Consider the following 72,089-nt stretch of genomic DNA (forward strand, 5'->3'; position numbering starts at 1 on the left):
AAATACTGATTAAATTATAATAATAATAAGTTAATCCATTCCATTATAATTCTTCATTTGAATTTGTGAATGACACGTGGGAAAGAAATTGTGCTTAGGAAAATTTTAGTAGAGAATTATTATACTTAGTGTTGATCTACGTAGATCTTATTAGTTTGTTTTGGTTTTATAAAAATGACTTCATTACGAGGAATGAGCAAGGCAGAAATTGAAGTTGAACTACAATATCCGACAGACAGTGAACCAGAAGGGGATTCCAGTTATGATAGTGACTATCTGTCAGATCTTTTGCCTTCACTAGCCAGCCATATTACAAGAGGACAACAAAACTTCATCAGACCACGAGGGTCTCTGTGGTCTCTCCACCTAACAAAAAGAAGCCATGTATGTTACAACTAGAAACCAAGCCTGTCTGGAGTAGTAATTACAGGTCTGCACCTCTTTCAGATTTTCTGGGTGAGAGTGGACGATGCCAGGAAATTTTAGAATTGTCAAATCCAGGGCCTTTAGATATATTCATCTTCTTTACACCAAATATTATTTCTGATATTAATTTCAAACAAATGTATATGCCATGCAGTCAGGAAAAGCATATGTTCCAACCAGTAAGTCACAGATAGAAAAGGTATTAGCAATGAAATAATTCTTGAATCTTTCCTGGCAGCTAATACTGAAGAGGTTTTCTCGGGCAATCAGCCAGGTGATTTTCGGAAAGGCTTCAGAGAGCTAACGTCACTCTCATCTTCAGGGAATGATTTCCAAAAATCACCTGGATGATTGCCCAAGAAAACCTCTTCAATATTAGCAATGAATTTGTTTATGGGTCTCAAACGACTACCCAGTTACCATGACTACTGGTCAAGTGGCCCAGATTTCCATAGTTCAATTGTTTCTTCAATTATGCCCGTCAAAAGATTTTCTTGGCTCCTGGGAAATCTACATTTTAATGACAATGTCAAAGAGCCTAAAAGAGGCGTACCAGACTTTGATTCCTTGTATAAGATACGGCCATACATAGATGCATTGTCTAAATGATTTCAGTCCTCACGAGTCATTGATGATCAAATTTTAAGGAAGAAGCAATATGAAGCAATACATGTCTAAAAAACCTATAAAGAGAGGATATAAAGTCTGGACAAGATGTGACACTAGTGCAGTGGTTCCCAAACTGTATGCCCTGGGGCACTGACTTACAGGGGCACTGCAAAATATTCCTACATTTTTACTGAAATGATATGATTGTTCCAAATATGTGCTTATTTAGTACTTTTTTACATATAAAATGTCTTTGAATATGAAACATGCACTTATTTTTTAATTTAATTCAGATTCTGAGTAGAGCGCTGCAGAAAAGAACTTGAAAAGGGGCACCACAGGAAAATTTTGAAACACTAGGATCACCATGAAGTTAAAAAGTTTCAGAATCTCTGCCTAGTGATTTCATCTGTCAATTTGAACTCTACTGCGGGAAGGATCTGACCATGTTGAATGTAAGTGAGCAAGTTGTGAAGAATTGAATTTGAATTTAAATTTTGGGTACATCAGCACTTAGGCTATTTTGCAACCATCACATTCTATTCTTTGTAGCTAATCAGTGGTGATTTATTCATCATGGAGATTTGGACTTTTAACCACTGCACTTTTTTCGTATATAGAGGTCCTTGTGACTGCAGACGCGGTGGAGCCTAGGTCACCTTGAACAATCATCCTAGGCAACCATTTATGTGACATAACAGACTACACGCTACCCTGAAGACGGAAGCAGATTCGGCCTCCGAAACGTAGGTAAAAAAAAAAATAAAAAAAAAAAATTTTTTTGTAAAAATTAACAGTGGTTAAAAGTCCAAATCTCCATGATCACATTCTATGGGGTGCAGCCTCTTACCATAACAAAAATAGCATAATTGCAGTATCGTTACTAAAATATTAAAATATTCTGACTTTTGTTAAAAGCTGAGGCTGTCAACGGGCACTCATCACACATAAGGACAAAAAACAGGACAACACACACAAAATTATACTGGCCATAATGCCAGTCGCCAGAGCCTCGTTCGTCTGCAAAATGCAGTACAGGGTGTACTAAGTGGAAGGGAGGTTGACTTTTGGATGCCTTACCAGAAGGTCACCCTTTTACACTCCATGTTGTGAAGGAAATGAGTGAAACACTTGAAGGAAAATATCACCTTGTGTATTTTGATAATTATTTTACAAGTGTTTCAAGATTTATTACCTAGTGGTATATACGCGTGTGGAACCCTCAATCCAACCAGAAAAAATGTGCCTAGGGTTACCAGACGTGTGGATTTTCCCGGACATGTCCTACATTTTAGCCTCGTGTCCGGCGTCCGGGAGGAATTGGAAAAATATCATAAATGTCCTACATTTTGAATGTCACCTAATTTGAACTAAAAAAATACGTTTCAGTTGAACAAATAGAAATCACAGTGAAATTATTTATCTGCTGATGGAATTTCCCCCTTAGAACCTGGCAACCTTGATAATCTACAAGTTTGCAGAATAGCAAGGTGTTAAATACTTACCACTATCACCACTACAGTGCTGTAGAAATACCGATACGATGCCATATAGCCTATTTCTAATCTGTGTACCGATACATTATAATCTGTCTCTCCTCGGAAGGAAGCTTTGTTTGTATTTATTGGTAGTTGGTTGGTGCAGCATGGTTGATTTTGCAAGAATGCCGAAGAGGATGTTTGGAAAGCAAGTACAAATTGTTCCAAGTCAGACGAAATGAATTTGAAGTGGAATGCCGTATTTGCCCGCCAGGAACATATGTATCTGTAGCAATTGCAACTGACTATTTATTATTTTTTTCTTCATTATAAAACTCCTATATCACAAATGTTGTATTGAGGGTTTATTTTTATTGCCACTGCAAAGCATTGTGCAATGTAAGCAGCAGATTGTTGGAAAAGTTTTAGTTCATAAGAGCATGCTCATATCTGCAGTCTTCAAGTGAAAAAGTGATTGTAACCGAAATCAGAGCACGTGGATTGTAGACGAATTCAGTGTATTTTCAATTGGCTCATTTTGTTCAAAGCTTATTATGATTTCACCACAAAATATGGCCAGGTAAGCACAAAACCTATCTGAATACTTTCACAGATTTTTATTCGTAAAGCGAAAAAAAAAAAAACACGTGTAAATGATAATGTCATGAAACTTAGTAAATTTAACACAAAAGAAAAAAAATAAGAAACCTCGCTAGCAGCGTCAAACCTATTATTCCCAAAGCAAATACGTAAATTTATTAAATCATTACATTTAACTCTCTTTTGTATCTTTTTTTAGTTTTGTATACTATATTATTTACGAGTGTTTACTTTTTTTTTGCAAGATTTATAGGAGTGTTGGGAAGTTCTTTAGAAGGTTGGAAAGTATTGTAGAAGTAAGTCTGAAGCTTGGAGAAACTAATTAGCATGGTTACAACCTTCACTAATTATGTATTATCTACCTTGGAGGCCCGAGTTCCAATTGTTTAATTCCCAACTAAACATGGTGCACAGGCAATTTTTACATTGCTCAATTTCTGTTTATGTCTGTTAACACATACGTCAGAAGCTTGGTCATCACTTACTGCATGCTTTCTGAAGAATAATTTTTCCCATCTGTATACTTCTTTCTTTGATTGCATGCAACGATTTGTTCACTACCATCTTGGATGTGCACTGCTACTGGAATCAACTTCACATGTATGGTGTGCAAAGAAATACTGCATCCATTAATGCTTTCATCGTTAGATTAGGTGCATCATGTTTAGGGTTCTTAACAGTAAAGTAACATCCATAAATACTACGCACACCTCATAATGTAACATCTGTTCTCGAGGATGATATCCCCTTCAATCCTTAAAAAAAAAGTAAAGTGTTCCCCTGTGCTTAGCACCATGCCATGAAGGCGTATAGGGGGTGTGGGGATAACACCCCACACTTTCTTGATCCGGTCGTGAGTGGGGGTGATGTGATCAGCATCATGCCCCTGACCACCTTTACCCCCCAGGGTTTCCCCCAGGTACCCATGTTATTCGACGCCGGGTGGGCACCGGGGCCGCTTCCAACGGCCGGGGATCAAATCCGGGAACTTTTCTAACGTTGGAAGCGGACCCGGCGCCCACCCAGCGTCGAATAACATGGGTTCCTTGCAGGCACAAAAATCTGCACAACTGTCTGTAAACCTAGAAATGTTGCTTGTGTAAGCTACTTTACAAAAAATATATTTGATGGAAACTGCTCTGTATGTTTAATGATTTTCTTTTAATTTTTTTGGCCCAAGTTCCTTTTGTTTTATTGCAATTTCATCATGCTAAGAATGCAATTTTTACATGGTTTGATTTTGATGTATGTTAACACATACAGCGGAGTTTTAGCGATTACTTCAAGATTTTGTTCAATATATGCTTTAGTGGTTAGATTAGGCAGGTTAGGTTTGGTTCCCTTAGCATTAAAATGAAGTCCCTAAATGCATTCTATTAAGGTTCCGATTTACTTCTACATTCATTCCCACGATTCTACGATATTTACTGTCGCTTGTCGATGGAGAATATCTTGTCCACGAGAAGTGCGTAAGGTCATTTTGAAGTTTTCTTTTCAACATAAATAACTTTCTTCAGAGTCCAAACAGTGTTCAAATTTCGTGCGACAAAGATTTCCAAAATTCTACAATAATTAGTCTTTGTGCTAGGAGAAATCATAAAACAATCGGAACCGGTACCATCTTTTATCATATGAAACTAACACTTGCTTTGCACTTACTCTTTATAGGAGCACAATATTTGGTGCTGCACCTGGCTTCACAGAAACACAAAAAAAAAAAAAAAAATACCAGAAGTTGTCAGAATGTACCACAAATAAAAGATTTCTTTGGGCAGTCATCCAAGTCAGCACAGAGAGTAAAAGCAGCTGAAGCAGCTCTGGCCTTTCATACAGTGAAACATCATGCAAGTTACAAGTCCATGGACTGCACTCCAAAACTCAACAGTGAAATTTATTTTGATTCAGACATTGGCAAAAAAGTGCCTTGCGCCAGAACGAAGACGGAAGCTATAATTAACAAAGTTTTGGGACCACATTCTGTGGATGTAATTGTTCAGAGTCTGGGTGGAATTTCTTGCTTTGAGTGTGTACAGATGTAAGTAATCATGAGTCCTACAAATTTTTTCACATTCTGATTCAGTATTTTGATTATAAAGCAGGTGGTATTTACAGCAAAGTTATTGAGCTAATAACCACCCCCAATGAAATTTCTGGAATAATTTCATCTATGTTAATAACACATTACAGAGACTTGGTATCGCTGAAAAATGTGTGCCATTTGGAGGAGATAACACAAACACAAATTTTGGTGGTATCAAATGGGCAGAGGGTGACAACGTGTTCAGCAAATAAAGAAATTGCCTTAATAAGAATGTTGTTGGAGTATGCTGCCCAGCACATATTCTTCATAATACAATTCAGCATGGGGCTGATACTTTAAAAGTGGACATTGAATGTATTGTGTTGAAATTGTATAATTACTTTTCTATATATACAGTCAGAAATGAAGAACTTAAAAGAGTACTGCGAGTTTGTGGAAATCAGCTACACACAACTACTGTCTCATTCAAAAACTAGGTGGCTACCTTTATTTCCAGAGAGACTACTTCACATGTTTGATGCATTGAAATCTTACTTTCTGTCAATTTCTAGTCCACCAAAGATTGAGGAATTTTTTTGAAAATACTTTAAATAAGGCATATTTATGGCACTTGCATTCTTTGATGTCAGTTTTTTATGGTAAGATAAAGGAAATTGAGAGAGAGAAAAAATCTATTCTTGACATTCTTAGTGCTCTTGAAAGTGTAACTAAATGGCTTCAAAACAGGTTGGAATCATCATTCATATCGATCAAAACAAAGGAGGTATTGTCATGTGCTCAGGAGGAGGGTTTCGATACACAAGTTCACTGTTTCGTGGAGGAAGCTTTAGGGGTTTATAAGGAATGCTGCCACTATTTAACCGAGTGGACCACTTCTTTTGCAGATTTTAATTGCTTTAGGTGGATCGAACTAACTCAGAAAATAAGTATGGAAGACGTTGAAAATTGCATTATTTTTTTTTTATCCAAAAAAGGTATTAATTGATGATTCAAAGTGCTGTGATCAATTATGTAATTTGAATTTGTTCATTGAGTACAATGTTTTGAATCTAGAAAAAATGGCATGCCATGAAAAGTGGGTAAGTTATTTTAATAGCTCTAAGAATTATGAGTCTCATTCAGAATTTTTGAAAATTGCTGAATATTTGTTTGCCATTCCAGGCCACAATGCAAATGTAGAAAGAGTATTATCGTTAATGTCAGCACAGTGGACTGATGAGAGGAATAAATTTCTCATAGATTCTGTGAAGGGGTTGGTGCTGGTTCAATATAATTTCAAAGATTTTGATTGTTGTGAGTTTTATAAGTACATTGTGGATAAGCCTGAAATTTTGAGAAAAATTGGCTCAGAGAAATATGACTGAAAACACATGAAGTAACAGGTGTATTGTATAGTAGTTTAGATTATGAATTTTGCTTTTTTAGAAATCATTAAAAATTCATTACTGTTTAACTGAAAATGTGTGTTTTTTACTCCGAATGTGTTGTGTCCTACATTTTGACTCAATGTCCTACATTTTGGGACAGAAAAACCTCGTTAATACAAAGTTCAAGGGACCAAAAAATGTCAACTTCGAATTAAACGACTTTGAGTTATCCAAACTTTTCGAGATGGCGCCTGTTTTTCAGGTGAAAATAAAATAGAGTATAAATTACCCCAACAACGGATGTTTTATACTTGGTGGTAGCTCAGAAAATAGCTTTATATGTACTATATAATAATATTGTACATTTTAAAGAAAGTGTAAAAAATGTTACACAAAATGAGAATATGCAAAAGGCACTTTAGGGTTAAATTTGTTGCACATTCGCTATACTATCATGCCTTCAAAAGAATACATCGAATTTTAGGTAACCCTGTATACTGAAGGGTGCAAAATGGCATAAAGTGGCAACGTGCCCAACAATTTTAAATCAATATCCCTACTTCCCACACCTTTAGTCAGAACTATTACAAATAAAGAGTAAAATACATGCTGGAAATTTGGATTGATTTATTTGGTTGTTTATACCATTGAACTGAAAGCTATGCTACACACTTGAGTGTGGAATTGACAATGTAAAATCAAAACTGGAAAGTAGTTTATTTGGTTTTTTAATGAAGTAGCTTCAGCACTTAGGCTATTTTGCACCCGTCATATTATACGGGGTCCAGACCCTTACCGTTACAAATAACAACTCTAATGTTGCAGAACTAAAATCTTAAAATATTCTGACTTCTGTTAAAAGCTGAGGCTGTAAACGGGCACTCGGCACACGTAAGGACAAAAAAACAGGACAACACACAGAATTATACTGGCCATAGTGCCAGTTGCCAGAGCCTCATTACTCTGCCAAAGCCGTCCAGGGTGTACTATGTGGAAGTGAGGTTGACAGTTGGGTGTACTACGTGGAAGATCACCCCCTACACCCCCAAATCAGGAATCGACCTAACAATGTTTGAATTTGAATTTGAATTTAAAATTGTGGGTGCTTCAGCACTAAGGCTATTTTGCACCCATCACATTATACCTGGTCCATCCCCTTATCGTTGCAAATAACAACTCTAATGTTGCAGAACTAAAATCATAAAATATTAAAATCTTCTGACTTTCGTTAAAAGCTGAGGCTGTAAAGGGGCACTCAGCACACATAAGGACAAAAGAACAGGACAATACAAACAAAATTATACTGGCCATGGGGCCAGTCGCCAGAGCCTCGTTAGTCTTCAGTCCAGGGTGTACTAATGTGGAAGTGAGGTTGACATTTGGGTGTACTACATGGAAGGTCACCCTTTACACCCCGACCTAACAATGTACATCAAGTTCTATAAACTCCAAAATATAAGATGACCTAGACAAAAGCAACCACTATACATGTCTGGTAAAATTCCTTAGAAACAAAACATCTCTCCACAACCAAAACATCCACATATATACAAGTGAAATCTAAGAAACATAAATTGGACACATTTTCAAAAAGTATTAACAGCACACAGGACAATAAAAAATTACCAGCATAAAAATAAATTTCACGATATTAAGAAAAGAATATCAAATAACCTTCAAACCATCTCTGTATTGGTGGCATGAACAAAGCTTAAAACAATTCACATGCAGAAAATACTAGAACACTAGCTTCTTTAGAAAAATAAAAACAAAATGCAGAATCCAAATGTACATCATGGCAAAAAATCGGCCAATCCTTAAACAAGAACCTTGGTGAAATTAATGACCAATGTCTGGAGTTTAAAAAAAGGGTGTAAAAAGTATGTTATTCAAACATTTGTGTTTTCCATTCCACAGACTACTGCTGATGGGAGGCTTCAAGGGATGTCCTGCTTGAGATCTGCAACAACATCATGATATGTTGAAAGCATTTGAAGATGTTATTTGATTGTCCCTTCATATATTTCATCTTATAGACTTTCATCACCACCTTGACTATTGGCTAAAACTGGCAGAAAAGCACTGTGGTGAAATTTCACAAACTTCTGTTTCAGATCAAATCGAATGAAGTAATAAATCAAGAAAATGTAATAAAACGTGTGTGGTTAATTGACTGGTTGCTTTCAACTCCATTGGTCTGACACAAATAAGGATGTGTATGTCCTTCCCAATCAATTTGAGAAATACTTCTGAAAGATCTTCTGCCTCATCTCTCTAACATCAGGCCTCGGAATTTGTGCAGCAGGAAACTCAGGCAGTCCTCTTCTTCAGGCTCTGGTAAAGGTTGTCTGGGGGAAAAAATGATCAAGCTCCAGTGACTTTATTATATATCACCCTATTAAAATATACATTGTCTAACCAATTACCTTCTAGTGGAATGTTTATGCATGTGTGCACACATTTTGCTTGTAATATTTAATTATATGTGCATTGTTTTGTAAAATTTATTACTCTCCATGGTTATTGTCTTTAATGATGTACTTATTCCTGTTTAGTCAAAGAAGAAAACCTGTATTAAAGCCTGTTTCTGGGCAGATACACTGTCAAATGATCTTATTATTTTGGTGAAATACAACTTTAGTATATACAACATGTAACTCAATGATAAAAGTTAATTAGATAAACAAAGGTCAGTGACTGTTAATTACTCTTCACTTGATAATGCTATTCATGCTTTCGCACTTACTTTGAAATTGATACATGGCTGTACAATTGGGTCCCTTGTTTCATAATTCAAACATTGCTTACCTTCCAAGGGGAAATTTGTGCAGAATGGTACAGACAGGAACATTTTTCACTGCCATTAACAGTTAATGTCTGCCATTGCAGACAGCAAGCACCGCCAACATCCTTCACCAAACGCCCCACACCAAAAAGACGTTGAACTCTGCTTCTCACTGAACACATTGTTAGGGTGTCCCTGTCTTCTGGTGTTCCCTGCTTTGCACTTACAAATGGAGTCAGTAGATAGACAAGGGCTGCATATCCACTATCCCCTGAAAAAAAAAAAAAAAAAAAAAAAAAATCATCACAGAATTAATTCAGTATACCTATTTCTGGTTTCCTGAAGAAGACAAAGCCTTCATAAGACAAATATAAATATGAAAATAACACCACAATAACCCTCAGCAGAACAGATCTTGACATCCAGGATCTACCTACCAACTGCCTGCCTCATCCAAATAGTTACAAGGTGACTACTGGTCAGCACAACAAACCACCACTCTTTGTTGCAGGTTTTCATGATCAGCTTACACTACTCATTCGTAGCTCCCCAATATCCTCATGATGGTGGTTGTCCACCTGTTCCATACACTGGCCAAAATCTCTTAAGAAAACTTGCTAAGCTTCCTCCCAGACACACGAACCAGTGTGCATCCTGTAGCCAAAGTCCAAAGTCTGGTCATGGTGAAATTCAAATATGGGATAACAATTAAATTCACATTACTATAAAAACAAGCTGAATCATTCATGGCTCAGCGAGCAGTTGAATTACAACCTCACTCACAATTGAAGGTTCCACTCCCCTGTAAAAATAAAAGTAAATTGCTCCCCTGTGCTTTCCACCTTGCCATGTAGGCATATAGGGGGGGTGAGAAGTTGGGGCCCACACTATCTTGATCACGGCCGAAGGTGGGGGTGATGTGATCAGCACCATGTCCCTGACCACCATTATCCCCTCAGAGTTCCCTCCAGTTACCCACTTTACACAATATTGGGTGGATGTCAGACACGCTTGAACAAGTGGAAAAAATCCTGGTTCTCCTCTCCTCTGGGGATCAAACACAAGTTACTCGCATGGCAGTCAGATGCCATAACGACTGAGCTACTGCAGCTCATGAGTTAAACTAATTACTAATCATTCTCATGGTCACATTCAGGAAAAGTGGCAGAGAACACTGTGCTTTAAATGAAACACAATACAATACAGATCAAGACCATGATTGCATGTGATAACAACATGTCGTCTCAAATTTTCGAACTTGAAACTCTTTCTGTTTTCAGCTAGAATAGTCTTATATTCAGTAAACACATGTTCCACTTCGCAAGGTACAAGTGGACTGTATTTTTGGGCAGCAAAGTCACACACATCAAGTTAAAGATCATCCACAGGTTGTCCATTTGAATGCAGAATTTTGCAAACTTTCACTATTGTTGCATACCCACTGCTCTTTTTCAATACTGCATCCAATTTCTGGACATAAACAGGATCTTCAACCTGGGCAAGGGCCTTTTTAACGTCTTCTATAATTTTGATGCTTGTTTGAAGTTGTTGAAAGAAGAAATCCAGAGAAACGATAAAGAAAAGAGAAGCGAGGAGAACGAAAAATAAATACAGTATATGTTCGGTGTTGGTTGTGGATACAAAAATATGCACAACATCAACTTATTTTCATACAAATATGCACCTGCATATGAAATATGCATTTTAGTTAAAAATCCTTAAATATGCATTTGCATAGTTATCCAAGCTCTAATAATAACCTATAATTTCAACAGCATATGGAGTTAGTCTTGCTAAAACAATGTTACATAATATTTCATATGTTGTTGAGAGTAGAGAAATTCCACGGTAATTATTGCAGTTCATTTTATCACCTTTTTTAAACGCAGGAACAATTCCAATTCCAATTCTTTCCACTGTTGAGGGATTTCTTCTTTATTCCATATTAAATTAATTTATGAATTTGACATATTAATGAATTCCCACCACACATAAATATCCCAGTTGGTATTAAATCAATGCCAGGTGCTTTGTTATTCTTTAGCCTTTTAATAGCATCGTTAACTTCAGTCAAGTTAGGTTCTGGAACTAAATGTTCTGATGTGTACTTCATTTACTTCTGATTTATCTCCTACATGAACATTTAAAAGGTCATTAAAATAGTTCTTCCATCTATTTAAAATATCTCTTGGGTCGGCTAGAAAATCACAGTTTTTATCTTTTATCAAGTTTACTTTAGGTTGCCACCCCTTTCTAAATTCATTTACCCCTTTATATAAATCTATGGCATTTTTATTCTTGTTGTGTGTTTCAATTTCATTAATTTTTCCATTCAAGTAATCTCCTTTTTAACTTTTAAACATGTGTTTAACTTCTCGCTACATTCTATTATAATTGTTTAAATTTGTATCAAGAGTTATTTAAAAACTTAGAAATGAGAAATCAGGCTACACCTATTAGATTATAACATTCAATATGAAACGACGGTTTACTTTCCTTGGTTTATGGTATCCTATACTTTCTTTAGCTGCTGATTCTATTGCATTATATATATATATATGTATCCTTCCAATTCTTATTTACGTGTTTCATTTATATTTTCATCATCATTTAAATTCTGTAAAACATCAAATCTATTTGACAGTTTAATTTAAGGCAATCTTTCTTAATTCTTTCATCAGTACATTTTCCTGTATAAAATTTTAGAACTTTTATATTTTGTTGCTTATGAATTACCACTGAGAGTGGTAATAAATAATTCTTAATTTAGCAATTACTAAATAATGGTCACTGGCACAGTCAGCACCTCTATGTGAACGAACGTTCATTCTTTTATCAATGAGAATATAATTATCTGATTATGAGTTTTACCATAAATAAATAAATAATTTCTTCTTTATTCTTCTGGAATAAAGAAGAAATCCCTCAACAGTGGAAAGAATCCATAATTGTTCCTGTGTTTAAAAAAGGTGATAAAATGAACTGCAGTAATTACCGTGGAATTTCTCTACTCTCAACAACATACAAAATATTGTCTAACATTCTTTTAACAAGACTAACCCCATATGCTAATGAAATTATAGGTGATTATCAATGTGGATTTAAACGTAACAGATCAACTACAGATCAAATTTTTCACATCAGACAGACACTTGAAAAAAAGTGGGAATATAATCAAAATGTCCATCAGCTATTCATTGATTTCAAAAAAGCATATGATTCTGTCAAAAGAGATAAATTATATAATATATTAGTAGAGTTTGGAATACCTAAGAAGCTTGTTAGTATGATAAAAATATGCACCAGTGAAACAGAAAGTAAAATTTGTGTGGGTAATAATGTGTCTGACAAATTTACAATTCATGATGGGTTAAAACAAGGAGATGCATTATCTCCATTGCTCTTTAATTTTGCCTTAGAATATGCTGTAAGGAAGGTAAGAGAAACTAAAGGAGGACTAAAATTAAATGGTGTGACTCAGTTGTTAGCATATGCAGATGATGTAGACTTACTGGGGGATGATGTGAATACAATTAAGAATAATGCTAAAATATTTTTCAAAACTGCTAAAGAAATAGGTTTGGAAGTTAACAAAGAGAAAACTAAATATATGCTTACAGGGCGAAACCAAGTGTTAGGTAATAATCAAAATCTAATTATTGATAACAACTCGTTTGAACCAGTTTCCAAATTCAAATACTTAGGAGTAATATTAACAAATGAAAATTCTATTAAAGAGGAAATAAAAAGTAGGCTCAATTCAGGAAATGCATGTTACTTCTCTCTTCATAAACTTTTATGTTCTCGTTTAATATCTAAGAAACTAAAAGTTAAAATATACAAAACAGTAATTTTGCCTGTAGTATTATATGGGTGTGAAACTTGGTCCCTTACATTGAAAGAGGAACATAAATTGAGAGTATTTGAAAATAAGATCCTTAGGAAAATCTTTGGACCTAAAAGGGATGAGGAGACAGGTGAGTGGAGAAGGTTACATAATTTAGAACTACATAATTTGTACTCATGTCCAGATATTATTAGAATAATTAAATCAAGAAGACTTAGGTGGGCAGGCCATGTAGCACGAATGGGAGAGGAAAGAGGAGTTTACAGGATTCTTGTTGGGAAACCAGATGGTAAGAGACCTGTAGGAAGGCCAAGACGAAGATGGAGGGACAACGTTGAGATGGACCTAAAGGAAATCGGTAGGGATGGGAAAGAGTATATAGATCTTGCTCAAGATAGGGACAGATGGAAGGCCTGTGTTGCTGCAGCCATGAACCTTCGGGTTTAAGAAGGCTAGAGAGTTAGTTAGTTAGTTAGTTGAGTTTTACCATCTGGAGAAGACCAGGTACATTTATGGATATATTTATGTTTAAAAGTGGTATTTTTCACAATTGAATTCTTTGAGGTTGCAAACATAATTAATTGTAAACTAGACAGGGTTATTTAGAGGAAACAGGTGCACATTTAGACCTGAACTTGCTATAAGTTACTTACTCTGTTAAATTATAGCAAAGGTTGTTAGGTGGTGTGGGAATAAATCACTAATAAAAAGAATGGTAATTGTCTGATATTTAAAAGAAAAGATAAATAAATATTCAAATATTTGCAACTAAACTTACCAATGTGAAAATACTGTCCCATTCTATCTCTCTAATATTTCAAACTAGACTGGTTGAGAATAAAGCTGTCATGCACTGAACCAGGATATTTGGGAAAGGCATTCATTATCATAATCAATCTGCACATTTATTGAGTCTATACACCCGAGGATTCCAGGGAACCCGGAATGAAATTGGAACCTGTAAAAATTACAAAACATGTAGCTTACATATGGTATTGTACATATAATCACAGCAAACTCTAAATGTTTGTGTGTCAGTGCCAGTACAATGTAATGTTTTGTGCCATCAGATAATAAATGCTCTATTTACACTATGGGGTAATTCTATGTCAAATCAAACAATTTTAAAATAATTGGTTGCATGACCATTTTAGAAAAATTTCTTTTTTAGAACATAAGTTTGTACATGTTTCGAGATATCACAACCAATGTTAAAAAAAAAGAAGCCTGAGTCTTGCCTCCTCAATTGCCGTTCTTCCTCTACGTGGACCGGATGTTCCGTACATTTGATGATGTAACCCCCTGTCAGTGTTTCCATGCACGCCGTTGTTTTGCAAGAAGTGAAGAGGATTTTTTTTGAAAGCTGTATCACATTGTTTTAGCAACAAAATTTTAACTATGCTTGCCTAACCTAACCTTGCCGGAATAGTTCGTGGGGCTATCCGAGAATGGTTTTTGGGGCTATCCGTGAATCTTCTGTGGGGGTATTTAGGTATTTTTTCGGTTACAAAGGTTGGAAACACTGCATACCGATGATGCTACTCAACCTGTGCTCGCCATATTGTGTGTTACGCAAGCAAAAAAATAAAAACAACAATGACTGTAAATTTGAAAAATTGAAATTCTTTTCGTGAGAAAAACAAAATGCCACCTTAAACAATGTTTTGCAATGCAAAGTAGGTGAGTTGGAATGTTAAAAATAATGAAAAAAAAAAAAAAACGAGTGAGAGGTGTTTTGGGGAGATGGAACAAGTAATCTTGCTTTCTTCGCATCCGTAACACACAATATGGCGAGCACAGCTGTGGATCATGAGTGGGTATGCAGTGTTTCCAACCTGTAGGGATTTTTCATTAAATAAATATTTATTTTCTTAATTGCAAATATCCAACTTTACCTAAGTCAGGTTCGATTAAATAAACGTTAAGAAAAACGAAAAAAAGGTCGACAAAAGTCCAGAAAAATTCGAGAATTCTGGATTTGTTATTTTCATAGAAACCTTGTAATTGAACTAAAAACTACTCAAGATGAAACACTTCAAATTATGGTAATTGCTGAATATTTGTTTGCCATTACAGGTCAAAATGCAAATGTTGAGAGTACTTTCAATACCTTCAGCACAACACACTTATAAGAGAAATATTTTTTTTCATAAAGTCTGTAAAATATTTGTTACTGATCCCTATAATTTCAGAGTTTGACTGCCCACTCTATATATAATATATTTTTACTAAACCTGAAATTTTGATATATTCATAAAGAATTCATTTTTTAAAACTGAAAAGTGTCATTTTTCAGTATTCGGTAAAAGTCTGATATAGTGAAAACACATTTCACTTGTTTATTTCCGAATTATGTACATTTGTACTTACCTTGTATGCATAGCAGAACATTTTTCAACTTGGAATTACGTTTTTTCACTGAAAAAAGCATAATTCTTCACATTACAAGTATTTACTGGTCGTTGCTAATTCACTTTCGTTACACACAACATGGCGGGCAAATCTTGACTCACCTTGTCTATCGTTAGCTGATATGCAGTGTTTCCAAACTTATGAACTGAAAAATGCCACACAAACTATTCACAAAAGGTTTTTAAGCAAAAATTGATCCACAAACCATTAACTGAAGGTTAGGTTAGGTTCAGTTAGCTTAGGCAAACATAGAAAATTAAATTGGAAAAAAATACCGCTCACACGTCATCTTGTAAAACTACCACGTGGTTGCTACACTGACAGGGGGTTACATAATCGAATGCATGGAACATTTGATTCACATAGTCGACGGTAATGGTGGCACGAGCGATCGTGCAACGGAGATACATTAACGTTGAAAATTACCTTATTGGTAATACTTTACTATAGCTGAGACACCTATAAATCATTTCTTTTGCACTGTTTTACATTGCTAACGTACTATTCTGCATTGCAGAACATTTCTTTAGGTGAAATAATGAATTTCTAACGAAAATAATGTCTATTTCTTACATTAACGAGTACTTACTCTTCTTCCTTATTTCCACACACAATATGGCAATAGCTTACCCATTCATCACGCACTGTGCTAGTGTTTTGCCGATTTGGAGTGTGCATGCAGTGTTTCAACTTTGTTCACCAAAAAATACCTAAATTAAAAAAAAAATTAAGAACACTTCACGAAATTATTTCACGAAAAAAAAGTTCAATTTTTGACATACAGAGTAATTATTAAACCATTGAAGTTAGCCCCAAAAACCATTGATGTTAGCCCAAAAATTCACGATAGCCCCACGAACCATCACGGGGATGAGACATGGCTGTTAGGTTAGGTTCCATTAGCACTCCTTTCGTTCATGATTGATTGATTGATTTAGTTTATTTTACTTCGCATTTTGTGCCTCTTGGCTAATTTGCGAAGATGGGGATGAGTGATGAAATTGATGAATGGACATTCACAAACAACCAAGCCCGACCGGGATTCGAACCCGGGACCCTTGGCGTTGCGCGCGATGTGCTAACCACTCGGCCACAGGGTCGGGCTCTCCTTTCTTTCAATTTAGCATGTACGGACAATATCGGTTTTTCTTGATGAAAGAAAATACACGGAATTCTTCAAATTTACAGGAGAAAGTACGTACGGAAATCATTTTCTGTAACGTTGTGGAAGTTCGTGAATGTAGTTTTGATCCATTTTAATGCATATACATGTTGTTTTCTGCGAAAATCTCTGTCCGACACGATGTTTTTGTTGCACGAGATCACAATGCTCTGTGTTTTAAGATGACGTAACCCCATAGTCAGTGTTACAAACTCGCCCTGTTTTCAGTAGAACACCCTGTGTCGAGTATTTTTTTTTAACTAACCTAACTTAACCTAACCTTACGGCAAATGGTTTTTGGGGCTAACGTCAATGGTTTATGGCGCTAACGTCAATGGTTTGCGATGTATTAGCATAATTTCAAATCCGGGCACAAAAGTAGGCATTTTCCAGTGAACGAGGTTGCAACACTGCATAAATCAACAAAACACTCTCACAACGCACCCTGAACCAGTACGCTATCACCCGCCATAATGTGTTACAGAATCGAAATAACAAGTAACAGTAAGTACTCCTAAGAAATAGACATTATCTTAGTTACAAATGCATTATTTCAGGAAATGTTCCGCATTCCAAAATAGGGTAACTATCTGATATCGCCCGAACGGATTTCTTTAAATTTACAGGAGAAACTACTTACTGAAATCCCTTTCTGTATCATTGTCGAGGTTCTTCGAGGTATTTTCTTTCGCGGAAACTAAAAACTTCACCATAGAATGCTGCAGAACAATAAATAATCACTTGTAACGTAAGGAACTTGCATCTTCTGTAACATTAGGCCGTTGTTTCCATTATGTACGTGCAGATGGCGTGAGCGTTGAAAGTCACGCGGTCTCGGCAGTTTCCAAACGTGCTTTTTACAAGAAATTTTAAATTTTCTTTTATCTATGCTTACCTAACCTAACCCAACCTTGCCGGAAATGGTCTGTGGGGCTATCCATCAATGGTTTATGATGACATAATGAACACGAAAGTAGGTATTTTTCAGTTAAGAAGGTTGAAACACTGCATACCCACCCCAAATCGACAAAACACAAGCACAACGTGCGATCATCCATGACGTACCCAAGCATAACAAGGAAGACACGTGGCAACAACTTCACGACGCATCCTCGACACATCATCTTGTAGCGATAACAAGGCGTGGATTGAAACACTGACTACGGGGTTTACGTCATCTAACACATGGAACATTGTGCTCTCGTGCAGAAAGCAAATGGCAGCAGCAACAATAGCACGCCGGAAAGAGATTTTCATAGAAAACCACATGTATTCGCATTACAATGGATCAAAACTACATTCCCGAACTTCAACAACGCTACAGAAAATGATTTACGGGTACCAGTTAGATAAGACATTTAACTCATTTATTTTCAAATAAAATTCATTTCTACTTACCTCATATGCATAGCGGAACATTTTTCAACTTTGGATCACTTTTTTTTTCATGAAAAAAGCATTATTTTTAACATAATTATTTATTGGTCGTTGCTAATTCGGTGGGCAAATCTTGACTCACATTGGCTATGGTCAGCTGATATGCAGTATCCTCAGCTGATGTGCAGTGTTTCCAAACTTATGAACCGATAAATGCCGCACAAACTATTCACAAAAGGTTTTTAAGCAAAAATTGATCCACAAACCATTAACTGAAGGTTAGGTTAAGTTAGGTTAGGCATACATAGAAAATTGAATTGGAAAAAAAAACCTCACACGTCATCTTGTAAACTACACTAACAATTATTAACCAAAAAATGCTTGTTATTAATCCACAAACCATTCACGGAAGGTTAGGTTAGGTTCATTTAGGTTAGGCAAACAGAAAATTAAATTGGAAAAAAAAAATCCTGCTCACACATCATCTTGTAAAACTACCACGTGGTTGCTGCACTGACAGGAGGTTACGTAATGGAATGCATGGAACATTTCATGCACATAGTCGACGGTAATGGTGGCTCGAGCTATCGTGTAATGGAGATGCATGAATGACGAAAAATACGGAGCGATTTTACAATACCGGGAATTTCTCCATTTTGTTTGAAATTTGGCATACTCACTACATTAGGGCTCCTAATCACGAATCTGAAGTTAAAATTTGGCGCTCACATGTCAAACTTGCAAAATAAGAGGGTCAGTCATCGCAACCGACAATGCACAATTGCTCATTATTTACCACAAGATTTTCAGTTTCGAATACTTAAAGAACGAAATATATATATTCCTGATATTACTACGACCCTAAAATTTTTTAACTATGTTTCCTAACCTAACCACGCGCCAATGGTTCATGGGGCTAGCCATAATTCAGGAATTTCTATATGTGAGCACCAAATTTTAAGTGCAGATTTGTGATTAGGAGACCCAAATAAGGAAGTATCCAAAATTTCAAATTGGAGAAATTCTCTGTATTGTTAAATTATACCAAAAATACCTTATTTACAGGCCAAATAAGTTGCACAATTCGAAAAAACAATTTCCGCTGCTTCAAAAAGTCCACAAGAACTCAATTCCGTAAGTACTTTCTCGTCTTTTCTCCTGTACATTTCAAGAAATGTGTCTCCGGCTTATCTAATCGTTACCGAAATGGATTTTCTTGTATTAATACGCATGCGCGAGATCCATGCATTTCGCGAGGCGGAAGATGTACAACGTTGCCAGATCTCTTTGCAGCGTCTTCGCTGCCATTAGGGGTGTGTAGGGGGCAGCACGCATATTAATGAGCAATTGCACATTCCAATATCTACCGGTATCGTGGGTATTTCTTGTTGCAGATTTTTGCGAGGTGGAAGATCTCCAACGTTGCCAGTTCTCTTCTTTTTGGCATCTTCGCTGTCATTAGGGGTGTGAGGGGAAGATTTTTTTGGGTCGGGACGGGAATTTTTTAAATCCCGATATTCCCTGCATTCGGGATGTGAAAAATTAGCCATTTCCGGACTAGTCGGGAAGTGATAGAAATTTCCCGAACAATTTCCGATAATTTTCACACACTTCATTTTAAAACGACCATTTGGCATTTCTCGACTGCTTATAATAACGAAAAGTCGGGAAATATTTTCCCGAATTCGGGATCGGAACGGGAAATTTTTTCCCCGATATCCGGGTCCCAACTTTTCAGGATCCCGCACACAGCATTTACATCATTTGAGGAATGTGCGGAATTCTGAAAAGTCGGGACTGGGATCGCGAATAAAATATCTCTACAATGTCACTATTCGAATTACGTTAATTCTTTCCAGATATCTCAGGGGAGGTAAGTGCCCTCCCCCCCCTGCGGTCACCCATGCATAATGTGGACTTTAATCAATCAACCATGCATGCTAACGGGTAGATATTAGAATGTGCAATTGCTAATTAATGACGCATTAGCTTGGTGAATGCGAAACGAAAATATGCTGGCAGCACCCCTGTTCAATCCCTACGCTTTTGATGGCCAATTGTTCTCCCATTTAAATACATAGGGAATTTGATGCAGAGCGTGATTCTATTACATTCATCTTAACTTTAGAAATTATGTCAGATCATGATAGACGATTAATCAGTGCTGTGACACTAAGAATTTTAATGAGACAATTGTCAACAGAACAGACATCGGAACTCAAAAAAAGCCTTAAATTTTTCACAATTTAAGGCCGTACTAAAGGCAATTTTGTGGTAATTTTTCGCTAACAGATGGCAGCACCGTTTGCCATGGCTACCGAGAGCCATGTTGCCAGATCTCCGTGTAAATATAACCAAGGTAGATACATACAGGTTGGTCGATTAGGGTACTCGATGTGAGATGACGCCATATTGGTTAGAGGTGAGTTAGTGGATTAAAAAATAGTAGTAAATCAGGGAAATTGATAATCATGATATTTTAGTTATATGTTCTTCTTACAGAAATATGCAATATCATTAGTGGAAGGTAGTAATAGTCGAAATATTAAAATAAAATCCGTTGTTTTATATTAAGTATTTGTTTTAATATTTAGAACGCAAAGAAGAAAATGCAATAATAAGTGTAGTTAAATATTAATATAAAATCCGTTGTTTTATGTTCAGTATTTATTTTAATATTCAGAACGCAGAGAAGAAAATACAATAATAAGTGTAGTTAATTCAAACACGAAACGGACCAAGTAAGGACAGTAATTGAAATAACTGAAAACATTTTGTGAACGCGTTTGAAGAGAATGCTGCGTTGACTCAGGCACGTATCCAAGGGGGCGTTCAGGCGGCTAGAGCCCCCCCCGAAAGTTTTCGGTTTACACTAGATAAAATGAGGCTTTTTGGTTTCTTGTGTGTGTGACGAAAATTTAAGGAGAGAAATAATTATCGAGGCAAGGTAAATTTTTCTACAACCCTGTAATTGATAATAGCACGTGTCCAAGGTGGGGATAAGGTGGGTCGACCCCCTCCCCAAGAAATGTTTCAGTTTACACTAGATAAAATTAGGTTTTTGGTTTCTTTAAAATGCGACAATTTAAGGAGAGAAATAATTATCGGGGCAAGATAGAGAATGTTCCATAGCCATTTTATTGATAATAGCACGTATCCAAGGTGGAGATCAGGGGGTCGAGCCCCCGCAGGAAATCTATCAGTTTACACTGGATAAATTAGTTTTTTTGGCTTCTTGAATAATGTGACGATAATTTAAGGAGAGTAATTATCGAGGCAAGACGGAGAATGTTCTATAACCCTTTCATTGACAATATTGCACGCAAACGTTTCTTGCGCTTTCATTGTTGCCGTCGCAGCGAGAGCGATCATTGTGTAAAGATTTGTCATCATTTGGAAGCTGCACAACAAAGCGTGCCACGAGTAGGACTATTCTTTGTATTACTTATTCTTTGGAAAGCGGGAAAGGAAACGTTCTTAAGTAAGAGGTGGAGTCGAACTACTGGTAATATTAATGAAACGTTTTATCTGCGGAACATTCTAGAATATAATGAAGACATAAATACCTGGCTTCAATTTCTCGGTTGATCAGTACAACAGAATCTGTTAGTAATTCGAAAATGAAGAGAACTAGTGACACAATTTCCCGTAAACTACCGAAGTCTACTTCTAGTTCGTGTCCAAAGTTGAAGATATGGACGTCTGTGTAGTGTTGCCCACGGGACGAGACGGGACAGGCTTTTAAAAATTCGAGACGAGACGAGATGGATCATGTGTCCCGAGAACAAACGAATATTTTCGAGACGAGACAGCATTTCACAGCATTTCCACGAGACGAGACAGGCCAAAGTCTCGTCTCGTGGGCAACACTACGTCTGTGGAACTCTAGGAGACTCAGTGTAGTGCTAGTTCGGGGCATGAGCCGAAGAATTGAATTGAATTGATGTTTTAAGTCCACTTTATGCACAGTAAGGCTAATTGGGACTGGACCTACAGTTTAAAGTGGGATCCGAACCACTACGTGCTTCCACCGGGTATCGAACCCGGGACCATGAGCCGAAGAGATCGAAGGTCTAAAGTGAATATTTCAGGAGTACCGGATATTGGGGCGGTTTATTAAGACATAAATAAGTTGCACAGATCAACTGTAATTTTATTTGTGCCCCAAAAGGACTTTTATTTAAGCCAACTGGGTTCGACACACACTCAAACACTTAACCACTACAAAGGGACAGCCGAAAATTATATGAATGTCGAGAAGAGAAAGCAGGAAGATGTTGCATATGTAGATATTTTAGCGGAATTTTCAGGCTCTGTCAGGACCCGAACCAGGGTCTCTGGCATTGGCGTAGCTACGAGGTGTGCCGGGTGTGCCTAAAGGGCTGCTTTATCAAAGAGAATTAAAGACAGATATTTCAATAAGAGAGAAAATAAGCGGCAGTTTGTAAGAAGTTGAAAATGTCATTACTTGGTACAAACGTGTGCATTATCGCTGATGAAACTAGTGTCTATAGATTTTCGATTTTTTTATGTCATTGGAGAAAGAAGATATTTACTGCATTCTACTCTGTACTGCAGCGCCATTATTCTATACCTGTCACAAGCTGCACGTGTGACAGATAGCTTTCTCCAAGCTTACCCAAGTTAAAACTAAATTAAGAGCAACTCAGAAGCAGGATAGATTGGAAGCCCTGTTCTTGCTATTTGTGGAACAGGAAAAAGCTGTCTTTTATATTGATGTAAATGATGTTATTGAGGAGTTTGAGAACATTGTACCTTTTGACAGACGTCTCTTGTTATAGATGACGTGTATTTTAATGTATTTGTTTGTAACATTTATGAACATTTTGTGTGTGTGTAATTTCTATGCAATTTGATTTTTCTATTACATATATTCAGAAATTTTCAACACTGTCATTTAGTGAATTTATATTCCTTTACAAACATCAGTGCAGTTAAAGAGCAAATGATTGTGTTGCAAAATATGTTATTAGAAAGGTACAAGAACTCATTTTTTTTTCTTTGTGCACACCCAAATATAAAGTTCTAGCTACGCCTATGGTCTCTGGCATGTCGTGCCGTTGCGCTCTACTGGCATACCTAGGATTTTCGAAAAGGGGGGGGGGGTACGTATTCTTTTTTCGGTAGTCAGTCCTCATTTTGCCATATTTGTCTGCCTTTGACGTTCATTTTTTTTTTAGAAATACTGGGCCAAAGGAGGGTTATGACCCCCGTCACGCCACTGGAGATAAATGAGTGAGCATTTTATCATATTGAAGTCGAAACATTAGATGTGTTGGGAACGGAAGGGTTTTCACTGTGCATTAGCCTAATTGTTTCTCGATGCAGCTGTGTTCGAGAAGACTTCCTTTGTTTCGTGCCGATATATTATGACAAGACTGTGGAAGCTGTGTGACGGACAATTTTGAACACTTGCAAGTGCTTAGGCCTGAATATGAACAATTTGGTGGGTTTCAGCTGTTATAAGAGCTGCATACATGGGAAGACAAGACACATTAGTGGTGTTCAGGCTCGAATCAGGGAGAACTATTCGAGAACTGTGTGCGTCCAGTTCGCAGCCCACAGTTTGAATCTCACATCGTCAAGTGGATTGTGTAACAGCTTCGTGAAGAGACTTGCTTTCGTTCGCTTGCTCCAGCGAAGTTCTTTTCTTGTGTAGAGTGCCACACACGTAAATTTGCCGTTGCGTAGAAACGTATTTTCGTTTCGTCTCCCTCTCTCTTAGCATCACGTGTTCTACCCTGCTCGAAAACCTTCGCTATTGTTGCCATATTGTCATTCCATTCCTGGACACACTCGCGCAAACTTCATTGAAAACAATTGAACAGCGCTCCAGCTCGCGGTTCCCACCGGTCAGCAGGGACGGCAATGTGGCAATATAGCACGGCGTAGTCGTTGCTTCTTTTATGCAGTGCATGTTCATTGGCTAGCTAGTAACTAGTGTTGCCAACTGTAATAATGAAGCACTATTTCTGTCACGGAAAGGGAAAGCAGGTAAAGTGGCGGTGAGTTTTGTTGGATTGGAAGCACCATATTTTTATTTTATACTAAGTATTTGACCGGTTTGACGTTGTGTGCGTGTATTGCGTGTGTTTATGTAAAAGTGTGTGTTTGCTGATGAACGTTAAATTCCATAATGCCTCCAGTTCTGTCGAAGTTGAAATCAAAAACCTTGCATAGCCAAGCTCGGGAAATTCTAAGCAACGTGCACGAGTTCATGAAGGAGGAAGCCAGTCATGGTGTTAGCATCCCAATAAAGCATTTTGGCAAGAGAGCAGCGAACAGCAGCAACAAATTGTTCATATTTCATAATTTTGGAATTATTCAAAATAAATAAATTATGTGGCTCCAACATCATTTCAACTCTGGCTCCGGCACGTGTTCTTGTAGAAATTGCATAGAGGAGGCTGTCATTTTTGCTGCTTAATGCGATACATATTGTTTTCTGTGTTAAAATTGCCATGCTTTGATGGGTGACCAAGTTCATAGCAGGGCCGGCGGAAGGGGAGGGCGAACCGTCCCATCGCCCAGAGCGGCAAAATTTGAAGAGAAGAAAAAAATAAGCCTATTGAAAACTGTGATCGAGCGAGATATTCTTTTGCGCTGAATAGTATTGAAATAGCATAAGAAGTCTCATTATTTATTTTATATTTTGATGTTTTAGTTAGGAATATATTGATTTTCAATTTTCCGTTGCTGCGTAATGACCGGGGGGGTCGAAATAGAGCGGCATCTGCCGCCACCTCCCAGAGAGGCAAAATGACTAGCGCCGGACCTGGTTCATAACAAAAGAAAAAGCCGCGCAGCTTATCGTCTAGTGGCAGTATATGTACTTGTTATTGTTGTGGAAGCCGGCATCCTTTGTAAATGTACAACAAAGGCAACCGACTGTCGCCGATCTCAGAGAGGAAATAATAATACTGCTTCAGGAGGAGTGTTATGGTGCAATTGTAGCGGTTTAACACGTTGGCATGTTATTATCTGCCGTTGCAGTTCCATACCAGTGTATACGGGTTTTGGGAGTGAAAAGTTAGAACGCCACCAGTGCATTAATGCAATGAAAAATAATATATATATTTTTTTATTTTGTTTGAAATCACTCAAATAAGGAATCGTATGAAGAAGTCTTCTTTGCAGCATTTTTGGTAATTTTACTTATGTGTTAGTTCATATTTTGCGAATTTTTAGTCCATATGTATGTAGCTACATACATAGTCACTTGTTAGTACATATTAATCCTAGTCCTGGTATAATGCATGACGTTTAAAACTCAACGTTAGATAGACCTGAATTCTCTAATTTTATTGTTGTACGTAACAGCTGTGCATCGGCGCACCGCAGCGATTTTTCTATCTGCTCCATTAGCAACACTGCTTCTTTAGTTCCGTCGCGCATTGCACGGCAGAATTATCTGCGCTGGACTCTATGTTGCGACCGTTCAAAATATTCTTGGGTAGAACGCAACGCAACGCACCGTGCTTTCATTGTTAAAATGCCATTTGCAATTCCGCACCCTGTATTAGTAAAATGAAATTAAAGATAAAACAAGTTTTCAATTTTTTTAATTATAAACATTGTTGGAAAATGCTTAAAAGTATTAATGTTAATTTTTCCACAAGGCCGTAAATTTCAGTTTCTTAATGTATTATTCTTGCAGAATTCCAATTGATACAAAAAAGTGTTCCATTTTCTCAGGATGATGATAAGACCAAATAATCTTTGCTTATTGTCAATTTTGAATATTCGTCTGATGAAGACCCTGTTAGAGGGTGGAAACGTTGCATTTTTATGTATATTTTTTATACTATAAAAGCTTTCCTTCAACATTTTAATGACATGGAAACAAGGCTTAACAGTGTTACAATGGAAATTAAAGCTCAAATTACTATACTTTAAGCAAATTATTTTTTTGAAAACCTTGAATTGATGATTTAAGTTCTTTTTATGCACAGATAGGCTAATCAGGACTGGACCTACAGTTTAAAGTGGGATCCGATGTTTCCTTCTTCCAACATTTACTGGGATTCGTTATTCTCTAGTAACTTGGTTTAACTTTCACAATTTCGAAGCACTCGCATTGATCATATCGTTAGAAAGCACGGAGTGAAATCTCGGCAACAGTGTTGGCTAAAATCTGCACCACGGACTAAATTGCGACGAAACGCCACTTCAAAAATTTTGATGATAAGCACTACTCTCTGAAGGTACGAAATGTTTGCATTTTTTCACATAGAATTTCAGATGCTTGGGGGAAGAAAATGTGATCTTTGTTTCACCACGAAATCTTCCATACTAGTCATACAATAAAAAAATGCACCGGTATTGACAAAACTACCACTTCAGCGCCATCTGTACGCAGAAGTTTGAACATGACGGAGACTTTTCTGTTATTTTCTTATATACCTTCAATTTTTACAAAAATATAAGGCTCACATTTTTTAGTGAATAAAACAATCTTTTATATCGGAAAATTTCTTCCTTACCGAATCTATATTAGTTGTACGATTATATTTTGAAATTTGGGCCTATGCTTTAACATGGCTTTAGAACCCCCTTAAGTGCTTTATTCTTGTGAATCTGGTAAATAATAATACATAATACTTCCACGCGACTGTATTCTTATTTTTATAGTTGTTATTTCGTAACTAACTTTTTTTAACGTGATATCATACTTTTCCCTCATGACTAGTAAATATGGTTTTCTATTTTATACATGCACATTTATAGAGAAAAGTTATTGCCAAGAATATTGTATATTCTGTTTCATGTCTCGCAATCTCTACCGCTTTCTTATTTACAGGAACTATAATTTTAAAATTGTTGAAACCAAAGAAATATAGGACGAAAATAGGAGGGGAAAGAATTAATATTATAATATCGGATAGGGTACAGTGTCATAGTGTATAATAATAAAAAATATCATGCGCTTACGCACTTAATACATTTTCGTTTCAATTTTGAGAAGTATATATCAGATTCCTACTTCCGCTGTTGAATTAGTATTCGCAACCAGAAAAAGAAAACATTAGGCGTAGTGTAAAAAGTCTAACTTTTTTTATTTTCGACCCATGGCTGCTAGGCAAGGCCCAATTACATCAAAGACCTATGCATATTCTGCAGAGAGAGAGAGAGAGAGGGGTAGGTGGTGGAGGAGGGTTATACCATAGAAAATGGTTATACCAGGCTTGATGACATTGGGAAAGACGCGCGGCTTCTTGAGCCCATTGTGCATTGGGAACTCCAACATGGGTGTCCCATCTGGTGCGGTTTTTGTCAAAGGGGAGGTAACTGAAAACTGGTTACAACTAAATACCAATGTTGCCACCCACACATAGGAACAAGTTTTCCGTTTTATGGTAGTGTTTATTGCAACTCGGATAAAAAGGGAGTCCACATAACGAATGCAGCTAAAGGTTATGGTTACAAAAGCTCTTAGTAAAATGTCGATTGATTGATTTGGTTTATTTTATTTCGCATTTCTGCCACTTTTGGCTAATCGCGAAGACGAGGATGAATGATGATATGATGAAATTGATAAAGAGATAACCGTGCCCAGGCCGAGATTCGATCCCGAGACGGCCGGACCCTGGGGTCAAGTTTTTAGCACATCGCGCTGCGACGCCAAGGGTCCCGGGTTCGAATCCCGCTCGGGCTTGGTTGTTTGTGAATGTCCATTCATCAATTTCATCATTCATCCCCATCGAATTTGCCAAGAAGCACAAAACGCGAAGTAAAATAAACTAAATCAATCAATCAATCAATCTGTGCTAACTACTCAGCCACGAAGGTCGGCTTAGTAAACTGCTGTTGCAGACTTATACCTATGCTTGTACGTCGCAGTCTCTTAACTTAGAAATAATAGTTCATGTTTTTATTTAAGCCATTTCTGAGCGTAACTGCTACTACAATTGTTCTTATGTACCTTTATACTCAATCAATACTGTGGCGGTAGAAATTCTCTTTCCCGATTTTATACCAGATAATCCTCGAATGCAAAAGGCGATTTAATTAACATTTACATAGTCTGGAGTGACTGGGAAAAAAGTTGAAGAAAAAACCTGCGACTTGTCTGATACTGGTTTCCGGGTTCGAATCCCGGACTGGCATGGGTGCTCTTTGTGAGTGTCCCTTCATCAATTTCACATCTTTATGATTAGACAAATGTGGCAGATGCGAAGTATAATAAACCAAATCAATCAATCAATCTGTGTAATACTGGTTGGTTACCTTCCTTGATTGAAAGTAAAATTTTAATTCAAGGATATTTCGGGGGTTCAGGCATGATAGCCCTTCTCCATTACCATTAATGCGAGTATACTTTGAATGTGTTGTTAAACAAAAACTGTGGGCGTTCTTACATCCTCTAACTTTGTCTAATTTTAAATAAAAGCAAGCTAAGGTGTTATCAGGTAGAGTAATTCAAAAATATATCCCCGAATGCGTAATGGCTGAAGCTCTAGTCTTAGTTAACACAAAAATCACGAAATGTTTCCATAAACTTTTAAACGCCAAGTACAAAAATCCATGCACAGTCACAACCATTTATTTTAGAATATTTCTGAGAGATGAACAGAAAATAGAGGTCGGATTTTTTCCAGTACTGTCACTTGCACCCCCTCTGTTTTGGCACTCGATCATCGCCACTGGTTGGGGGAAACTACCTTTACCTTAGGTGAATTAAGGGGGTGGGGTTATCGTACCACTTGAAGTACAAATTCATAATAAAATTTGTAGTAACATAACAGTATTATTTTTTGACATCTAAAATTAATAATTAACGTTCAATAATGATAGTGGGAAGCTTTTCCCACTCAACCCCCCCCCCCACCAGAACGTTGATAATACGCTATTATTAGTTCTTCTGATTTTTAAGCAGATCTCCTGATTTTTCAGGGGACGATCTCCCGATTTTTGAAAATATGACCTGGCAACGTTGAGATACAGAGACACGAGGCTAAAGTCTGGGCAAATTCGTTCCGGACAACGTGCGACGAATTAGGATTTTTCGAGGGGGAATTTTACAGATCTCTATTCCTGTAATAGAAGCTGTTTTGGGTTTCCAAGGAAAATGCTTTATTCCGAATAAATAAATATTTGCAATTGATTAGTTGTTTTGTTTATATTTTTTCGAGACTTTTCAGGAGACGTCTCGTCCCGTCTAGTATCTCGTCTCGAAAACGAGACGAGACAGGTGGTCAGTCTCGTCCCGTCTCGAATTTTAAAAAGCCGTCCCGTCTCGTGGGCAACACTACAGAAATAAATGCATTTTTTTAAAAACCGAAGCGACACGACAAACTACACGTGTCGCTTGTCGCTCGCGTGTCACTTGGATACAGTCGCTTTTCCAACATCATGCGTAGTGTCGCTTCGTTGTGTTGTTTGCTCAACTGCGGTAAATATTTTGCTTTGGGAAGAATTTACACCGAAGCGACAGGCGGCACGTGTCGCTTGGGTACGAACCAATCAACAGCAACGTTTCACACTGTAAAGGCGTGACAGGTCGCACAAAGCCTGCCTTCGATTGGTGAAATCCTTAAGCTACACATGCCGCGTGTCGCTTCGGTGTAAAATCTCCCTAAAAGCAAGTATTCACCGCGCATGCGCTACAAACAGACCCAGGTGAGACGATATATGTTATTGGGAAAACGGAACAGTCTGAGTGACACATGGAAGCTTGCCGTGTCGTTTCCGATCGAAAAGTTGCATTGATTTCTGAGGGTTTGCTTCCAAGCGGCATGTGTTTGTCGCTTCGGTATGAATAGATACAATTTCATATCGAAACAACAAGTGATAAGTACCGCTTTGAGGATTTCACTATTTCTATAGGCTTGAATTTAATAGGTTAAGACATTTAAGTTTGATGTTCCTTATTTTTTAGCACTCATCAAGTATTTAGAGTAGGTTAAGTTAGTTAAATTAGTACTTGTACACTTTGGCTCGTCTTCTGCACGCGTTTGTATGTAAAGTTCTTAATACGAAAAAATACTTTTTAGAACTATGACAACGATAACTTGCAGCCAAATTTGAACCAGAGAAATTAAAAATATCTGCAAATTACAAACTGGAATTTAGTTTTCAAAGTCTGGAACTACTATCTTACAAACTATTTCATCATTCTTCCTCCACATAAAACTTCCCAAAAAATGTTTGCATGTGGAACTTTGATCCGTACGTAAATTATTGTACAGTAAATAAATATATGAACAAGGTTGGGAATTCTTTCGAATTTAGAGTAAGTTTCAAATGCAGAGTAAAATTTTATCTAGCTCGTATATTGCTTCTTTCACTTGATAATTTCAAAAATAAAGTTACATTATGGAGAATGGTAAAGATTGGATTTTAAGTATATCAGTATAATTTTAATACTTTCTGATGTTATGTAAAATTTGAAATGTTCCTGGAAACGATTGCAACGTTCTGAATGAATAAGAAGGAATTATTCAGTCAGAAAACTATATATTAGGCTTTTTACTGCGTTGTGTTAAATGTTGTAAATAGATTATACCAGAGTACTATCGGATTAAAAATTACGGATATTTAAGTTTGGACTCCAATTAAAAGTTAATCAGTAGAACAACATAAAAAAGAGTTACATCAAAATTAAGCTTATTCAATTCTGTGTCAATCTATAGTTACCAATTTATTTTTGATTATGCCTTCTATTTTTATCATCGTGAGAACAAAATAGGATTATTTTTTAGTTTAGCAAACTATCGCTCTCTTTGAGATTCTATAAATAAAGAACGGGTGTTTTTTTATTTATAGATTATATAATTTATTTATTTATTATCCAAACTCTAATATCCATAATTTATAATCCGATAGTACTCCTGTGACGTTCGGTGAGGCCCGTAGTGTCTCGGAGGCCTCTGTCGATATCCTTGGCGTAGTGGTTAGCACATCGCGCTTCGACGCCAGGGGTCCCGGATTCGAATCCAATCGGGTAAGACATTGATTTTTCCTTAATGAGAAAATTGAGAATTTAGTAAATGTGATAGTATATGTGAAAACAAATATTGATTGATTGATTTGCTTCATTTTACTTCGCTTCTTGTGCCACTTTTGGCTAATTTGCGAAGATAGGGATGAGTGATGAAATTATGAATGAACACTCACAAACATCCATGCCCAAGTCAGGATTCGAACTCAAACCTCTGGCGTTGAAGTGCGATGTGCTAACTACTACGCCAAGGAGGCCTGCTTGTGGAAACAAAGAAAGAGATCGAAGGGGGGGGACTACCTCTTATGGGTTTTCCTTTCACATTTAAAACAAGACAGAAAAGCAAAAATAAACCAAATCTGTCAATCAATTCTTTCTTTGTAACTATTTCACTATGCAATTCTTCTTTAGCATGCAACGTTTCTTATTAAAATCATAATACGATTTATGAAATGATGAAATCTGAAATTCTAATGAGAACACGGACAACCTTCTTTGTAATATATCGATCAGGAAACATGAATTTTTACAATACGTTTCCATGTGCAATTTTCCCTCTTTTAAAAGTAGCATGTTTTAATTATGTTACTAATCATTAAAGGAAAACCTCAATACCGTCCCGAAGTATGATAATTAATATTTACCCCTCAAAGTAATGAAACACTTTCCCTCTCTGAAACTCGCATAGAAATGATAGCGGTCGTTTGCTTCGGCCAAGCCCCGAACGAACATAACCGAAGGGGCACCGAGCATAACCGATCCTCCCACATGACGTCACGCGCTCGTGCATGATCGGCAATTTTCGGATGGCGCTACCTTATATATTAAGTTACCTTGAGTGTAACGCCCGATTGTATAAAACAGTTGATACTCGATTAGCCAGTAAAATTGATCTGCAGTCACGCTGAACTCTGATTTTGTGTTGTATAAAAGTTGAACTGAGATTCAGTCCCTGCGATCAAAGTTGATCCGCGATTTTTCTCCGATCAGCAGACATTGACCGTAGTTCAGCTGTTGTAACATGGCTCTACTAACGAATATTTGCTTGTAAAATGTGTTGCAAGTGAACGTATGCGGCAAGACGGGAGAATCAATACGTAAAATACTGTTTCCATAATAATAAAGAAGAAGCATGCACAACGAGGTGAACAATGATAAATATTTCTTCCATTCTTCTTTGTTTCCATATATCGTGTGTCATTGTTATTTACTGTTTAAAATACCATGTATTTTTTTCTTTAAATTTGCCTTAAATGACTGCAATAGCATATTGTAACATTGTTTAATTGTACGATCAGAGAAAAGTAACTTGAGAACAATCGAGTGTTGATACAAACCGAAAATAGACCCGCTTACATTTTCTTGTTGATATCTTTGTAAAACTTGCGTTGGGATGAAGAGGGAGTATAAAAATATTACCATTTCGCTTTACTGCATCCAGCCAAGTGTTATTGCAATTCAATGTTATCCGCAGAATGGAACAGATCATGTAACTTTTGTTGTAGTGTATTTATTATTATTATTATTATTTATTTATTTGTTCAGCACAGGATACATTTCCCAATTATGTTGAACATAATACACTGTGAATAAATAACAAGAGAGAAGAGAAAAAAAATAATACATGAAACTATGACCGTCTATGTACACAATATTTACATAAATTTATGAACTTATTGTTTTGATTATCTTTTTTTTCAGCACACTACGTGAGTCTGTGAACATGTCGAAGCTTTATGAACCGAGCACGTTGCATTTTACTTGGTAAAGCTTTCTCTCCTCCCGATATATAAATGACACATATTTTACTTCGAATATTATTTGTTTTGTGCAAAATTTACATCCAAGAGGACAAGCGCCACTGTTGTTTCAATATTTCTTTCCATTCGGGAAAATGCAAACAAATTTTACATTTCATAACGTAGGCTATTCAAGTGCAAGGAAAATTCCGTATATTACTTAGAGGAACTAATGGTCCACCTGTAACATGTTGTCGTGTAATCACAAAATAAATATAATAAACATTTCCTTACATGAACAATAGCTCCAAATCCGAGTATAAGAAAGTTGTTATATCTCTTTTAGTAATTAAAATAAATACATATTTATTCAAAAATTATATTTATGCAAGGTTATTTTCTCCTCTTTCTGCATTCGTAGAAACATTAAGCAACGTGAAACTGAAAATTGGAAGACAATATATTTTACGATTCCAGGTGACATTTGTTTAATGTGTATATAATAATGTAATGCTGTTTAAATGCAGATGTATAATTTGAAAATTGGAAGACAATAAATTTTAGGATTCCAGGTAAAAGAAAAAAATCTTTATATAATAATTAGGGGTGTGCGGGACCAAATTTTCTGGGTCGGGACGGGATGGGGACGGGAAATGTTTGAAATTTCCCGAATATCTGAAAATCTTGAAATGTACACATCATTTTCACCTTAGTTGATTGTTATCTCATTTCTTGTACACAAAGAACGACTATTTAAAATGACCATTCGGTATTTCTCGACTGCTCGGGATCCCGAAAAGTCTGGATCGGGACAGGAATTTTTTTTTTCGCGATCCCAGTCCCGACTTTTCGGAATCCCGCACATCCCTCAAATGATGTAAATGCTGTGTGCGGGATCCCGAAAAGTTGGGACCCGGATATCGGGGAAAAAATTTCCCGTTCCGATCCCGAATTCGGGAAAATATTTCCCGACTTTTCGTTATTATAAGCAGTCGAGAAATGCCAAATGGTCGTTTTAAAATGAAGTGTGTGAAAATTATCGGAAATTGTTCGGGAAATTTCTATCACTTCCTTTCCGGAAAATTTCCCGACTTAGTCCGGAAATGGCTAATTTTTCACATCCCGAATGCAGGGAATATCGGGATTTAAAAAATTCCCGTCCCGACCCAAAAAAATCTTCCCCTCACACCCCTAATGACAGCGAAGATGCCAAAAAGAAGAGAACTGGCAACGATGGAGATCTTCCACCTCGCAAAAATCTGCAAAAGCAGTGTCTGCTGCCACGTTCTTTTTCTGCTGGAACCTCAAAAAAGATGCGCGTGGCAGTAGACTCGTTCTTTGTTTTATCGTGATTTCATCATGCTATGTATGCAATTACGTCTGTAACACATACTGTAAAGTTGTAGCGATTACTTTCACAAAAATATTTTAAGATTAGCTCCCTCAGCATTCTTCTAATAATAAACCTAAATGCTCTCGTAGTTAGGTTAAGATCTATTAGCATTAAAATAATATCGCTAAATGCTTTCTAAAGAAAAAGGTTCTAAATTACCTGTAAATTCATTCCCACTAATCATAAACTTGCATTTCTCTCGTCTTAATATGTTCTTAAGATTTGTAACATCCTCTTAGCAGACGAATTACGTGGCAGCAGCAAATTTGATGCTGACACGTGCGTGTCAGCAGACTCGGCCAACAAGAAATACCCACGATGCCGGTAGATATTGGAATGTGCAATTGCTCATTAATGTGCGTGCTGGCCCCTACACACCCCTAATGGCAGCGAAGACGCTGCAAAGAGATCTGGCAACGTTGTACATCTTCCGTCTCGTGAAATGCATGGATCTCGCGCATGCGTATTAATACAACCCAATTGTGCAGGATTACCATATGGGACTGTTACCGTTTATTTTTCAATTACTTTCTAACGTGTTCTATAGAAATACGTATTATTTATTGAGAATATGTTGTGTCCTACATTTTGGGGCAACATGTCCTATATTTCCCTTATATCGATCTGGTAACCCTAGACAGGAGCAACTCTGACGTTTATTCTTACTGCTGACACGTGCGTGGCAGCAGACTCGGCCGTAAGTCATTGTTTCTATCTGTATTAATGTGTTGTTGTATTATATGTACTTGAATTTTCTTATGTAGTTCATGAGAGGATTTAGGTGGTAGAGTAGCCTACGGCTGAAACTCGCACACCAATTAGGCTATAGGAACAATAATGATAATAATAATTATTATTATTAGCAAACACGGGACCCATATGGTACAGAACGTGTCACCTGAAATCGTGTCTAATAGTTTCGATAACCACGACTCTAAATAGTACTATGTTAACGAAACATGTCATATTATCACAGATCCCAATAGAATTACACACGATAATTACCTCACTATTATTATTTATATTTCCACATCTTTCTCCAAGGAAGATAACACGGCATAACATGTTATTTCTATGTATAGACATAATGCTGACCACAGACTACAGATGCTGCCATTCTACAGATAATTGCCAAGGCCAGCTTCTTCCTTTTTTTTAAGCCTGTCGTTTGTCGATACCATAGATACAGCGCCTTGAATAACGTAGTGTGGAAAACGACCCAAGAAACTGGTTCCCCGAGACGATGACAAGTAGATGGCAGTGCGATCGACCCAGGTGCTAATTTTGTTATGAAAGTAATGCGCCTTAGTTAGTTTTTGGAATATATTGTGTAGATTTGTTTCTCTAGAAAGGCGGTAAGTGAATTGATGGAAACAGTTATATTTGTGGAGTGATTTGCAGTCACGAAATGGCATTAATTTGGAAAGAAAAGTAAAATAAAATTAATAAATAAATAGCATGCGTAACACAAGAAGAAACATCGCAATGTGATTCCGGACGTCAGGTCTTGGACTGTATATTAGAGTTTATTTTTCTATGTTATTAGAATTATTAGAATATAAAGTATCCTGAGAGATATTTCATACCGAGGCGACAAACCACAAATGTCGCTTGAAAGCGAGCAGTCGGAAATCAATGCAGCCTTTCGAACCATAGGGACAAAAGCTCTGACTGCACCGTTTCCTCAAGGAGATTTTACACCAAAGCGACACGCGACAAACGATACGAGGATTTCAAAGCAAAGCGACACGGGTCATTCGGTCCAAGGCAACTTTCATACCGAAGAGACACATGTTGCTTGGAAAGGAGCCAATCAAGAGCAACATTTCACATCGTAGCGGCATGACGGGAAGCACAGGCCAGCGTTCGGTTGGTGAAATCCTCAAGCGATAAGTGTCGCGTGCCGCTTGTCGCTTTGGTGCGCAATCTCACTAAAGCAAGACACTCATTGCATCGCGTATGCGCGAACAACAAACCACGGCAACATGTTGCAAGCTATTGAGGAAATGGCCCAGTTTGAGCGACAAAGCGACACGTGTGGCTTATCGTGTCGCCTAGATCTGTTGTAATGTGCGGTTTATCGTGTCGCCTATCTGTTGTTCGCAAGCAACGCTTGCTAATAGACTGAAGGCACCATGTCGCTTGTAACTTAGTTGGGAACTCCCCCTGTAGCGCGTCGGTTCGGTCTCAGCCAGGGTTGGCATGTTTAAAACAAAAGTGTTTAAAACACTTTGTTTTAAACGTTTAAAACACTTTGTTTTAAACGTTTAAAACACACGGCTTTGTTTTTTTACAAATGTTTAAAACGTTTAAAACAATGTGTTTTAAACATGTTTTTTTTACAAGTGTTTAAAACACATTTTGGTGGTAGATATTTTATAGTCTGTGATAATTTTTTTATTTGGCAACCCTGTTTTTCATTGAATCTGTGTCAATTAATCCGTGCTTTACAGGTCTCACTTATCGCACAAGACTTGAGCAACCTTATGTTCTCACGTCACGGGAGAAAGCTTTTTAATTTTAGGCCAAATGTCGATGTTGTTAGGTTAGACAGGCTAGCTATGTATGCACAAGGTAGCAAAATTGTTGTACGACAAGAAAGACCCGTGCTTTACTGTAGAAATCGAAACCTCTCAGTTCCTTGTTTCGTATCGTCCTGTAAGTTTGAGACTGGTGGAAGCTTGAAATGGAAACTAATATCTAAATACACAATGCGTGATTTTAATCAGGACGTGATTTTTTTTTTTTTTTTTTGCGATACGATTCATTGGTGTGTATAACTGAATGAAGCGCAGATGGTTACTTTTGGTAACATAATTTTGTACATTGAAAAAATTCATCTGGAGAATCTATTATGACATTGCAGGTTATTTTCTGCTATATAAGGCCCGTATTCATAGTCGTTTCTCAAGAAAGGAAAGCGTGTTGAGACCTCTCTTAAGACGCCATGCTGTTTCATAAACGTATCTCAAGATACTAGCCAAGAGACGGTTTGCTTCACCATCTTGGATAAGAACAGTCTGTGCCAAGAGACACTTTTGGCGTTTTATAGTTCTCTCTCAAGATCCATCTTAAGGTTCGCTGTTTCATAGACACTTCTTGGCAGCGTAAGAGCGATATTCGGTCTCTTAAGATCCTGTATTCGCCAAGAGAACGAAACAGGTCTCTTGAGATAACGAATGTTCTCTTGAGAAAATAAAAATGGACGTTGCAGTTAGAATTTGAATTTTTGAATTTAAAATTGTGGGTGCGTCAGCACTAAGGCTATTTTGCACCCGTCACATTATACGGGGTCCAGCCCCTTATCGTTAAAAATAACAACTCTATCGTTGCAACTAAAATCATAAAATATTAAAATGTTCTGACTTTCGTTAAAAGCTGAGGCTGTAAAGGGGCACTCAGCACATGTAAGGACAAAAAACAGGACAATACAAACAAAATTATACTGACCATGGGGCCAGTCGCCAGAGCCTCGTTAGTCTGCAGTCCAGGGTGTACTACGTGGAAGTGAGGTTGACATTTGGGTGTACGTGAAAGGTCACCCCTTACACCCCGACGTTGCAGTTAGAAACTATGATAAAGGGGATGCATATTTTGAAGATTTTCTCATTGCAACAGCTGTTTTGTCCAGTTTTTATGCCTCAGTTTTGCATCAGGTATGTAAATTGAACTACTCTCTACGTAATTATCTTAGTTTGAGGAAACATAAACCTTGTTAATTGGTTGTACTGCCTCTCTTTCTTCGGTTTATTGCAAAGAGAATAAGATTAGGGGAGAGAAACAACTCCCTATCCTTACAATGGAAACATTTTAGCAGACGGCTTGAGATGACGTCAGAAATTTTGAAACAAATTGGCCAATGAGGAACAGGCAGGTGGAATGGTGCTGCCGCCGCCGTCTAGGTACCGAACTACGTTGGTTGCCATAGCAACGCAGCAAGCGAGCTATAATATGCAGACGTCTTTCAGGTTCAACACTACAGTCAATTGGATATTGAATTTAGTAGTTTCGTGTTGCGCAAAACATTAAAGGACTGAAATATGTTGTTCTATTATTAAAATCAATTAATTGTCTATACTTTAAGAAGGATATACTTATCTATTTTGATAATAGTTATCACTAGGGCTAGGATCATTTTCATGACACAGCATATTTTTGTAGGGTAAGTGTGATATGTTCCCTAAACATGTAGACATTCATATTATGAAGAAAGTAATTAAATTAAGGTGTTTTTTAAGGGCATATTTGGCTGAATTTTCGGTCATATTCATCATATTTTTACATTTTCAACAAATATAGTCATTTTTGTTCGCTCTTACTCCCATTTTCACTCGAGTTTTTTTTCCACTGTATTAAGATTTTTGCATTTTTCTTTGAAAATTTAGAGAAAGTATTCATTGTGTATTGCAACTCAGGGCCCATAAAGTGAACTAAAAATAGTACATATGTGCAAATATCTCTGCATTTAGATGTTGATGTTTGAAACAGTCCAGTTATAAGGGCATATTTTGTAAAATTTTGGGTCATAAGAGCATATTTTATTTTTTATATTTTGATGATTTTTAGGTCATAAAATTCCTAGCCCTAGTTATCACTGTGATATGAGTAAATTAATTTGTACCCATGAGATCAGTTTTATTATGTATTTTCTTCGTTGCTCCCCGAAAAATTGACTTTTCATAATTTTAGGCACAATTTCGGGCACTTCATGCAGCTGCAATAAAAGTGTAAACCTATATAAATTCAAAGTCGAGAATGTTCTTGAGAGTGGGGAAGAAGCACAATTAGTGCATGAAATCATGCTATGCTATCGTTCCTACAAACTAAAACCACTATTTCCTTATTTATTTGTTTAACAGTAGAAAAGCACAAGTAAATAAATAAATAAAATATATGAATGACAACCATTCAGTACATAGGAGGATTGTACAAAATGCAGCCTGAGAGTAGCTTCTGGCTTGCTAAAGTTTCTTTAGTACTTATGAAACCTCATTATTTTTATTCTGAGGTATTATCTTCGGTGAAAGTAAAATGCAATGAGACCTGCGACCAACTGTTCCATTGGCCTCATTGGCAGTACGCATGAAAATCTTGAAGTACCCTGGTGTATACAGGGGAAAAAAAGGTTGTTTCTTCACACTTGTAAATATTTTTTAAAGTAATAATAGTATGCATGCACAATATCTTCAAGACACTGAAAATTGTACTGGCAAAATGTCTATTTTTGGTAACAAGAAATGGAAATTTTTAGCCTGCTACTCATCCTATGTGAAGAAAATATAGTACTCTGGATAATTAATTTGAGCTATAATCATAATTCAGATAGTTACTTATCAACTTCATAGTGTCATTATGAATCAAATTTTTCCTACTTACCGACTTTTACGTAAAAAATCCCCCTCATTTTGTATTTTGAAATTTTTTTCGTAGTTAACAAACATTGTTTGGAACATACTGGAACCAAGTTTTAAAACGGTCCCATACACTTCCATCTTTGAATGTTAGTTAATGATGTCTGCTGCTGGTCGGCAGGGAAGAGGAGATGCAGCAACACAGGGTGCTCTCTTTCTAACAACACACACAAAAACCGATGGTTGACTACGATATGCATGCAGGAGTAGCACAGGTAAAGAATGCATGAATTTTTCATACATCTTAAAAACATATCTGGTGCTAAATCTCTCTCCCATCCTCACAACCTAAAAGTGTAATCAAGGCCAAACCTGTGCATTAGACCTGACTTCAATACCTGGTTGAAGCAGTGGTTCAGGTCCTACTAAACTGTAGTTTCAGTCCTGATTAGCTATTCTCTGCATAAGTGGAATTAAAAACACACAAACTATCAATTCAGTTCGCTTACAGGTGTTTCTACTGTTCAATGAAAAAAATCATCAAAGGAGTAAGTGCCCAAGGATAAAATAATGCACAAACTGACTTCACCACTATCATGCAACAATAAAGATGTGAAGCAGTCCAAATACATAGACTGGCCATTTTCATTTACAGGCTAACCTATATTTGCCCACAAGGAGAAGGCTCCCTTTCTTTTAAAAAAAAGTTAACTTTGGTGGCCCCTTCATTACATAAATGAACATAAGAAATTAAATAAACAGCTATTTATGCATAATTTTAGTAGCAGGAAAAACATTTTTCATTGTATTTATGATATTGGAACCCAAACTAACAGACCTAACCTAACCTTGTAGGCATTCCTCGTCGAAATAATTAAAGTAGCTGTACGTAAACAATATGGACGCGAACGAATACAGAAATGCATTATTTTAGTAGCAGGAAAAACATTTTTCATTGTGTTTATGCTATTGGAACCCAACCTAGCAGACCTAACCTTGTAGGCATTCCTCGTCAAAATAAAGTAACTGCGTAAACAATATGGACGCGAACGAATAAGAGAAATGCATTATTTTAGTAGCAGGAAAAACAAAACAAATGACAGCAACTGTGCGTAAACAATATGGACGCGAACGAATGGAGAAATGCATTGCTTTTAGCAGCAGGAAAAACATTTTTTACATGCAATAATATAATAGTAATCGGAAAAGTAACACCGGAAAATGGAAGTAGAAGGTACGTAATTTTGTTAGTCTACTTAGAGGCAAAAAGCAGCCCATGTTCTGCAGTGAGACCCTGAGCTGCCTAACCTAACAACATTAGCATTCACTGACATAGCAGCAGCAGTCCATATCAGAATACCTGGTGGGTTTTTTCAAACTCCATGAACATAAATGCACACTAACATAAGTTTGATTCACATCAACAATTATATCCATGTAAAAGAACAAGTCAGGTCATAGATCATACACATGCAGAGTTTTAAAACCTGGTGAAAATAGCCCGAAAGCTAGCTTCACAGCGGTGAAGCAAGTCACTCCATTATAATATATGGTTGTGTTTTAAAAATATTTCCTGTGTTATTTCAACCTCAATTTTTTCTCCTGTTTAATGCTTACACCTTAGTAAGAAAAAAGAACAAACCAAATAGAATTACTCTCTTAGAATTCATTATTCCATCCATTTATACACTAGAACCACGTATCTTAGCACACTACATGAAACCACAAAGCAGCCACAAATAAACACTAATCAAAACAGAAGATCAACATGCTCTCTGCATTTGTGTAGATTCACATAACCACCATAAAGAGTATGCTATTGTCTTCACTCCCTTTTGCTGTACATACTATTACTACTAATACTATACACTGTCTGGAAACACAATCTTCATCAATGAAATCATATATCATCTTTATATAAAAAATTCTTCATTCACTAACACTGTACGGTACGTAGAAACAGAATTGAACCCTTTCACCTCAATGGAGATTCACTAATAAGATAACAAAAATCGACCACACTGAAACATTTCTTCAGTATTATTGTTGCAGAAAACAGGCAGGGTATTCTTTTCATAGATAAAGCGAAATGTGTCCTTGCAGTCCAGACTTTCCATTCCATTCGACACCTGTGAATATCTGTAATAAAAAAAACGAAATCTTAGTATTTTTATAAAAAGAAAAATACAATTACAATCACAGTATATACTATAATATAAATTAAATAACAGAGCAGCCTACGGCTGAACCTCGCCCGCTAAATAAAGGAATTATTATTATTATGTATTTAGTGAATGACCATCAAACCACTTTTAACAAGCTTGATTTTTTTAAAAAAAATAATTTGGGCAATAAAGGCAAAAAAAAAAATTAAAGATATAGAAAGATTCAAAATAATACCAGCACTTTTAATTTTAGTACAAATATGTGGTCAATTTATCTAAATACCATGTGTGCGTTGTAATGTTTATTTGGTTTCCCATTTCTTTCAATCATAAATTTGGTCTCACTTGTTTGTGCACACACCAAAGCATAGCATCATTTTATTTTCCACCCATTAAAGTATATAGCCTATATCCCCATTTCATATATTTGCTTAATTTGTTGTTACATAGGAATTAAATACACGTGAAGTAAGCAACTACACACACAGATACATACCTCTCTCTTATAGTATCCATAGCTTTTTTCCAGCATATTCGGTCAAACATCATTACAAACTGTTTCAAATAATTATCTATCTTCATAGTTTCAATTTTTGACAATATTAACCCGAACTCGAACGAACTATGATACTCTAGTTCGACGTCAACGGTAGCAGTCAGCTTACACTCAACGAAACCAGACCGGACCAACCGGACAATCGTTATTTCAAATTCGAATACACTCACGCGATGCTGCATTCATTTGTTAACAGTAGAGCGCATGTTAGTTCACTGTACCTAAGGTGCGACGTCGCTAGTGTCGCAGACCTCGAGAGATGAAGTGTGCATGCGCGGCGTAATTTCCATTTTTGGGCGGACTCGGCGCTCTTTCCGTGTATACTTTTTGGGTTTATTGATTCATAAAGAAAAGTGTAATCCTGTATTATAATAATATTGCTTCTGCATGAACATTATTTGATTCTGAAGTAGTGCATCGATTTGTTACTCAGTTGTGTAGCAAAATAATGGAATACAATAGGATTTCGTTGCCGTTAATCCAATGTACTCCCTCGAGAATTGTTTTGTTTTCTTTTTAATGGACAGATTTCGATGTTTTACGTAATATTAAATTGGTTCCAACTCGCGGAAAACACAAATAACGGATGTATTTGATTCCAAAGTATGACCGGCGTAAGTTAAAACCTTCCATCTACGGTTACTTTCGCCGCCTTTTATTAGTAAAAAAACCGTTTATGTGCACACAAAAAGAGCGAAAGAACACGTCAACTCCAAACCTAACACTCCTAACTTAACGACGAAAAATTTTAGCTCCTGTTGTGGAATGTCGTGCTGGGTGCTATATTCACTTGCAAGAAGCCCTCAGGCTGTTTCACAGTAAGGTAACAGACGTACTTTATTTCACAATGACACATCTGTGCGAGCTAAAAATAGTGAAAAACCTCAACATTTAACATAAACCATGCAAGGCAAACCATGTATGTCAAATTACTCACACTAACTTGGGAAAATAAACAAGACAATAACAGTTAATCAAACTACCTAACCTGTGCACTATAGAAGTTTCTGATTATTTTTAGACACACAAATGGAATACCTAACTGCCCTCCCTAACATGCAGTGCAAAAGATAGAATACAAGAAAATATTTGTGTCTTAAAAATAAATTTCCACAGTGACAAATCACGAGACCTGGTGAAAATAGCCCCAAAGCTTGTTTCATCACCTGGTGAATGAAGGTAGTCGCTGATTTTATTTTATTACTACAGTATATATGATTACACAAAAATATATGATTTAACATGAACATATTTGAACAAGCATAATTGTGAAATCATGAATATTTCTCTTCTATTTTCCATTCCACAGGTGTACACAGAAGAGGCTGTATCCCTTCAGATAATTTTTATTTGACATAAATTAATATAGGTCCAAACTCTGCTTTTGTAATTTCGATATTCTCATAGTACACACATGCATTTACATAAATCATATTCTACATGTGCCTATAAGCAAATACTGAACAGGTTTTCTGATGAGAATAATTTTACCATCCTGCTCGTGTGCACTTATGCAAGTAGTTCAGGCAGGTATGTAGAAATTGTTTAGATTTGAATAATACTGAAAAACTTTTACAAACACAGTTATTTTCATGTTATTAACTTCAGAAATGAAAAACTAAATATGCTGACCAAGGCAGTAATTTATTTTATTAAAAACATAAACTAATGTAACGTTTCAACCTTCTAGCAAGGTCTTCTTCAGAGTCTGTATCAAGTACAAAAAGTCTTTTTGTACTTGATACAGACTCTGAAGAAGACCTTGCTAGAAGGTTGAAACGTTACGTTAGTTTATGTTTTTAATAAAATAAATTACTGCCTTGGTCAGCATATTTAGTTTTTCATAATCATGGAAACAAGGCTTAATGGAGTTATAATTCAGAAATGAGTATTTTCTGCATTTCAAAATGCACAAGATATGGACATTTTAATAATCAGGTATGTGTATTGGGTTAATTTGTGGTCAGGCATTAATTTATGTGGAATGAATTTTCGTTACAACTTTCCATGTTCTTATTTTAAATTGTGAGATCAGTCTTAAGGATATTTTGTTGTTATTTTTTCAGGTAGTGCAGGTCCAAAAAGTGAGTTCTTGACTTCGTGGCTAGATGGGCAGGAAGTATTTATGATAATTCGATATTCCAAAGGACAAGATGCAATTCTTCATGGCAAGGGATATTCAGCTCAGCTCGACCATACCTCTACAGTCCATTCCAAGACCCACCAACTGATCCTGAAAGAGGTACAACTATGCCCATGCTCAGCAGAGGAATGTTGTGGAGAGTACCTTTGGGATATGGAAGCGACGATTTCCACGTTTGTCCAGAAGACTTGGAAACAGTTCGAGACATTGTTATCGCGTGTGCAGTTTTCCACAATATGGGTATTATATACAGTGGCGATGTTGAAATTTTCAAGGAACCTCAGATATCATGTCTGTATAAATAGAGCCTACACGTGTGCATCGTAACAATGGTGAGCTGCAAAGGAGCTTCTTGTGAATAGACTGTTCATATGAATATAACAATGTGGTCAGCTTATACTTTGTCAAAGACTATTCACTCAGTTTTCAATGGTTCTCTTTTTCTCTTGCACACAATTTTCTGCATAAGCATGTGTGTGTGACTGTGAATTATAGTGGTAGGAATCCTAGTTCTATGAGATTCGTTTGATTTTTATTGTGAACGCTGTTTTAGCATTTTCCATGACGTTAAATTCGTATTCATCCAAGTGCTGTGTGCATTAATACTATTGATTGATACTAAGAATATCAAAAAGTTATGCTGCAAAACTGTATTTTCCTTAAAACCATGCATTTTACTACATGGTTTTAATGTCACCAAAAACATGTGTATTTTGTATATGTGGACAACATAATTTCATTTAACTTATGTTCTTTCCCCTTTTTTTTAGTCAAAGAAAATAATGAAATGTGACCTTCCTTTATGTATGACCAGTGAACAAGATTATTCTCAAAATAAATTAGTGCTTTACCTGTAAATTAGTTTTGATTTTTATTTATTACACAGTTTAATGTTTCTCAGTGATGTCCATGTGTCTAGTAAAATTAACTTCTCAGTGATGTCCATGTGTCTAGGAAAATTAACTATCTTAATTCCTTTGGTTCTTTTATGAATTTGTGCCGGACCCTGTGGCTGAGTGGTTAGCACATTGCACTGCGACGCCAAGGGTCCCGGGTTCGAATCCCGCTCGGGCTCGGTTGTTTGTGAATGTCCATTCATCAATTTCATCACTCATCCCCATCTTCGCAAATTAGCCAAGAGGCACAAAACGCGAAGTAAAGTAAACTAAATCAATCAATCAATTTTATGAATTTGTATCATGTGGATATTCTTGGAAGCCATGGGAGGGAGTATTTATGCACCATGTGCACACATGCACAGACAATCGATAAAAAAGTAACATAAAAATCTGTGGTATCACACCAAAAATTATTTACAACAGGAATTATATGCTTTCAACTATTCAGTATAGCCTGGTACAGTTGAGAGTTACTGAGGTAAGTAAGTGCATCAAATTCTCTTGATATCATTCATTAATGGGAAAAGGCCTGATGATAGTGTACCATCAAGCTAATGTTACTCTAATTGACTGGGTAAAAAAATATATACTCCTTATACGATTTGAAAAATAATGAGTAACTTATGCAAGAGAAATGTTCATAGGAAGCAATTGAAGGTCTCTGTGTGTAAAACATGCTAAGTGACACCTTGGTCATTTCCGAGTTCATTATGAAAAAATATTATTAGAAGCTATACTGTAGATAAATTGTTTTTGTGTTGTGTTTACCAATTTCAGAAGGCTTCACCGAGTCCAATGCAAATTGTATGACATGGCAATTTCACTCTGAAATTGAAGGATGGCACATTTTACTTTGTAACTCAAAAATACCAAAATGTCACTTACCATGTTTTTCACCCAAGCCCTTCAATTGATCATAGCTCGCTGGAACATTTTATTGTGACCATGGACTCTCACTTTGTTTCTATAGCCTATGGTACAGCGTAAATGAGCAAAGGCAGAGAGGCTGTGATTAGGGAGTGGGATAAATTAGTTTGGTAATGTTTGTGCATCTCCTCACATGTGAGAATCCCATAATCTTGTACCTTCTGTTTTATGATGGAATAAAAAACACACCCAGTGTATTGTTATACACTTTTGCATTAAACTTTGATACATCTCAGATATTCATTAAATGACAGTAGATTTATTTTGTCTTCTGTCAAAAGTTTAGCTCTTAACATATTCTGAATATTTGATGTCCTTTGCTATACACTCATTTTGTGCATAAATGCCAGGCTATAATCGCTCCGCATATCTTGTTCACATGTATTGTAACCACCCATTTGAAATTCCAACTTCTCAATGTTACGCTTTCTTCGTTGATGAATTTTACTTGTACTTGTGTCGAATTATGTCATTGCATTTCGCTTATACTCTTGAGAGGAGTGAACAATTTATATGCACATTGTGGAAATTCATTATGAGTATTCCGCTTGGGATTTCGAATCCATAGAAGTAGTTTTGGTACTAATCTGATATTCCCCGGACAGATTTTTTCATTTTTACAGAAGAAACTACTTAACGGTAATAAGTTCCTGTAGCATTGTTTAACATCTGGAAGGTGTTTTGTGTGATGTGGGAATGTTTCATAGCGGAAATTCAACCATTGACACATAGCCCCATGAACGATTCCCGGTAAGGTTAGGTTAGGTAGGGTCACGTTTAGGTTAAAATAGTTAAAAATTGGTTTCGAAAGAAATATGTGTAGCCCCACACACCATTCTCGCATAGCCCCACGAACCATCGACACATAGCCCCACAAACCATTTGCGGAAACGTACGTTCTTCAGTTACAGTAGTGGTATTTGTGGTGGGGACAGGACCACTTACAAGTGTAGAAAAGGCGAGGCTATTTGATTGAACAATCAGATTTGCTTATACTTAAAACAATGCCAAGATGGGGCCTGTACCCCAATTCTTCAGGTGTGATATGCTCTGATTTTTAAGAAATTCTGAATTTCTAGTGTAGAAAAGGCGAGGGCTCAACAGATAGATTTACCCATACTTAAGACAATGGCAAGAGGGGCTTATACCCTAATTTTTCAGGTGTGGAGGTTTGGGTTTAAGTCCTCATAAAATATGAAGCCTCCCCTGATGGCAAAATGATAATATTGTTGTCTTGTAAACAAAAGGCTCGGGGTTCGAGTCCTGATAAAATATTTAAGATTGAAATACATGTGGCAAAATAATATGTCCACAAGTGAGATTTTGAGAATAATTACTGCTAGTTGATAGCCCCCAAATCTGAAACCTGGTAAAAAGTGTTTTACAACAATATATTGTATAAAAACTGAATTTCTCAGTTTTCTTATTTTTTCATGTTTTATAACCACCCGCTCAGCCATACAATAGGAGAAGAGCGGGTAAGCATAATTAATTGTTTGCATGCCTTGCCGGCACGCAAGAGATAAAATCTACACGCTAGAAGGGAACATTAATGATTTTTCTATTCACTGAAGGGGCCATTAATCTTTCTGTGCGACAGGGGAAAAAGTGTAACATGTCTGCAACATGTAAAAGTGTAACAAAGATTATTGAGATAAAAATACATATTTTCACACAGTGGCAATGAACTGACCCCCCCTCATTCTGAAAGCAATTCTATTCTGATAATATGAGCCTAGGCAAGGACTTAGAAAATATTATGGCAGTTCAAAATCCAATTTTGTCTGCATTAAGGTCTCAGAACCCAGTAAAATGTGGGCATATTCCATATTGAGAAGTGATAATATTGCTGCATTGTAATCAGGGGCTTTGGGTTCGAGTCCTGATATAAGATTGAAATATATACAACTGCCCACACATAAGATATTCACTGCTAGCTGATAATACAGTTGAGGTTTCAAAGCTGGTAGAGTGTCTGGGGCCTCTCTGACAGCAGAGTGTTGGTATTATTGCTTTGTAATCAAAGGGCTTCTGTGTTTGAATCGGCTTCTAGAATTGCTCCGTGACTCTCTCATTTCTTACATCATAAACATATGATTTTTCACCTATGAGAATGACAGTACATATGGTGTCATCGGGTAATGCCTCGTGGAATTCACAGATAATTTTAATGTTTGTCCTGTCATTAACTACAACTTGTTTCCTTTTTGAAGTGTTGATTACAAACATGGGTCTCCGTGCCTTGAATTCATCTGGTGTGTAATACATATCCGTATTGCCTGTAGTGACCCTTTTGAAAGCCGAAAAAGCCTCATATAATTTGAGGAAATCATCCTTGGAAATATCTAAATTGTAATTTTCTCTAGGAAAAACCTCATTTCTGCCATTTTTAAGATATATGTTCTTGATGTTGCAGTTATCAAATTTACTTGAATTTTTTTCCTGATTATTGTGTCTTCCAGTCTGAAACAGCACCACCACAAAATCAGGCATGTCATATTGTATACTGGAGAATGAATTTGTAGCATCAAATTCATAATAAGTACCAGTGGCAACCTTCTGTACGCATTGATATGTATAAAATTGCAGAGGAATGTGTGGATTTTTTAGGATATCAGCTTTGTATTTAAGAGCATAGCTGGCCTCATATTCAACAACCGGGATTCTTAACTCCATAGTCTGAATAATGCATTTGCCTTCATCAGGTAGGGTATTAGGCAGAGCTTCCCCTGTAGAGTTTATTGCACTGTACCTCATCAAAGCATTATTATCATTTGCAGCTCTTCTAAATGTGATTCTTAAACCACCCTTCCACATAATTTCTTTGTAATCTGAGAAGAATCCTGGCAACAGGCGCATGGGGAACAGCACTGTGTGGTTCTTAGATATAATTTTCTCACTAGCTTCAAATCCACCGATTCTGTAGTAAGAAGCCTCGGTTTTGGATAATTTTAATGTGGCCAAAGCTGTGGAGGTAATGCCGGGATAATCCACTCTGTTTATAACAACACCATGCTTTCTGATCTCAATTTCAGAGAACAGATGCGGCACAAAATTGTCCACCAATCTTATATTCGAATTTGCCGGATAATCTGTTCCATCGAGCTTTACAACATCAAATTTGATGTATAGATCTGCTCTGTGGGGGTGTATAAATCCGTCCCCTACATCAAGATCAACCTCTATTTCCGTGTTGGGTTGATTTAAATTTGCAAATGTCCTCCTGTTTGGGGGGAATGATTGTAGCTCATAACTCTCAATATTTTCCATTGTATGTATTTTTATTTAAATGTTAATCTCTATGATTGCAGTTGTTGTGGCTCCAGCAAAATCAACTAATTCTTCTTTTTCATTAGTGACCATCAATTCAATGTAATCTATTCTATTATGGCACACAGGAAAATATAATGTTGGGGATGGATTGTAGATGATGGGCTCCATGAATTCGGAATTAGGTTTGAATGTTGCAATGATGCCGGTTTGTTTGTGAGTGCCTATGCCATTTGATTTGGTGATCATACCCTCGGCCACATTACAGTGAATATTCAGAGTCTCTATGGCTAAGAATTTAGGTATATTAATAGCAGTGTGTTTGATGCCTGCTTCAAGTTTTGTGTTGTTCTCAAATCCTAATAGTTCTCCTATAGTACCCAGATGCACTGTCTCCGTAGCAGATACAATCTCTACTCTGTGAGTGACAGAATTTTGACTTAACACTACACCTCTGGGTAATTGAGCATTTAGAGTGGACAGATTATACTGCCCTGGAGTGATGACAATTTTTTGATCCCCTACTGCAATTGTGTTGTTGTGGTGAGTAATATTAGGTATCAAGTACATGCCATAAAATGCTCTGAGAGCTATTGTTTTGGGATACACTATGTCATCATGTAATTTGAGTTTCAATATTGAATTTTGGCTGGTGAGATGGAATACCCCCATGATGTTTCAGATACCACAAGGCCTTTTGAAAATTTTCAATTGATGGTTTATTTATTTGAGACATATATCTGAGAACAGATAAACACAAATGTCCGCAATTAACATCTTTGAAGTTTTGAACACGGGCATTATTGTAATAAAGATTAGCTGAATTTAGATATTTTACTAAATTTTCAGGTGGAACACCTCCAAATGAATCAAACACAAATGCCTCATTGTTTAAATATTTAAGATAACAAATCCAGTGAGTGCCCTGATTTTTGTACTTATCCAAATTAACAATGCCACACTCTTTGTTGAGTGGTTGTTCTGGTAAAGAATCAGACATGTACACACCTCTAAAATTTTTGATGCCCAGTGGCTTGATTAAAGCTTCAATATCTTGGTTTGTAAGCGGCTCTTGTTTTTTTTAAACTTATTCATGGCTCTCTTAACACCTTTGCCTTGTTTCTCCATGGCGAGGTTATGGCGCCTCTGCTCATCTAGTTCTGCCCTATTTTTCTTGGCATCTATTACTGTTTTTGCTATGGCAGCTGATCCCCCAGCCAAGCTCCCAACAGCCCCGAGAGCAGCTAAGATGGCAGGGATGGTAAATATGAAACCCCCCACATGTGATTTTTTTCTTGATTGCTGTAATTTTTTTAATTGGGGGGTACTAAGCAACAATTTCATACCATGTCCCTTTGCAAGACAAGAATTTTTTTTCTTGCGCTGCTTTTTGGTCAAGAGACTGTCAATAGTTTTAAGAGATTTGAGACCTGCATAAGGTATTTGATACATAACACCCTTGGCCTTCATTGTAGGTTTATTATATACATGTTCACAACCCCCACCCCAGTTTTTGTTTGGTGCTCATAGCTATGGTGGTCCCCAATGCTGCTATTTTTTCACTCAAAGAAGCATCTTTGCTTACAAATCTACCAAATGCAGCCTCTTCTAATTTCTTGTCTGCAACATGTCTCTTGTCAAGATCAGAATGTGTGTTGTATGCTATGTCATGGTCTCTACAAGCAGCATCTAGGGGATTAACACCAGGGTCCCCTCTGTTTAATCTATGGTCCAATTTTGTACCGGGACCACAATACTGATAGCCTGGAATGTGTAGTTCAAATGGCAGCTTGTTTATGATGTCATTAACCAGGCCCCGGCCCTCAGAAATATTCCAAAATTTAGGTGGTAGAGTATTAATAATTTTTATGAGATATCCAATCCCTTTAGGGTCATTCACTATAAAATTAGACAATTTGGTGCTTATCATGTCCATAATTCCAACCTTTTCATTGTAAAAATTGTGGTTGCCAGCATTTTCCTCCCCAGCTATCACCAATAACCTATCTACAAGTTTCCTGACATCATCAACCCAGACAAATTCTTTAGGCAGAGTGTTGTATTGTTTGATTCCACTGCCAGTCTTGATCTGTGACCATATGGGCTTGATTAAATTGTTGTATTTTGCCCCACTGCTAGACTTGACTCTTTTTTGTGTGGGATCATTGTTCTGGTATAGAGCATCTGATTTTATTAATATTTCTTTGTAATGTTCATAATCTTGATCTGTATAGCTGCCAGGCCTCTTCCTAGTCATCAGTTCCCACAATCCAGGTGTGCCGGGGTACTTAACAAAAGCACCTTTTTCTCCGAGACGAGATTCTGAATAAACAATCAGATCATCCCCCATAAAAGTTACTCTGAAATTGCCAATTCTATGTATGATGCTGCCATCAAGCTCTGTGTCAGCATATAAGCCAAACACCTCATCTTTATTGTCTTTAGGTGTGGTTAAATATTTTTGTGCAAGAAGACCCAATTCAATAGGATCCTGAGTAGCTTCAATTCTTCTAGGAGCAATAGGACTAGGTGTATGAATCCTGGAAATTGGGGTGATTGGATAATCTAATATGTTCCTGGCAGCTACAGGCACAAGCTCTGTGAGCAAATTTTGATTCTGCTCTGTAACAGTTTTGATATTCTTACCTAAATTATTAATAGCATCAATTACAGGCTGTTCTGTTTGTTTGTGTTTTTCATAAATTCCACGGTTCTCTGATTTCCATCCCTTAAATCTTTTTACAAGATAATCTCTTAACTTAAGATCATCAATGACTGGTCGTTTCATGGTTATTTATTTATGTTTCAACGTCTAGAAAATTGTTGATTTTATTTCTGTATTTTCCAGTATTAGGTGTTCTTGTCATATCAATTGTAACAAACCCATAACTGTCCTGGTTCCAGCACCTGCTGCAAAACTTGGAAAAATCATTGTAGCTCAAGTCCCCACCTACATATTCATCATGTATGTGTTTGAGGTTGGTATGATCTTGATGAAACACACATATAAAATTGCTGTTGTCTCGGATCAGCTGCTTCGGTATTTTTGAAAAAGTCTGTGCCAGGTAGAAGCAATCAATGTTTTTGTGTCGGCCCTGTGTAAAGAAATTTCTAACCTTGTTTTGATTATCCAGTATAATGTCATCAAACACAACAACAGAATTATCGAGACATTCATGAAGTGGCTTAACATCTGGTTCAAAAGTGGCTATATCCAATCCATCATATAGTTTCATCAGCTGCTGATATTTTAATTGTTCCAAGCTCTTAGAGAAAACATACAAGTGCCTGTTTTTCCAGTCTAACCAGTTGGGTGCCAATAAAAAATTATCAACCATTAGTGTAGTTTTACCACAAGCAGATGGCCCAACAATAAGACATCTAATATTATCAGGCAGCAAGTTGCCATTTCTCTTATTCTGCTGTTCAGGTTCTGGCAACCTCTTTATAACATCCCAGGTGCTCATATTATCACTTTGTCTGCATCGATCCAGCTGTTTTCCGGATGACCCAGCCATTTGACAAATAACTTGTTGCCTTTTCTGCGGATAATTTTTTCTTTGAGATATGTGTCAGGCTGTTTAGTTTTGCTGAGTTCTTGTTCATAGAATCGGCCTTTGAGAATTTCTCCTCGGTGATCTTTTATTATATATGTGTTAAGGGTCCCGGGTTTAATTTGAACCACTGTAAATAATTCGGTACTCCAGTTTCTCGTAAAGCCTCTCTTGAATAAGTGCTTATATTTGCTGATTCTTACTTGATCGCCCACCCTGTATTTGGCCCTTCTTGTTGTTGGCTGGTATCTAGGATAATAAACAGTCCTGATCAATTTTTGCTCATCAGATGAAGTTACTTCAGAGGGTTTCATGTTGATTGTGGAATGGACCGAGTTGTTATATTTATGTAGAAGTTCTGGAAGAATATTAAGCCATTTATAATTACCTTGGAGGGTAAATTGTTTATACATAAGATTTTTTAAGGTTCTGTTGAATCTCTCTACAATTGAGGCCTTGAGGTCACTGTAACTCGAGTAATGTTTTATTGCCTGGCTTTTAATAAATTGTTGAAACACTGAATTATAAAATTCTTTGCCATTATCTGTTTGCAAATAGCGCGGTGATCTTCCTGAATGATTGATGATTGTCCTGATGGCTTCTGTAACACATTTTCCAGTCTTGGATTTGAGTGGCACAGCCCAGGCAAATTTTGAAAATGTGTCTATCACAGTAAGTAGATACTTGTAGCCCTTGTTGATTTTGTCTAAGTTTTTCAACTGTCCACTTGACAACTCAATCAAGTCGCTCTGCCATAAATCATCTATGCCTTTTGTGACTACTGGGAGTCTCTTAAAATTATGTCTGGCCTGTCTGTGTAATTCATCAACAATAATTTTTCTAGACATAATATGTAAACAAGAATATTGCAACTATAGGGTGTTCAGCAGCTGAGACTACAGGATTTTCTAAATATAATTTGTCCCCTATTTGTATTTTAAATTCCAGAGTGCCATCATCTTCAGTATAGGCTGTTTCTAATGTATTGGGATCTGTAAAATCCTCTAACTCTACACTGGTGATTTTCACTTTGTTATCAGCATTTGTTATTGATAAGGTGGGGTAGTGATGTGCCTGTGGCTGATGCCAATATTTGATCTTGATTGGTCTCAGTGTGCCCCCAACAAAAAACTGGTAATAAAATTGTGCAGGGGACAGCATATATATTTTACCACCTGGTGTAAATGGTGAATCATATTCTTTGTTGGGGATGCTGTACAATTCAAGAATTACTGAATGTTTTGGATTCTCGATTATGCCTGTTATTTCTTTTTCTGCTGTGAGCAATCTGCTTGTTACAGATTCAAGGTGCTCATTGATAGTCCTAACAACATCATCATGGCCTGGCTTGATTTTTATGTCCACAACAAGTTTCTTGTATTGTTGCACAATCTCTTGAAGCTGGGTGGCAAAAACAGACAGAGCATTTGCTTGATTGGATTCCATGGTTCCTAGCTGTTGCTTGATATTAGCTACAATTTGCTGTAAATTTTCAACAACTGCCAATTTTGAATTTTGAGCAGTAAGATCATGGACCTGTCTTCTGATATCCTCAAACAGAGCATGCAATTCATTAATATGTTGATTGGTTGGTAGAGTGGCCACTGTCTGAGTGAGTTGTTTGATCTCTGCTTGGATATTCTTGATATCTTCTGATTTCAATATGCGATTCACAGCTCTCTTAATATTTTTAAGTTCCTGTGATGTGGGAAGATTTGATACTGTATTCTGCAAAGATTCAAGTGCCAATTTTACATTGTTTAATTCAGTAGCATCAGCCACATTTTGCATAGCATTTTGGAGCAGGGCTATATCTGCCTGAGAGGGTGTTGATTGTTGTAAAATTTCAAGCTTTGTTTGGATATCATCGATCAAGTGATGAAAATGAGATAGTTCAGATTCAGTGTTGAGGTTTTCAAGCTTTGTGATTTGGTGCTGGACACTGACAAGGGTATCTACAATACCGGGCAATCGGGATTCTAGTACATTTGCCAAATCACTTTGCACTGCTGCTATTGTACCTTCAAGATGGGTTATGGAACTTTGAATTTTTCCAAAATCTTCATATGTTTCAAGTTGCAGCTTGATATTTGCTACACTCCGAGTTATTGCATTCAAAGCATCAGAAGATGGCAAGTTGTTCATAAAATTTTCAAGTGTCTCAATTTTTTCTTTAACCTCGGCTATGGCATTGTGCAGAGGATCCAGATTAGGTATTTGGAGTGATTGAATCTGTTCTTTCAGAGTGGAAATCACTAGATCAAAATCTTCTTGTGATTTTATGCTTTTGACAATTGTTTGGAGCTGTGCCTGGACATTATTTATCTGCTCTTCCAATTGCTGTTTCAATTGCTCGGAGTTGGTGGCCTGGGTCTTAAATTTGGCTTGAAGAGCTGCTACAGCTTCTTCTAAACTTTGAAAATTATCTAATGTGGCCAAATCAATATATTTCTGAAGCAACAATTTGAGTTCAGAATCAATTTTAAGAAGAGGGTCCATGCATTGTGATTGTAAATTTGTAATTTCTAATTGAAGACTGGCATTGAGTGTGGTCTGTAAAGCTTGTAAATCACTTCTTAATTTCTTGACTCTGACATCAAGCATCAGAATCTCATCACTGTGATCTTCATGTCTTGTATGGCCAAATATATCATTAGGCATTTTCTTTTAGTGGTTATTTATTATAGAGTATCTGATTCTTAATTCTATAAAAAAAGGTATAAGCTTGTCATATGACCCAGGGACCTCAATATATAAGCAGTCACCAGCAGAAACAGTATATACAGTGCCAGAAATCATGTTTGAGTGCTTAATTCTATAAATATTTCTCCCTACTGAAATCTTGACATCACCCTCAGGGGTTGTAATAAATTGCAATTGCCCACCTACAGGTAATTGGTAATGATTTAAATTATTGTTAAATATGTACAATGTTTTGCCCGTTTCATCATCATTATCTGTAAGTATGCTGTTCAGATGAATAATTAACAAGCCACTCAGTTTAGACAGCATATCAGAAGAGGGTTGTGGTGTCGGCAGGTCCATAATAGCCTGTTTTTTGAACCCAAATAAGTTCATAGGCATGTTTGTTTATTTCAAATCATGCTCTGAAATTGGGCATTGTTTGCCACTTTTCAAATCACAATGACCCCAAGGTAGAGTATGTATGCAACATGATAAAATGCATCTCTTATCATCATGTGGGTCCAGGGCCACTTTTCTTACAACATTTGAAGTCAACAAGTGATCCTCACTCTGAATTCTATTTTCTGATGTTCTGATTGTGCTACATGATTTGAGGCAATTTTTGTAATCTTCAAATTCAAGCTCTTTGTCAACAGTTACTCTGCCAATGCCCTTGGCCTTTTTTGCAACAACACCACTACATGTTTCAAAGCTGTACATCTTGGCCCTTAACCCAGCAAATTCCACAATAGCATCACCACATGTCTCATCTTTTAACTTGCCAGGCACCTTTTTGTTGTGGGGTTGAATTCTTGTATGTTCACTGGTATCAAAGTATTGAAACAATTCAGGCTGTGCCATATCTTGATAAACATCTTCTGTTTGAATATCAAGAATAAAACTATCCGTGTCCATGTACAATAATTTTACACGATCACCATAAAAAGGTTTCAGCACATCATAATACAATGTTAACATATGTAATTTGGACAATTCCAATATTGCAGCCCCTACATAAATAGGTTTATCAAATTTGATCTTTGTTTTCATCATGTTGAAAAGTGCCATGTGCTCATCATAAATTCTTCTGTAATTGAAGTTGGGCTTTGCAACCAATTTTTTGCTCCGGCTGGGGTCAGTAATTATTTTAACATCGGTATGTTTCCTGACATTTTCAATAGTTTTGCCATACACTGAATTCACCATCAATTTAAACAAGCTCTTATCAAATTGGCTCTTTGCAGATGTTCGAAGCTCTGTATTTGTATCAATGTATGGTTTCAACCATTCTGAGTGCCTGAACCTCAAGACTTTTCCAACTTTGGTCACTTGAACACCATGTTTCATCAGGAACTGGAGGTTTTTGTAATATATGACATAACCCTGTTTCGGCTCTAGAGTCATCATGAGTTTCTTCTGTTTAGAGCCAGGTGAGCACTGAACCTCGGGAATTGGGGGCAGATCAGAAAATTTATTGTGTAAATCATCAGGAATTATCAGATCAACCTCTAAGAAGAGGCCATATTCACTGTCATCAAAATCCTGAAGATCCTCAATGTTGAAATCTTCGACCCATTCAAGCCCTGCATATGGCAGTTTTTGCATCATAGCGTGACCATAGAGGTTGTTTGCATCTACATACAGTATATAATTTGATGGCCGTGCTGGATCATAATCAGGCATATGCTTGTTATTTGCTCTGGCATATCTCTGGGAACATTGCACCATCCCTCCTCTTATACCTTTCTCCATAAACAGATACATATCTTGATCGTGGATCAGATCCAATTGCTTTTTGGTGTTGAAAAATGTTGCGGCCCATGCTAGACCCGGGGCACTGTAAAAATACACTGGGTCCAGTCCATAATTTTGCATGGAAGATTTTCTGAATGCTTGCAATATATCAGCTAAGAGAGTGACATCAAGTTTCAAATATGCCATGTGATAATCACCAAATGTCTTGCATTTTAAATTGTTCCACATCAATTGGGCATGGTGATAATCTTCATCAGTGATTCCAGATCCTCTGATTCTGCTGTAAAACTCTTGTTGTGGTGGCAGAGAACACTCATCAAATTTAGAAAAATCTGTAACATAGTCATATGGATATACACCCTTCCGCCTAATTAATTTCAGGTCCAGATTTGGAAACAATGCACGTGTGATTTTGAATTGATCATCAGGTAATTGAGTGGCCAGTGTATCCAGGCTAGCAGATAAAAATCTGTAAGAATCAAGAAATCTTATGTGAATAGGAACACCATCAACTTTAATTATCTTGCTAATAGATATATATTTCTCATCATTTTCAGCTAAAATATTTAAATTCTGTTTCTCAAACCCCTTGTACCTGATCAGATGATGGAAATCATAATTGGATGCTCCATGGCAAAATATGGGGATAAATCTTGGTCTCTTGATCTGAATATTGCAGCTATTACACAGGGCCATTAAGAATTTACCACCTGTATGAGAATGGTGTTTCACCTTGATATTTGTATCTGAAAATTCACAATCACATACCGGGCATTTTTCTGCATTGTTGAAATCCTCAATCTGTTTCTCTGTTAAAGGCAACATGGGTTTTGATTTTAATAAGAAATTAGATGCTATGTCACGGCACTCATTTTCTATTCTATGTTTAAATATTTTGATGGCATTTGGTCCCACGTATGAATATTCTTTAATAACAACACCATCCCGTATAACCATATAACAAAAGCTGGAAGGCTCATGTCGCTGGTATGGTGTAATTGATGATTCTTCAGGATCTGGATTGCAGAATGCAAGAGGTTTGAGATTTGATTCGGAATCCCAGACAATATATGCTGGGTGTTCCAACGAGGCTTCATACTTTTTGAATTTGCAATTTTCACTTGGATTGGGCATCACCATATGAACAGGTTTATGGTTCCCACAGTATTTCAGATGCTCAATTAACTTGTTTTTTGCAATTTCTGCACTCTCTTCACAAACACCATTCACCATTTTTCTACCATCAAATTCAGTCAAACATCTTCTGCACAACTTGAATATTTTTTTATATTTGTCTAGTTGTGTTCTCACTAAAGCTTCAAGATTATGTATCAGAGTGTAATGATATGTGCCATCCCCTTCAATTAAGAGCAGATCAATCGGAATTGCAGATTCATCATCAAGTGTACTGATTCTGAGAGGTGCTATCGGGCAATTGCCAGTGGAACAAATAAATACATTAATAGATAATTGCTTGCCATTGATGTGCCTGGCCCTTTTTTCAAATTTGTCAATATTCTGGACAGACATTGGATATTCCAAACCCTCCATTGCCTCGTCAAAATCATGTTCATGCTGTTTGTAATAACTTATTCTCTGAGGATCCCTTAAAACTGGATACAGAGCAGCTAAAATACACCACAAAAAGCATTTCGCGTCATTATTTTTTATATTGACCACGGCTTTTTTGTTTTTGATATTAGCAGGTAATGGCAGATATGTAGAACCTTTTAATGGGCTGAATTCAGAAATATTAACATATAACTTGTGCGAAGAGCCACATAGGCTCCATCCGGACTCTTTTGCCGCAAATTCAGAGTGTTTCATATTCAATTGATCTATCAAACTGCTTATTATTTTGTCTGAATTTGCATTTGAATATACCGGTACAGTTTCTGTTAAGTGGGGGTGTGTAAATTTTGTGTCATTTGGTTTCTTATATTGTACAAACAATTTGAGGAACAGCTTATAAGAGCCATTTTGTGCATTGAGAATTGCCTGCAGATTAGAATTTATACTGTTCAAGAAATTCTCAATGCCGCATCTTGGCTCTGATACAAACCGGTGATCCCTTAATTGGCCGTTAAAACTGCTACGGATGGGTGCATAGCGTGGCTGCTTTGCAGGTCCGGCATTAACAGGTGCTTCATGCTTCCTTTTCAGACCAGATGTGGATGGTTGTGAGGGCAATGCTGATGACTGTACATAAGAATTACACTTATGCCATTTGTAATATGCCTTGCTTAATATTTTATGACATCTTGGACACATTTTTGTGGCTTTTCTGCATTTCTTAGAGTTACAAATACGGCAATGCCTAGCCCAATGAGAACTAGATATATTTTTATTACACCGATTGCAATATTTTTGTTTTGGCATTTTTTCTTGTTGTTTATTATATAAGATTTTCTGGGCTTCAATTCAAAACTTTATACTTAATAAAAAATATCAGTTGGGTTCAGCAGTTAGTGGCTGAGCTGGTGCTTTTATACCCAAACAACAGCAGTAACTAGGTTTTGGTGATAGTTTTGCTGATGTGCAACACACTTCACCAGGTTTAAAACCCCATCTCTATATCAACTAAATACAATTCAAAATCCAATTTTGAATTGTACAATAAATATTCTGTAAGTCTCACTTGTGTTTATATTAACAGAACAAGACAAAACCAGAATTGTATTCAGGATTGCATGTTTTCATACAAAAAAGCCATATTTTTGACAAGTTTATAAACAACAATCATACAGATATAGCTTTTACACACATGGCCGAATCTGTCTGAGCAGAGGAGAAAGGAGGTTTTCAGATCTGGGGGCTATCAACGAGCAGTAATTATTCAAAATCTCACTTGTAGAGATATTATTTTGCAACATGTATTTCAATCTTATACAGGACTCGAACCCAAAGCCCCTGATTACAATGCCACAATATTAGCACGTCTCCAAATGGAATATGCCCACATTTTACTGGGTTCTGAGACCTTAATGCAGACAAAATTGGATTTTGAACTGCCATAATATTTTCTAAGTCTTTGCCTAGGCTCATATTATCAGAACAGAATTGCTTTTAGCATGAAGGGGGTCAGTTCATTGCCACTGGGTCAGAAAATATGTATCTTTGTCTCAATCTTTGTTACATTTTCCTTGTTACAGACATGTTACACGCACAGAAAGATTAATGACCTCTTCAGTGAATCACACAGAAAAATCATTATTATTCCCTTCTAGCGTGTAGATTTTATCTCTTGCGTGCCGGCAAGGCATGGAGGCAATTAATTATACCTACCCACTATTCTTCTATTGTATTGAGCAAGTGGTTATAAAACATGAAAAAATAAGAAAACTGAGAAATTCAGTTTTTATACAATATATTGTTGTAAAACACTTTTTACCAGGTTTCAGATTTGGGGGCTATCAACGAGCAGTAATTATTCAAAATCTCACTTGTGGACATATTATTTTGCCACATGTATTTCAATCTATCAGGACTCGAACCCCGAGCCTTTTGTTTACAAGACAACAATATTATCATTTTGCCATCAGGGGAGGCTTCATATTTTATGAGGACTTAAACCCAAACCTCCACACCTGAAAAATTAGGGGATAAGCCCCTCTTGCCATTGTCTTAAGTATGAGTAAATCTATCTGTTGAGCCCTCGCCTTTTCTACACTAGAAATTCAGAATTTCTTAAAAATCAGAGCATATCACACCTGAAGAATTGGGGTACAGGCCCCATCTTGGCATTGTTTTAAGTATAAACAAATCTGATTGTTCAATCAAATAGCCTCGCCTTTTCTACACTTGTAAGTGGCGCTAACCCCACCACAAATACAACTACTAGTTACAAAAACACTTTTATTAAAAAAAAAAATACAATTACTTTGATAAAAAAAACGTGAATGAATTAAAGAATGTTCCGAAAGTGAACAACGTCTGTTCTATGGTTTTCTGAAAAGAACATGACAATGTGCAGGTAAGTTTGGACTAGATAGCCCTTTCTCATTTGTTGCAAATTGATACTTGGGTAGAAAATGGAGAAGCATCCCAGTATTAGACTGATGTAAGGAAATTATGTTCAAACATATTGATGCTACAGTGAAAGAGTGGTAAGGTTGGTAACCTTCAAGTTCATAAGATTCCTCAAATGCATGCCTGCAGCTGTAAATGCCCATTTTGCTCAACTAAAACTTTCTTTTTTTTATCTTATGCTTATGGATATATATTCACAAATGAATTGATTTTTCTAATATATAATGTATCAAATTTGTGTCCCAAAAAAGTTGAATTGAAATGGTTCTCGCACATATCAATGCAGCGATGTCCGTTGAACCATAGAAACTGCAGGCTCTTAGTGCTAACAGTGTTGGACACGTTCCATGTACATATTTACTCCAGGCTCTCTACCAGTCAAGATAGTCAAGAAATCATGCTTGTGGTCAAGAATGTTTGCTATTTTTTTTTTTTTTTTTTTTTTTTTTTTTTTTTTTTTTTTGCAGTGTAGCGAGTTAAATTGTTATATACCTGTCCTGGGATTTAATAATATTGAATATTTGAAAATTTAAATTATATTGAGTTTTGTTTAAAATTTGTTTACTTTGGTTCTTAAGAATTACATTTTTGTATGCATAAAGTTTTGTAAAAATATTACATAACGTAATGTGGCCATTCCCCATCTAAGATGATATCTGGAGCATTAATTTTTACATGCATTAATAATTAAAGCAAGTCAAGCACAGCTTCAGTTTTCATCTTCACTGGCCTTCTGGTAAGGGTTTTTCATTGAATAAAAATATCTAAATTTGCAACTATGCCTAAGTAGTGAACGATTAAATAAGGTTAAGAAAAAGGGAAGAAAGATCAAGAATTTTGGATTTGTTATTTTGGTAGGCACCCTGTACTCCGTTGATTAAAAATCTGTTTTGCAACGTGAATTGACAATCATAATGGATTTGAAAAACAGATGCAAAGACCTTCAAAGCAAGACCAAAATTGTATTTGTAGGACTACAATACTATAAGAGAAGTAGTTTCGCAAAAATTGATAACAATAGTTTTTTGACAAATTTTAAAAATCTGAAAATTAAGAATTGTTTAAAACCTTCCTGGTTGCACCGTAATAAAATTTCATTAGAATCGGACCACCCATTTCTTTTTTATAGAATTTCAAAGAGAGCGATCGTATGCAAAAAAAAGGGGGGGGGGCACTTTTTCTCAAGACAAAAAAAATTGCGTAGCATAGATTAACGCAGAATTGAGTACGCTGAGTTTTGATGTAACTCGTTTCTATGTAGACTAATTACTGGTTAATTTTTAATTTGAATCCAAACTCTAGTATCTATAAGTTTTAATCCGTGAGTAGATAATTATTTTGTTGTTCTTGTTTCTCTTTCATCAACGTATATGAACAACAAAACATGAAGCTACAGCACAGCGCCTGTAGTGAATTTACGTCTTGACTGCACACCGCTGCGTGATTTTCTTTTGTTTTACTACCAACATACAACCCTATCGCTAACCCAAGAAAAACATACAAAGCCAGGAAAGTAATTTATCTTCTGTAACAAAATCATCACTTATCGAAATAAATGTACTTTTACGACTCTGTTCATAACTTCACGTAATTTATTAATGTATTTCAAAATGTGTTTTGTTGTTTCTTTTGACAATTTCTCTTGCAGTTGGTATCACTTCAGGCAATCGTATCTCAGGATCGTCGTCTTGGCGAAGAGAAAGTTTCTTTCCTTGGGAAGAGCGGCTCTTAGGCCCGTATTCATAGTCGTTTCTCAAGAAATGAAAGCGTCTTGAGACCTCTCTTAAGACGCCATGCTGTTTCATAAACGTATCTCAAGATACTAGCCAAGAGACGGTTTACTTCACCATCTTGGATAAGAACATAGTTCATAGTTCTCTCTCAAGATCCATCTTAAGATTCGCTGTTTCATAGACACTTCTTGGCAGCGTAAGAGCGATATTCGGTCTCTTAAGATCCTGTATTCGCCAAGAGAACGAAACAGGTCTCTTGAGATACAGAATGTTCTCTTGAGAAAATAAAAATGGACGTTGCAGTTAGAAACTATGATGAAGAGGATGGATATTTTGAAGATTTTCTCATTGCAACAGCTGTTTTGTCCAGTTTTTATGCCTCAGTTTTGCATCAGGTATGTAAATTGAACTACTCTGTACGTAATTATCGTAGTTTGAGGAAACATAAACCTTGTTAATTGGTTGTACTTCCTCTCTTTCTTCGGTTTATTGATTCATAAAGAAAAGTGTAATCCTGTATTATAATAATATTGCTTCTGCATGAACATTATTTGATTCTGAAGTAGTGCATCGATTTGTTACTCAGTTGTGTAGCAAAATAATGGAATACAATAGGATTTCGGTGCCGTTAACCCAATGTACTCCCTCGAGAATTGTTTTGTTTTCTTTTTAATGGACAGATTTCGATGTTTTACGTAATATTAAATTGGTTCCAACTCGCGGAAAACACAAATAACGGATGTATTTGATTCCAAAGTATGACCGGCGTAACTTAAAACCTTCCATCTACGGTTACTTTCGCCGCCTTTTATTAGTAAAAAACCGTTTATGTGCACACAAAAAGAGCGAAAGAACACGTCAACTCCAAACCTAACACTCCTAACTTAACGACGGAAAAATTTTAGCTCCTGTTGTGGAATGTCGTGCTGGGTGCTATATTCACTTGCACGAAGCCCTCAGGCTGTTTCACAGTAAGGTAACAGACGTACTTTATTTCACAATGACACATCTGTGCGAGCTAAAAATAGTGAAAAACCTCAACATTTAACATAAACCATGCAAGGCATTTACTTTCTTGAGGGAGTACAGATTGTTAAGGGTACCTAGTATTTCTATTTTGGGTGCAACTACTGGCACAATGTGGTGAGACCAGATATATCTTTCACACATTTTCAATGTATGTACCTATGTCAAATTACTCACACTAACTTGGGAAAATAAACAAGACAATAACAGTTAATCAAACTACCTAACCTGTGCACTATAGAAGTTTCTGATTATTTTTAGACACACACATTGAATACCTAACTGCCCTCCCTAACATGCAGTGCAAAAGATAGAATACAAGAAAATATTTGTGTCTTAAAAATAAATTTCCACAGTGACAAATCACGAGACCCGGTGAAAATAGCCCCAAAGCTTGGTTCATCACCTGGTGAATGAAGGTAGTCGCTGATTTTATTTTATTACTACAGTAGATATGATTACACAAAAATATATGATTTAACATGAACATATTTGAACAAGCATAATTGTGAAATCATGAATATTTCTCTTCTATTTTCCATTCCACAGGTGTACACAGAAGAGGCTGTATCCCTTCAGATAATTTTTATTTGACATAAATTAATATAGGTCCAAACTCTGCTTTTGTAATTTCGATATTCTCATAGTACACACATGCATTTACATAAATCATATTCTACATGTGCCTATAAGCAAATACTGAACAGTTTTTCTGATGAGAATAATTTTACCATCCTGCTCGTGTGCACTTATGCAAGTAGTTTAGGCAGGTATGTAGCAATTTTTTAGATTTGAATAATACTGAAAAACTTTTACAATCACAGTTATTTTCATGTTATTAACTTCAGAAATGAGTATTTTCTGCATTTCAAAATGCACAAGATATGGACATTTTAATAATCAGGTATGTGTATTGGGTTAATTTGTGGTTAGGCATTAATTTATGTGGAATGAATTTTCTTTACAACTTTCCATGTTTTTATTTTAAATTGTGAGACCAGTCTTAAGGATATTTTGTTGTTATTTTTTCAGGTAGTGCAGGTCCCAAAAGGGAGTTCTTGACTTCGTGGCTAGATGGGCAGGAAGTATTTATGATAATTCGATATTCCAAGATGCAATTCTTCATGGCAAGGGATATTCAGCTCAGCTCGACCATACCTCTACAGTCCATTCCAAGACCCACCAACTGACCCTGAAAGAGGTACAACCATGCCCATGCTCAGCAGAGGAATGTTGTGGAGAGTACCTTTGGGATATGGAAGCGACATTTTCCACGTTTGTCCAGAAGACTTGGAAACAGTTCGAGACATTGCTATCGCGTGTGCAGTTTTCCACAATATGGGTATCATATATAGTGGCGATGTTGAAATTTTCAAGGAACCTCAGATATCATGTCTGTAGAAATAGAGCCTACACGTGTGCATCGTAACAATGGTGAGCTGCAAAGGAGCTTCTTGTGAATAGACTGTTCATATGAATATAACAATGTGGTCAGCTTATACTTTGTCAAAGACTATTCACTCAGTTTTCAATGTTTCTCTTTTTCTCTCACACACAATTTTCTGCGTCAGCATGTGTGTGTGACAGTGAATTATAGTGTTAGGAATCCTAGTTTTACGAGATGCCACTTGGGTATCTCTTCGTTTGATTTTTATTGTGAACGCTGTTTTAGCATTTTCCATGACGTTAAATTCGTATTCATCCAAGTGCTGTGTGCATTGATACTATTGATTGATACTAAGAATATCAAAAAGTTATCCTGCAAAACTGTATTTTCCTTAAAACCATGCATTTTACTACATGGTTTTAATGTCACCAAAAACATGTGTATTTTGTATACGTGGACAACATAATTTCATTTAACTTATGTTCTTTCCCCTTTTTTTTAGAGTCAAAGAAAGTAATGAAATGTGACCTTCCTTTATGTATGACCAGTGAACAAGATTATTCTCAAAATAAATTAGTGCTTTACCTGTAAATTAGTTTTGATTTTTATTTATTACACAGTTTAATGTTTCTCAGTGATGTCCATGTGTCTAGTAAAATTAACTTCTCAGTGATGTCCATGTGTCTAGGAAAATTAACTATCTTAATTCCTTTGTTTCTTTTATGAATTTGTGCCGGACCCTGTGGCTGAGTGGTTAGCACATTGCGCTGCGACGCCAAGGGTCCTGGGTTCGAATCCCGCTCGGGCTAAGTTGTTTGTGAATGTCCATTCATCAATTTCATCACTCATCCCCATCTTCGCAAATTAGCCAAGAGGCACAAAACGCGAAGTAAAGTAAACTAAATCAATTTTATGAATTTGTAACATGTGGATATTCTTGGAAGCCATGGGAGGGAGTATGTATGTGCACACATGCACAGACAATCGATAAAAAAGTAACATAAAAATCTGTGGTATCAAACCAAAAATTATTTACAACAGGAATTATATGCTTTCAACTATTCAGTATAGCCTGGTACAGTTGAGAGTTACTCAGGTAAGTAAGTGCATCAAATTCTCTTGATATCATTCATTAATGGGAAAAGGCCTGATGATGGTGTACCATCAAGCTAATGTTACTCTAATTGACTGGGTAAAAAAATATATACTCCTTATACGATTTGAAAAATAATGAGTAACTTATGCAAGAGAAATGTTCATAGGAAGCAATTGAAGGTCTCTGTGTGTAAAACATGCTAAGTGACACCTTGGTCATTTCCGAGTTCATTATGAAAAAATATTATTAGAAGCTACACTGTAGATAAATTGTTTTTGTGTTGTGTTTACCAATTTCAGAAGGCTTCACCGAGTCCAATGCAAATTGTATGACATGGCAATTTCACTCTAAAATTGAAGGATGGCACATTTTACTTTGTAACTCAAAAATACCAAAATGTCACTTACCATGTTTCCACCCAAGCCCTTCAATTGATCATAGCTCGCTGGAACATTTTATTGTGACCATGGACTCTCACTTTGTTTCTATAGCCTATGGTACAGCGTAAATGAGCAAAGGCAGAGAGGCTGTGATTAGGGAGTGGGATAAATTAGTTTGGTAATGTTTGTGCATCTTCTCATATGTGAGAATCCCATAATCTTGTACCTTCTGTTTTATGATGAAATAAAAAACACACCCAGTGTATTGTTATACACTTTTGCATTAAACTTTGATACATCTCAGATATTCATTAAATGACAGTAGATTTATTTTTTTCTTCTGTCAAAAGTTTAGCTCTTAACATATTCTGAATATTTGATGTCCTTTGCTATACACTCATTTTGTGCATAAATGCCAGGCTATAATTGCTCCACATATCTTGTTCACGTGTATTGTAACCACCCATTTGAAATTCCAACTTCTAGATGTTACGCTTTCTTCGTTGATGAATTTTACTTGTACTTGTGTCAAATTATGTCATTGCATTTCGCTTATACTCTTGAGAATAGGAGTGAACAATTTATATGCACATTGTGGAAATTCATTATGAGTATTCCGCTTGGGATTTCGAATCCATAGAAGTACTTTTGATACTAATCTGATATTCCCCGGACAGATTTTTTCATTTTTACAGAAGAAACTACTTAACGGTAATAAGTTCCTGTAGCATTGTTTAACATCTGGAAGGTGTTTTGTGTGATGTGGGAATGTTTCATAGCTGAAATTCAACCATTGACACATAGCCCCATGAACGATTCCCGGTTAGGTTAGGTTAGGTAGGGTCACGTTTAGGTTACGATAGTTAAAAATTGGTTTCGAAAGAAATATGCGTAGCCCCACACACCATTCTCGCATAGCCCCACGAACCATTTGCGGAAACGTACGTTCTTCAGTTACAAAAACACTTTTATTAAAAAAAAATTACAATTACTTTGATCAAAAAAACGTGAATGAATTAAAGAATGTTCCGCGAAGCAGATAGGTAAATACAAATGTCAAAAATTGACAAAACGAAGAAGTTATAGGTGTCCGGGGAATATCAGATATTTACTGAAGTTTTTAGTTTCATGATTTCTTCTATTTTATGTATGTGGAAAGAGGACATCAAGTAGATTTCAGGAAAAAAATTGTAAATATTAACAAAGTGAACAACATCTGTTCTATGGTTTTCTGAAAAGAACATGACAATGTGCAGGTAAGTTTGGACTAGATAGCCCTTTCTCATTTGTTGCAAATTGATACTTGGGTAGAAAATGGAGAAGCATCCCAGTATTAGACTGATGTAAGGAAATTATGTTCAAACAGATTGACGCTACAGTGAAAGAGTGGTAAGGTTGGTAACCTTCAAGTTCATAAGATTCCTCAAATGCATGCCTGCAGCTGTAAATGCCCATTTTGCTCAACTAAAACTTTTTTTTTTTTATCTTATGCTTATGGATATATATTCACAAATGAATTGATTTTTCTAATATATAATGTATCAAATTTGTGTCCCAAAAAAGTTGAATTGAAATGGTTCTCGCACATATCAATGCATAGATGTCCATGGAACCATAGAAACTGCAGGCTCTTAGTGCTAACAGTGTTGGACACGTTCCATGTACATATTTACTCCAGGCTGTGTACCAGTCAAGATAGTCAAGAAATCATGCTTGTGGTCAAGAATGTTTGCTATTTTTTTATTACAGTGTAGCGAGTTAAATTGTTATATACCTGTCCTGGAATTTAATAATATTGAATATTTGGAAATTTAAATTATATTGAGTTGTGTTTAAAATTTGTTTACTTTGGTTCTTAAGAATTACATTTTTGTATGCATAAAGTTTTGTAAAAATATTACATAACATAATGTGGCCATTCCCCATCTAAGATGATATCTGGAGCATTAATTTTTACATGCATTAATAATTAAAGCAAGTGAAGCACAGCTTCAGTTTCCATTTTCACCAGCCTTCTGGTAAGGGTTTTTCACTGAATAAAAATATCTAAATTTGCAACTATGCCTAAATAGTGAGCAATTAAATAAGGTTAAGAAAAAGGGAAGAAAGATCAAGAATTTTGGATTTGTTATTTTGGTAGACACCCTGTACTCCGTTGATTAAAAATCGGTTTTGCAATGTGAATTGACAATGATAATGGATTTGAAAAACAGATGCAAAGACCTTCAAAGCAAGACCAAAATTGTATTTGTAGGACTACAATACTATAAGAGATGTAGTTTCGCAAAAATTTATAAGAATAGTTTTTTGACAAATTTTAAAAATCTGAAAATTAAGAATTGTTTAAAACCTTCCAGGTTGCACCGTAATAAAATTTCATTAGAATCGGACCACCCATTTCTTTTTTATAGAATTTCAGAGAGAGCGATCGTATGCAAAAAAAAAGGGGGGGACACTTTTTTCTCAAGACAAAAAAAAAATGCGTAGCATAGATTAACGCAGAATTGAGTACGCTGAGTTTTGATGTAACTCGTTTCTATGGAGACTAATTACTGGTTCATTTTTAATTTGAATCCAAACTCGAGTATCTATAAGTTTTAATCCGTGAGTAGATAATTATTTTGTTGTTCTTGTTTCTCTTTCATCAACGTATATGAACAACAAAACATGAAGCTACAGCACAGCGCCTGCTGTGAATTTACGTCTTGACTGCTCACCGCTGCGTGATTTTCTTTTGTTTTACTACCAACACACAACCCTATCGCTAACCCAAGAAAAACATACAAAGCCAGGAAAGTAATTCATCTTCTGTAACAAAATCATCACTTATCGAAATAAATGTACTTTTACGACTCTGTTCATAACTTCACGTAATTTATTAATGTATTTCAAAATGTGTTTTGTTGCTTCTTTTGACAATTTCTCTTGCAGTTCTTTTAAGTTGGTATCACTTCACGCAATCGTATCTCAGGATCGTCGTCTTGGCGAAGAGAAAGTTTCTTTCCTTGGGAAGAGAGGCTCTTAGCCAAGAGTTTCTCAAGATACGACTATGAAACGACACTGTCTCAAGACGAGATTACCTTCCCAAGATCGTCTTGGCTAAGAATCTCTTACACAGTGTCTTGAGATTTAACTATGAATACGGCCCTTAGCCAAGAGTTTCTCAAGATACGACTATGAAACGACACTCTCTCAAGACGAGATTACCTTCCCAAGATCGTCTTGGCTAAGAATCTCTTACACAGTGTCTTGAGATTTAACTATGAATACGGCCCTAAACTGTTCAGGCAGCAGGAAATATTTCACCGTGATTTTTTCAGGACAAGGAAAGGAATTCTATAATATTTACTTTCTTGAAAGTTAGATGAATATAAATCCTAACCTACTTCAGTGGCGGAAAAAGGGGGGCTATTACCCACAACTTTTGTACCTGAAGTCACGGGCGCCGACTTGTCAAAATTATTGGGGGGGGGGCTCTGATCACTGAAATAAATTAATGAATGACTCACTCTCTCCCTTTTTTAAGTTTTGGCCTCAGTGTTCGGAATCTCATAAAAGCTAGGGGTGTGCGGGGCCCCGAAAAGTCAGGACCGGGATCGGGAAAAAAAAATTCCCGTTCCGATCCGGACTTCGGGAAATGATTTCCCGAATTTTCGTGATCCCGTGCAGTCGGGAAATACCGAATGCTCATTTGAAAATGTCGTTATTTCTCGACGTTTTCTGCATTGTCAATTTCTGGAACTTACCGTAAATTGTTAGTTTTTAATCCAGAAATCACTTAAAGTGAAAATGACGTGTATAATTCGAGATTTTCAGAGCTTCGGGAAATTTTGAACATTTCCCGACTCAGTAGGGAAATTGAAAATTTTTCCCGTCCCGCACACCCCTAATAAAAGCCCATGAATTCCTCAAAAATATCATTTTTTTATTCATAGTTCGAATGCAGAATATTAATTGTCCACGGATGGATATGTCACAAGTTCCGTCAACCATAATAGCAAAATATTCCCGACTTTTATTATTTTATTAACAGATCTCCGTTTTATATCAATGATCTCGTTCTGAATATCATGCGAGAGCCATTTGTAGCCCGAACGTCCCATCATGGTCCCATCCACTACCCTAGTTCATGCACATCGTCTTTTGAAACTCCTTTTTAGTAAAAATTTTAACAATACTCATAATTACATACTTAGTATATACTAGTAATAAATCATGCGTTTTGCTGTCTCTGGTCATAGACTCACCAAAGTTGATGGTTTAGCGGTTTCAGTCCCCCAAAGTTGATGGTCTAGACAATTTTAAATGTGTATTAAAAGTTAAGTTCATGTGGCACAATTCAGAGTAAACTTTACAAGAGAAGCAAAATAATACATTAGATCCTCTTAAGAAAAATTATTTGGGGGGCTCTGCCCCCACATTGTTAATATTGGGGGGCTCGAGCTTCCCCCCCAAGCCCCATGGAGTCGGCGCCTATGCCTGCTGTAGAGGTGTGCGAGATCCCGAAAAGTCCGGATCACGACTTTCGGAAATGACTTCCCGACTTTTTGGGAAAGTCCGGATCCCGACTTTCGGAAATGACTTCCCGACTTTTTGGGATCCCAAGCAGTCTGGAAATTCCGAATGGTCATTTTAAAACGTCGTCAATTCTAGACGTTCTCTGCATTGTGGTTTTGTACCAGAAGTGCAAAAACAAGCACTTAAGATGGAAATTACGGGTAGAATTCGAGATTTCAAGAGCTTTGGGAAATTTCGAACATCCCGTCCCGAAAATTTTCCAACTTTTTCGGGAAATTGAGAATTTTCCCCGTCCCGAATGTCGGGTTTTAAACAATTTATCGTCCCGAACCAAAAAATTCTGTACCGCACACCCCTACCCTGCAGTATGGTAAACCTTATCTCCAAAGGTAAATATACTGTCCTTGTCGCCATTGTA

The 72,089-nt window shown here is 36.5% G+C and overlaps 1 long non-coding RNA gene across 4 annotated transcripts; it reads right to left on the minus strand.

Annotated features, from left to right (window-relative positions):
• Positions 1–7,934: 7,934 nt before the first annotated feature.
• Positions 7,935–35,286, minus strand: LOC145996380 (uncharacterized). 4 transcript variants are annotated; one of them, XR_014442767.1, is made up of 5 exons: positions 35,203–35,286; positions 16,196–16,275; positions 13,932–14,111; positions 9,330–9,577; positions 7,935–8,869 (listed from the first exon to the last, which is right to left on the minus strand). It is a non-coding gene; the product is annotated as an uncharacterized LOC145996380 (long non-coding RNA). The 4 variants fall into 4 exon arrangements; XR_014442765.1 differs by having other exon boundaries at positions 16,155–16,275; XR_014442766.1 differs by lacking the exon at positions 16,196–16,275.
• Positions 35,287–72,089: the final 36,803 nt, after the last annotated feature.

This window comes from Lepisma saccharinum, chromosome 12 (genome assembly GCF_977018435.1).
Source record: "Lepisma saccharinum chromosome 12, izLepSacc3.1, whole genome shotgun sequence".
In the NCBI taxonomy this organism is placed as follows: domain Eukaryota; kingdom Metazoa; phylum Arthropoda; class Insecta; order Zygentoma; family Lepismatidae; genus Lepisma; species Lepisma saccharinum.